At 40.7% G+C, this 72,089-nt stretch overlaps 3 protein-coding genes across 4 annotated transcripts in view; 1 reads left to right on the plus strand and 2 right to left on the minus strand.

Moving 5' to 3' along the window:
* Nucleotides 1-14,638: 14,638 nt before the first annotated feature.
* Nucleotides 14,639-30,584, minus strand: GATM (glycine amidinotransferase). The gene is made up of 9 exons (XM_021695596.1): nucleotides 30,366-30,584; nucleotides 28,596-28,814; nucleotides 21,921-22,116; nucleotides 20,853-21,043; nucleotides 19,736-19,873; nucleotides 19,401-19,565; nucleotides 18,098-18,161; nucleotides 17,514-17,630; nucleotides 14,639-15,671 (listed from the first exon to the last, which is right to left on the minus strand). The coding sequence occupies exons 1-9, from the start codon at nucleotides 30,432-30,434 to the stop codon at nucleotides 15,559-15,561; spliced, it is 1,272 nt and encodes a 423-aa protein (XP_021551271.1). The 5' UTR covers nucleotides 30,435-30,584; the 3' UTR covers nucleotides 14,639-15,558.
* Nucleotides 30,585-32,373: 1,789 nt separating this feature from the next.
* Nucleotides 32,374-32,832, minus strand: LOC110585376 (60S ribosomal protein L12-like). Its single transcript, XM_044918179.1, has one exon. The coding sequence runs from the start codon at nucleotides 32,830-32,832 to the stop codon at nucleotides 32,374-32,376; it is 459 nt and encodes a 152-aa protein (XP_044774114.1).
* A 24,181-nt stretch (nucleotides 32,833-57,013) lies between these two features.
* Nucleotides 57,014-72,089, plus strand: part of SPATA5L1 (spermatogenesis associated 5 like 1) — a 20,531-nt gene continuing 5,455 nt past the window's right edge. Inside the window, exons 1-5 of one of the 2 annotated variants that reach the window (XM_044918055.1) lie at nucleotides 57,014-58,135; nucleotides 59,647-59,832; nucleotides 65,798-65,956; nucleotides 68,790-68,999; nucleotides 69,512-69,704. In XM_044918055.1, the coding sequence (XP_044773990.1) occupies nucleotides 57,041-58,135; nucleotides 59,647-59,832; nucleotides 65,798-65,956; nucleotides 68,790-68,999; nucleotides 69,512-69,704 (1,843 nt within the window). In that variant the 5' untranslated portion in view covers nucleotides 57,014-57,040. Of the gene's footprint in view, nucleotides 58,136-59,646; nucleotides 59,833-65,797; nucleotides 65,957-68,789; nucleotides 69,000-69,511; nucleotides 69,737-72,089 lie in introns of both variants that reach the window. The other variant, XM_021695490.2, reaches the window with a different exon arrangement.

Below are 72,089 nucleotides of genomic sequence, written 5' to 3' on the forward strand. Positions count from 1 at the left end.
AATCACTACTTACTTATTTATGAAAAAATTTTTATTTAAATATGCTCTATTGGTACCATTTTAATTAACTCTGATTTCCTCATCTATGGAATGAAGGGGTTGGGTAGTCAGTGGTTCTCAACCCTGGCTGCAGATTCAAATCATGGGGCCCAGGTCCTTATCTTAGATAAGTAAATCAGAATGTCTGGAGGTCAGGCCCCCATAGGTTTTAAAAGCTCCTCAGGTTATTTTCATATATAGCCAGGGCAGAGAAATAGGTGGTTGGGTGACTGTGGCCTCCTTTATAGATGGTAATATTTTCTTGTTCTGTGCTTGTAAAGGGAATATGGAAATGGAAAGTTTCCCCATATTTTTGGCTTATGCTAATTGAGAAAATTATTTGGAATGAAAGTTGTACATTTTAATATGATAACCAGCATGATTTAATATCTCACAGTCACTTGGACTTGCTGATTTAGCATGAACCTAAGTCAAATAGATTTTCACCTATCTTTGACAGACCAATTATCTGTCATTTCACACTACCCATTTACTGAAGCCGACTTTCTATTTGTTTGTTAATGAACATGCTACTATGATACGTCTTTTCAGAATGATATCGACACACATCTGCAAGTATATATTAACAATGTTGCTCAAACTGAAGTGTGCACCTGAATCACTTAGGGAATCTTGTTAAAATGTAGATTCTGATTCAATAATTTTGGGGTGAGACTCTGACTTAAGAATCTGCATTTCTAACAAGCTCCCAAATGATACCCATGCTACCCACCTATCATCCATATGCTACCCCTTGAATAGCAAGGTATTAAGATATCCACCAGACTGGCTAATTGAACTCAGAACTGCAAATTCAATCTCAGAACTGATTAAGAAAAAGAATGAGGTCACAGGGAAAAGGGAAAGGGTGCTAGAGTCACTTTAAAATTCATTATAGTATGCATAGTGGCACCTCTTTTTTATTTCTGAAAGAAATAGCCCGCTGAGAAAATTCTAGAACTCTGTTGCTGGTTCTTTCTTCAGGTTTTACCAATAATCATTTTCTTCAGCTGTATGATATCTGCCCTCTACGATATAGACCTCATGCAGTGGCTAATCCTGCAGGTATATTTAGCAGCCAAGAGCTCATTTCATTAGGACAGTATAGTGTAGTGGTGATGCGTTGAACTGGGTCTTGGAAGACCTGGGTGCTTGTCTTTATCACCTTTTGACCGTGTGATCTTGAACAGGTCAGTTAATCTCCTTGAGCCTCAATCTTGTCTTTAAATCTGAGCTAATAATTCCTGCCATATGGAGGTCTTAAGAGGAACAAATGGTTGTGAAAGTGCTTTGTAAATTACAAAGTAATTTATACATGTAAGTTATTATTGTCCATAGAATATTCTTTTTTAATTTCTTTTTTTATTGAGGTATAATTCACATACATTGTATTAGTTTCAGGTGTACAACATAATAATTCAATATTTGTATATATTGTGAAAGATCACTACAATAAGTCTAGTTAACATCCGTCCACTATACAGTTACAGAATTTTTTTTTCTTGTGATGAAAACTTTTAGGCTGTATTCTCTTAGCAACTTTCAAATATGCAATACAGTATTATTAACTCTAGTTGCCATGTTGTACATAATATTCCCATGACTTATTTATTTTCTAATTGGCAGTTTGTACCTTCACTCCCTCCTCCCATTTCTGGCAACCACCACTGTTCTCTGTATCTTCCATAGAGTGTTCTTGACTATAGACCCACATGGATTCTGTTAACTTTCAACTATCTTTTCTAGTAGAAGGAGCATTAATAAGAATTATATGGTATAAGGCACCAGGAGTTTTCTCTGTCTCCTGGGTTCCAAGAATAAAAAGATGGAGTTTTAAGAGAGTTATGGAAGAAACTCTGAAAAAAAGAATCCTAGGGGGAAATGGTGGTGAATTCAGACTGTTACTCATCATCCTAGATAGTTAACCACTGTCTTCTTTTCAATTCCTTAGCTGGTGTTGGGTATTATTAGAGATGTGGATGGGAAGGCCTATTCAACTGATTGTGATTGAAAGCCATTTTTTATAATAAAAAAAAGAAAGTAAATAGGTTTCTCTGATTCTTTCAATGGACTTAATTTAGAGAAATCGTTAACACCATGTGTTTCCCTCACTCTCTAGAATGCTTGCTGCAGACCGATAATTTCCTATCATAATTATACATCAAAGAGGCTTGGATTTCATTACAATAGGGGAATAAAACTATTAATTTAGAAAAACTAATTCAGCCTCTGTGGTTAGATTAAAAAGTCTATATGATTAGATAGCTAAATTCATAAATGACCTCAGGGTGAATATCTGCAAGTAGAAAATTGAGTTAATTTTATATGTTAATAGCAATGAAGCAGTTTTCCCTAAGCAAGTAGCCATCTCTGTGCTGGGGAACCTTAGGTAGGACCTGGGAAGGAACCCTGTGTAAAAATTCCAAGGGGATTGACTGAAGCCAAAGCAAAACTAGTGCCCGTTCTGTACCAGTGTATAGTTCTAGGGATTAATTTAAGTAGAAAGGAGAATATATTTTTACTGTATTTATTTTGCCCTGGCCACAGTTCTGGGACCTTTAGCAGCTTCGTCAAGTGCCCAAACCGCTTACTTCTTTCATTGAGACTTTCAGAGCGTTAGGCTGGTGTCTGCTAATCTTGAATAAATTTGGTGACCTTAGTGTACCTGATCACATCCCTGAATACTCAGAGTTGTTTTCCTTCCTCAGCTGAAGAAGATACAGAGGAAGAATACTCCTTGACGACCTTTGTGATGGTTAATTCTGTGTGTCAACTTGGCTAGGCTATGGTGCTCTGCTGTTTGGTCAAACACCACTCTAGATGTTGCTGTGAAGATATTCTTTAGATGTGATTAACATTTAAATCACTAGACTTTTTTTTTTAAGATTTTATTTATTTATTTATTTATTAGAGAGCGAGCGAGAGAGAAACAGCATGAGAGGGGAGAGGGTCAGAGGGAGAAGCAGGCTCCCCGCTGAGCTGGGAGCCCGACGTGGGTTTCGATCCCAGGATTCCGGGATCACAACCCGAGCTGAAGGCAGTTGCCCAACCAACTGAGCCACCCAGCACCCCTAAATCAGTAGACTTTGAGAAAAGCAGTTTACCTTCCGTAATGTGGGTGGGCCTCATCCAATCAATCTTTGAAAACAAAGACTGAGGTTTCTGAAGGAGAAGGAATTCTCCTCAAGACAGCAACATAGACACTCAACCTGTTTCCAGCCTGCCCACCTGCCCTACAGATTTCAGACTTGCCAGCCCCCACATAGCGTGAGCCAACTCCTTAAAATCAATCACATTCTCTCCTCTCTCTCTCTCTCTCGATATATATGATGATATATATATATCTCCCATTGGTTCTGTTTCTCTGGAGAACCCTGACTAATACAACCTTTTTAATAAGAATGTTATTCCTAGTGAAATAAGTCAGACAGAAAAAGACAAATACTGTATGATCTCACTTATATGAGGAATCTAAAATAAAGGAACTCATAGAAACAGAGAACAGATTGCTGGTTTGCTAGAGGCAGAGAATGGTTGGGGATGGGGGGCAGGTAATGAGTGAAGGTGGTCAAAAGGCACAAACTTCCAGTTATAAGTTCTGGGATGTCATGTATATAGCATGGTGACTGTAGTTAACAACACTGTGTTGTATATTTGAAAGTTGCTAAGAGAGTAGATCTGAAAAGTTCTAATCACAAGAAAAAAAATTTTGTAACTATGTGAGGTGATGGATGTTAACTAAACTTATTGTGATAATCATTTTGCAATATATACATATATCAAATCATTATGTTGTACACCTTAAATTAATACAATGTTATATGTCAATTATATCTCAATAAAATGCAGGGGTGGGAAGGAAAGTTATTCATCTACTTTTAGCAATTTTTTTCTTTGAAACTAGGATTGAGTTTTTAATTTACATCAATTACTTGCATTTATTTGCAAACATTTCTTCATGGGTTCATGGCATTTACCCATGGGTTCATGGGTAATAGCTCTAACAGATTTCTATTGTGCAGCTTCTTTTTTTAAACAGAACTTTATCATTCAGGGGTGCCTGGTGGCTCAGTTGGTTAGGTGCCTGACTCTTGATTTCAGCTCAGGTCATGATCTCAGGGTCATGAGATCCAGCCCTGCATGGGCACCCCTCCTCCTTGCTTACATTCTCTCTCTAAAATAAATAAATAAAATATATATATATATTTTTAAAAAGAACTTTATTGGGCGCCTGGGTGGCTCAGTTGGTTAAGCAACTGCCTTCGGCTCAGGTCATGATCCCGGAGTCCTGGGATCGAGTCCCACGTTGGGCTCCCTGCTTAGCCAGGAGTCTGCTTCTCCCTCTGACCCTCCCCTATCTTGTGGTCTCTCTCTCTCTCAAATAAATAAATAAAATCTTTAAAAAAAATAACTAAAAAAATAAAAAAGAACTTTATCATTCGTCTTTTCCAGAAAATAACATTTCAAAATTACATTTAATAGAAAGTAAAGTTAAAATATAAATACAAAGTGATTTCTTCATACTTCTCTATCACAGTTTTTTTCAGATGGAGCTTTTAAAAATATTCTAAGTCTTTAGGATGTCTATTAGATACTGTCCATTTCCTTTATGTCAAAATATACTTAGTTATAGATGGTGGATTATGGGAGGGGAAGAAGTGTATTTGCATGAATTTAAGAAACCAAAGAGTACAAGATTGTTAGTAAGAATGACAGCAGAGTACAAATGCTGATTTGTAAGGGAGAAAGTAGTGCTATTAATAGTGATAAATTAACAATCTTCTTAGAATTTCTCATGATAAGCTGGTAGTGTGTAGAATACATGGCTACCTTAAATTCCCTTCTAATGTCTCTCGTTGCCTGAAGCCTCAGTGGCGTCCCACTGGAAGAGCAACTTTCCAAGACTGTCATGAACGCGTTCTTCCCTAGGGCTTGTGTGGCAAGTAGGTGCTTCTTTGGGTCCTGGTGATAGAAACACATATACATGTGATTAGTGTTTAAAGAATAAAAAGGAACTCATCCAGTTCCTAAGGGGGAGAAAAAGTTCAGAAAAATCAGTAACATTTTTTTGAGTACCCATCAAACACAAAAGACCTTACTCAGGCTTTTGGGTGTGGTCCCTCCCCCAGAAGAGTAGAAAACATACCTTATATCTTCAAAGAAATTGCGGAGGGGCTGATTTTTAAAAAGCAGAAGATACATTACCATTTAAAAAGCTCCCAGAGGGAGATGCCTGGGTGGCTTTTGGTTTCCACTCAGGTCTAGATCTCGGGGTTGAGGAACTGAGCCTCACTTTGGGCTCTGTGCTGAGTGTGGAGCCTGTTTGGGATTCTCTCTCTCCCTCTCCCTCTGCCCCTCACCCCCTCCTGCATTCTCTTCGCCTCTAAATAAATAAATAAATAAATAAATAGCTACTAGCCTAGCTCCCAGAGGGACTTAGATTCTACATTCAGCCTATGGCAGAAGTTTTCCCCATTACCATAATTTCTTAGGAATCCTTTTGTCCTCAGAGGAGGGACAGACAATACTAGTAACCCACAGCACCTATGACAACTATGTGCTCTGCACAGAACTTTTCCAGAGGTTGGTGTCTCAGAGTTCCCCTTAGCACTTGGTAGGAAAGTTGACCATTTGAGAGTAGAGAATAAAAGAAACGTGTGAAAATATTTCGATGTATATAAGTAGAGTGTATAAAAGGGAATATGATGTCCAGCCCTGTGTTTTTCCTTTCCTCTTCCTCCTGGAACTAGTTTGAGTATTTGTTATCCAATTAGTAGAATTTGCAGATCTGAATAGAAGTTTCCTTGTCTGGGGGCAACTGGGTGGCACAGTCGGTTAAGTGTCCCACTCTTGGTTTCGGCTTAGGTCTGATCTCAGGGTCTTGAGATCAAGTCCCAGGTTGGGCATGGAGCCTGTTTAAGATTCTCCTGGGGCACCTGCATAGCTCAGTTGGTTAAGCATCTGCCTTAGGCTCAGGTCATGATTCTGGGTCCTGGGATCGAGCTCCATGTCGGGCTCCCTGCTCAGCAGTGAGTCTGCTTCTCCCTCCCCTGGCTCTTGTGCTCGCTCTCTCTCTCCCTCTCAAATAAGTGAAGTCTTCAAAAAAAAAAAAATTCTCTCTCCCTCTGTCCCCACCACCCCCCTTTAAAATAAGTAAATAAATATTTTTTTTAAGATTTTATTTATTTTTTGACAGAGAGAGAGATTGACAGCGAGAGAGGGAGAAGCAGGCTTCCTGCAGAGCAGGGAGCCCGATGCGGGGCTCGATGCGGGGCTCGATCCCAGGACCCTGGGATCATGACCTGAGCCGAAGGCAGATGCTTAATGACTGAGCCACCCAGGCACCCCAGTAAATAGATCTTAAGAAAAAAAAAGTTTCCTTGTCTGTCCAAAGGGTGATTAAAGCTGGGGATTGGAAGCTTGGCATTTCCGGAGAGGAAGAAGTGGCAGTAGTTCTTTTGCAACTTTTAGACAGTGGTGAGAATTCTGTCCCTTTGTCTTTAAGCATTATATTAACAGACTTCGACTTTTTCTTTCAGCATTTTATTCCAGAGAAAGAGAGGAGTCAGGGATGAGTCCAAAGTTTTTAACTTGAGCCACTGGAAGGATGGAGTTACCTTAACGAACTAAACAGAGGCAGACACTCAGGGAAAAGCAAGTTTTGGGGAAAAGATCAGGAGTTCAGTTTGGTATGTGTGAAAATTGAGATGCCTATTAGACATCCAAGTAGAGACACTGAGGAGGCAGTTGGATCTACGAGTGTAGACAAGTCAGGGCTGGAAATAGAACTATGAAAGCCATCTACACACATGAGACTCCCAAGGGAGAAAACGTGGATAGAGTGTAAGACAAAGAGCCAAGACTGAGCCCGGGAGCACGCCTGCCTTTAGAGTCAGACAGACAGGAGGAACCAGCTGAGGACATTGAGGAGTAACGGCCACGGAGGGCAGGGGCGAGCCAGGAGACTAGGGTATCTTGAAAGCCAGAGGAAGGAAGTGTTTCAAGGAAGAAAAAGAAAGTGATCTACTGTTGAGAACACTGCTGATGGGCAAGTGAGGATAATGGAGATGTGCCTTGGATTTTACATACTGGGAGACGTTAGTAACCATAACAAGGGCAATTTATGTGGACAGGTGGGGATAGAGGCCCAAGTGAGTGGGTTCAGGAGAGAATGGGAGAGAAGTTGTAGGCATGGGGATAGATGATTATAGTGAGGAATTTTTCTGCAGAGGGAACAGAAATAGAGCAGGAAGCTAGAGGCAAAAGTGAGGTTGAGTGCTGTTGTTGTTGTTTAAGTGGAAGCCATAATACCATATTTGTATATTAATGGAAATGTCTCGTAGAGAAGGAAAAAAAAAATCAGTGTATCAGAGAGAGGGGAGAAATTGCTGGAGCAGTTCTCAGAATATCTCACAGAACCTTGTGCCAAAGTTTGTTCTCATTCTATGCACAATGAATGCCAGCAACTCTGGTTATAGAAATAGTTTCTGCAGGGACAGAGTAGAAAGCTATTTGAAAGCCTCTGTCTCTGTATCCTGGAGCCCAAGGACAGGGTGTATGGACGAAAATGATGACCAATAGCTCAGCTTTGGCCCAAGGATACATATTTCTGGGCATCCACACAAATACCACCCAAACAGTGTAGGTTAGAATAAGACCTCACGAAAACAGATTTCATACCATTTGTGATCATCTGAAGGGACAAAATCAAAATTTTCCCTTTTAACTCAGAGATACTGTTTTCATAGAAAATTAAGGCTGTTTAAAAAATTATATGGGAAATTTTGCATCAGTTTTTTAAAGGTTTCAGACATTATCTTCAATGAATATGCAAATAATAAATTTCAATTTAAGTAGCACCTTGTGGTAAGCCCATGCTTTCTTATATCAAATCAGTTCATTTTTTCTCTTATTTCACCGAAGTGCTCCTTTAATCAATGTTTTCTTGGCCTACTTTGAATTAGTACACTATTACCTTAGAAAATAATAAAATTGCTGTTTATGTAAAAATAGTCTATTAGTCTAATTTTTAAATAACTGAGAAAAATTTCTCCACCAGAGATATGCTTTAAAGAAATTTTAAAGAATTGATCCCCTCCTAAGCTTTCCTTACAAAGAGAAAATCAGTTCAGTCACAACTTTTCATTATTTTCCACCAATTCCCCTTACTGGCAGAAGACAGCAAATGCATACCTGGAGAGTATGGGGGTATAGCCAAAGTGGCCAATAAAATCCTAACATTCTTTTGGAGTCTCCCTTTCAAATATTAAAAAATCATATGACTTTTTCATTTCATAGTATAGTAATACTATATTTTAGAATATATTTAAACATTTTAAGTAATCATTATGGGGGAAAAAAAGAATTCTACTTGTCTCATTGGCTCAATGAAGAAGCTGATTGTCATGGATTCTGTCCATGTCAGAACATTGGAATGAGCTGAGGGTCCGCCTACACTAATACTGGATTCATCATCTAGCTAATTGCTCTTCTCAAGTAGTTCTTTCATGAAAAAGGGGGAAAGAAATGAGATATAGCTGGGGAATGATGTGATTAAGAGAGTTTTTTGGTTAAAATAGAGATTTGAGCATGAACACTTTATTTTCTTTTTTAATAAGGAAAATAATCCCTATCTGAAGTTTGTTGGAAGGGTCCAATGAAATGAAGCATGTTTTGTACCCAGGATGATGCCTAGCATATTGTAGGCCCTTAATAACAGGCATTAATATTCATGTATGTTCACCACTTTTTTGGTAAAAAACAAGAGAGTTTGTGTTTCACATGTTACTTTGGTTTAGGTTCTTAAACTAACTTATTAAAATCAAGATTGTACCCCTATTGAGATGTTTTGAAAATTGTTAAATAAATCAGAAGTTAACCAATTGATCAAGATTTTAGAACTTGAATAATTTTAATTTTGTAACTTCCTCAGCTTCCCTCCTTCTGCACTGGGTTCTAACTTACTTAGTCTGTCTTCACATGGGAGCCACTTTTTCCCTTAGGTCATTGTCTTTTTTAAAAAGATTTTATTTTTTTATTTGACAGAGAGAGAGAGAGAGCACAAGCAGGCGAGCAGCAGAGGGAGAGGGGGAAGCAGGCTCTCCGCTGAGCAATGAGCCCCACGCAGGACTTGATCCCAGGACCCTGGGATCATGACCCCAGCCAAAAGCAGACGCTTAACTAACTGAGCCACCCAGCTGCCCTTTCGTTGTTTTTTTAAAACCATAATACAATCCTACAAACGATTGTACAAATGAATCACACAAATCATACACTGATTTGGTATATTAGTGAGCTTATTTTTATTCTTATTAGTTTTCTTAGTGTGATTTTTTTTTTTCTGTAAGTCATACTTGAAGTGACCACATGACCCGGCAATTCCAACCCTATTCCCAAGGGAAATGAATATAGCCACACAAAAACTTGTACACAGATGTTCATAGCAGCATGATTCATAATTGCCAAAAAAGTAGAAATGGACAAATAAAATGTGGAATATCTATACAGTAGAGTTTTACTTAGCTATAAAAAGAATGAAGTACTGATATGCGCTACAAAGTGTATGATCTTGAAAACATTTTGCTAAGTGAAAGAAGCCCACTACAAAGATCACATAGTGTATGCTTCCATTTACGTGAAATATCCAGAGTAGACAAATCTCTAGAGACAGAAAGTGGATTAGTAATGGCCTGGGGCTTGGAAGGGAAATGGGGAGTGACTGCTAATGGCTACGGGGTTTCTGTGTGGGAGGATACTTTATAGTCTATGTCTGATAATCTGATACCAGGAGTCCCTGTGGATATGTTTCTATTGAATGTTATTTGCTGAAGGGGTCTTTTCTCCTCCTGCATCTATTTTCGGATGTATGTGGGACTTTGTGAAATTTTATTTTTAGAAATAATTTGAAGCCTAGATGGATGTTATATTTCTTCAAAAAAGAATTCTGATTGCTTTTTTTCATGTATCTCAGAGTACTAGCAATCAAGTACCATCTTAATGCATTAGGAGGCTCGAGATTTTCTGAGCTACAGAAAATTTGAAGAGCTTTCTGGGCTACAGATGATGGGAAGATTTTCTGGGCTACAGATGATTGGAAGCCGGGCTGAAGACAGTGCAAGGGCTGGTTTACTTCTACCTCACCTTAATTCCTAGTGTATAACCAGTGTCATGCTGAGCCACATGGGAGTTGAGGCAAAAGAAACATCAGTAATACTGATCCTATCTTTATTTTAAAATTTGATGTTTTGTTCATCATGGATTTTTCATTATTTTATTAATCAATTTTAATAATACTGCATTGAAGTATTATTTATATGGATTAGCAAGTTTTTGGGCCCCCTGAATTTTGTGTCCAAGGTGAGTACTTCACTTACGTCACTGTACTCCCAGCCTTGGGATTTTTACATCCTAGAAATCTGAAGAGACAAAGCTGTGGGTCCCCCCACAACTTCCTATAAAATCACATAAAGATTTTAGGGGTACTCCCTCAATTTCCTCTTTTATCATGCAATTTAGGATTAATGGTCTAAAGACTTCCACACAATCCGGGACTGGAGTGGATTAAACATAAACATTTATCTTCACTTTCCCCCTGAAACTGCCCTAAAATGATAGTTGCAGAACAACAAGATCAAAACTCACCAGGACGAAGAGAAGGGAAAAGAGAAAATAGTAAATGAGAGCTGTCCACACATTTTTGAGAGACAAGATAGCTGATGGAGGAGTGATATCTGATCCAATAGCGGGGTGCAGGAAGCAGAGCCCGAGTGTCTACAGAGATAGACAATGAAAAGTGAGCCAAATTCACCCCACAGAACCCCACAGAAAATATGTTGTTCTTATTATCAGCCTCCAAGGAGAGGCAAAACAACCTGTATTCATATGTTATGGTCTATAACACACATGTATGGGATCCCCTCAGGGATGTTGAACTCTCCCATGTACTGTCAGTCTGGTCAGGTGGGACCAAGATCTAATACAACTGGACAATATTTCAGTACACTATTTTGGGGATATTATGATTAATTCAGAAACTGAGGATTAAGCTAAAAGCAACCTTACTAAGGTCATAAATCATATGACTGGGGGATGATCAGTTTAACTTCAAAAAAATCCAGGGCCCCACACAGACAGTAAAATTTGGGGGGATTGCACAAGCTGGAGCAACCTGTGGCCTACCACAGACAACTAGGAATAAATTGTCATTGCTTCCCACCTCCCAGACTAAACTAGAAGCTCAACACCTGGTGGGCCTACTTGGCTTTTGGAAAAATCATATCCTTCACTTAGGAATAGATACTATTAGCTGAAATCTAAAATTACCTGGGAAAAGGCATCTGATTTAGGCTCTGAACAGCACCAAGGCTTCTTAGAACTGCAGAAAGCTGTAACTAAAATTATTCCATTAGGACTATCTGATCCTAAAGATGAGATTAAATTAGAAGTGTTCTGCCTGCACTCATGTCAACTGGAGTCTCTGACAAAAGTCCATGGCCACTGATCAGTGGTGACCTCTGGGTTTTTGAACTAGAAAAGCACCAATTGCTATTCTCCAGTATACTCCTTCTAGAAGACAGTTATAGGCTTGTTACTGACCGTTTATGAAACAGCTCCAAAAACTGAAGGATATAAGATTATGTTAAGACCCGAAATACCCAGCATGTCATGGGTAACGTCAGAAAAGCACTCCAACGTGGAGGACAATGCCCATCCTAATATGGAAATGGAGCATGCTACTATGAGTTTCCATGGGAGAAACTTATGTTCATAAGCAAGTAGCCTCTTTTCCTGTAGGACTGACTATGGAGCTTTCTGAGAAGAATTTGCTTACTGTTATGTGGCCCCTGCTGAAGCTAAAACTCATAATAAAAGTTGCCTTATTGGGGCACCTGGGTGGCATAGTTGGTTGAGCATCAGACTCTTGGTTTTGGCTCAGGTCATGATCTCAGGGCCGTGGGATCAAGCCCCGTGTCCTTTCTGCGCTCAGCAGGGAGTCTGCTTGAGATTCTCTCTCTCCCCCGCCCCTTCCCCACTCACATGCACACACTCTCTCTTTCTCTCTCAAATAAATAAATCTTAAAAAAAAAAAAAAAGCCTGAGCATGGATCAGGAGGATAGACTGTACTGTGAGGGTTAATTCCTGCAGGACTAAAATTGGCCTGCACCGCTTTACTAGAATAAGAAATGTACCCACATAACCCTGACATCTGGTCAAGGCATAAAGTCTACAGATGATTAGTGCTGCTTTGTAACCATGGATGGGAAGAGTTTCAGGGCAAGCTGTTGGCGTTGTTTATTGGTAACAGTGATATTGATGGTTTACACCTGGTCTGAGACACCCAGAGGGTTCTGTCATTGGAGGTAGTTACATAACAAGTATGTGCCCACATGACCAACAGGGGATGAGAAACACCGGTCATGACTCCATCTTGAGCTTCTTGGTTCTGAGATGGTCCATGTCCACACTGGTGGTTCCTGATCTGAGAAAAAGTGTGTGTAGATGGCCCCTTACAGAGGGATTACAAGTGGAGCTTGGGCTTGGCTGCCCTGAACCCTTTGCTCTGAGGTAGCCTTTGGCTGTGATGCATGTCCTTACTTTAATGCTGTTGCTATATTGTATCCTTTTTCTGCAATAAATTATAGATTTTATGCATTGTAATTTTGAGTCTGATGAGTCTTTAGCAATCAAACCTCATTTAACTGTTACCATTAGTGCAGTTAAAAATAGTGTATTTCTTTATATTATTCCAATTTCTCAAAAAAAGGATCCTATGTATTCAAAAAGTTGGCCAAAAAAATCTGTGGTAGTGTATTTTTACATTCTCCGGCACTATTGGGTGGTATTCCTATGTAGAAACAAGTTAACACACTGTAGTGATCAGATTTATGAGCTTTATTTATTTTTTTAAAGATTTTATTTATTTTTAGGGAGAAAGTAGTATCACAAAAATCCGTATGAGGAGAGACATTGAGAGGAATGGTCAGTAAGACCTGACTAATATCCACTAGAAATAGCACTGGAGAGGTCAGATCAGGGATATTAGTACATTGCGGTGATAAGGTAGGAATCAGATAGCAGGAGATTGAGAAGTAAATGAAAGGTGAAAAAGTGGAGATAGTAGATGTATTCTTTCTAGAAGCTTAGCTCTAAAGGAAACTGAAGTTGCCAGAAGAATAGTTTTTATTTTGAAATTATTTGAAGTGTGACTATTTGCTAAGGGGAAAAAATAACATGCACACACACACAGAGGAATCACAAGGATGATGATAATTGATACAGCAAGTTCCTGAAGGAAAGGATAGGTGTATGGGTTAGACCTGCTCAGAAGGTTTACCTCATTTTCTGTAGCAGTGAGAGAAGTGTCTCTTTGTAGAGGGTCGAGAAGTAAAGACAAGTGATGAGATGAAGCCTACTTCAAGATGAAGCTTAGCTATAAAGGCGAGGAGAGAAAGGACTTCAACCAGAGAATGCAAATGCAGACCAATCTGCGGGGGATTGGAGCAGAAAAGCTGAGGGAGCTGACACTGGACTGCCTTTATTTTCTCTGTGAAAAATGAAACAATCAGATCAGATAAGAGAACATAGTGAAGGTTTGGAATAGGCACTGGGGATAATGTGGAGGGGTTTGTAATAGAACTGCTGAGCAGTATTTAGACCTGGGAATATACACCCTATGTGTGCACCAGTCCACATGACTCTGTGGACTTCTTGAGCAGGATTTAGCCTCGGTGTAGAACTGATAGGTGTTCCTGTGGTGGGCAAAAAAGGACACCAGAATACAATGGAGCTAAAGGTGTTGTCATGGGCACGGGCATAGGGTGAACCTGTGGCTCATTTCAGAACACGTCTTCCCCACCCTACGACCCCCTCTCCCAGATTTCTCATGAGTCCAAACATATAGCATCTTGAGAACAGAGACTCTCTTTCTTTTCTGGGGCCTAGGATTAGTCCCTTATATTCAGAAGACATTCAGATATTTTTGAATGAATGAATTAATAAAATTTGGTGGCGCCTGGGTGGCTCAGTCGGTTAGGTGTCCACCCCTTGGTTTCAGCTCAGCTCATGATCTCAGGGTCGTGGGATTTATCCCTGAGTCAGGCTCTGTGCTCAGCATGGAGTCTGCTTGAGGATTCGCACTCTTGCTCTCCCTCTGCTCCTCCCCCATGTGCTCTCTCTCTTTCTCAAATAAATAAAATAAATCTTAAAAAAAACTAATAAAATCTGACTCTGCTAAACATTTCTGAATAAAGGTATTACGTTTAAATCATTTACTGGGGATGAATATATTATTTCAGAGCATTAGAATTCTGTCCCTAGAGCTACATTCTTTTTTTTTTTTTTTAAGATTTTATTTATCTATTTTACAGAGAGAGACACAGCGAGAGAGGGAACACAAGCAGGGGGGGTGGGAGAGGGAGAAGCAGGCTTCCCGCCGAGCAGGGAGCCCGACGCGGGGCTCGATCCCAGGACCCCGGGATCATGACCTGAGCTGAAGGCAGACGCTTAACGACTGAGCCACCCAGGCGCCCCCCTAGAGCTACATTCTTATAATTTACTTATGCTTAAAATAATTGGACCAAACTCTCATGAAATCCATTCTGTAACATAAAAGTTTATTAGAATAAAAATACATGTACAATCCAACACTAAAATTATTTCACATTGCATGTAGGTTTTACCTCCATTAGTTTTTTTTAATGCTCTTAAGGTCTTGCTTGAAATAATTTGCACATCTGTAAACCAAGCTTAGATTATCAAAGATGCAACATATCCATTAGATACTGGACATCAAAATTTAGGATCGGAACTGATGGTTATAACCTATTGCACTAAATACTTCTGTAAAATTTGGACAGAGAAAAAAGAAAACTAAATCATTTGAAATGAGGTAAGTTGTATGAAAAGGTTTTTAGTAGCAAGTGTCACCAATGTTGAAATAAGAATATTAAAAACATTCATGGAAAATTCACTTAAAATGTTTGCATAGTCTAGATTATTTTTTAAAGACAAAAAATTAAAAATTACCAAAATTCCTCATTAGAAAAAGAGACAATTATCTGGTTCTGCTTAAGATCTGTGTACATTTTAAATCTTTCTCTCATTTAGAAAAAAGAAGTGACACAAACATTCACAAGTCTTAGAAAAAAGGAAAAAATAATGAATATTAGGACCAACATTTCAAGCTGCCTTTTGGAAAGAAAATTAAAAACAGAGGTAGACGGTTAAATATTAGTGGCCGAGTTACTCAAACAACTAACTTTCGTTGGTACACATTCACCAAATGTTTACACTTGAAGCCAAATAGTAAATGAATTTAGGAGGAGACAGTAAGACCTAGCACAAGTTATTTCCTTACATCAAAGAAAAGTAATAAAAATAAACCAGGCTTAAGACCCCTGTTAAGGATATGATTGTTTAAAGCACTACAGTTCATGCACTTTTTCAACTGGGAGAGTGAACCTTATCCCTAAGCTTCCTAGATTTCTTGGAGGCCAAGCCACCAGCGCCATCAGGCCCGGTCAGTCAAAGTAGGACTGCAGGGTGCCTCGGCGCCGGACATCACAGGTCCAGCAGTGGAAGCCTCCTCCCAGGGAATTGGCATTACGGATATTAACCTTGATGGTACTGATACCTGCATCAAAAGAGAGACATGTAGTCAGTTGGATGGACTCCCAAGGAGATTCTCCCATAGGAAGTAAGCCCAAAGATGGGTAGGAATCCTGTGTCTGTAATCCTCAAGTCTACCTGAACCCCAAACAGTCTTTCAACTGTACTGTCACCAATTATATTTAATCTAACCTATTCCACTGCTAATATAAAGTCTTCACCAGAAAGTCAGCAGAGACTGTGAAGTCTATTTTGTTTTGCTGACAATGCACAAGTCAACGGGTTGGATGAGTGGATGTGTCTGACGGGATTAACTTTACCACCTTAAGAAAACAATGGAACCGAGCTTATATTTTAATATGCTGGATTGTATGCTCATTCAGGTACTAAATCTATTCAGGCGAGTAGTTTAATCTGGCATCATTTTGTACTGATGTGCTTGTGATGATGTGCATGGCCCAGTCAACCAACTGTATTTAGAAAGGAATCTATTGTGTTCAGCGTAACAGGATTTTAAAAAGAAAATCTATCCTCCTCCCTCAGGGAATGCATTATTTTGAGGGGAAATACAGCTATAGAGTCACTAAAGCTTCCGGTGGGGTAGTCAGGGAGGGGAGGCAGCAGGGGCCATCAGAAAGGACTTTCCCAGGAAAGCGAGACTGAGCAGGGCTTGGGGAAGTAAGAATACAGTGTGGAAGGGGTAAAGAGTGGGCTTGGGATAAAGAGTGGACTTTTAAACACAAGTATGTTTCCTGGTAGACAGATGTATCTATCTTATTCAGATGCCTAGAGCCATTTTAATCCTGAATTGGAAAGGTTCCAGTTGCTTGATAAAGTTTGCTTTAACAAGTTCCCTGTGTCTACAATTATAAAATAATATTATGAATCACATATCTGGTTCTTAATAATATTTTAAGTTGAGAAACAATAAAATCTTAATGGACAAAGAAACTGAACTAATGCAGTTGGGCTGTTTCAAGGAAGTCAGGAAAAAAGTGGCATAGCATTAGAGGTCAAATCATTAGATTGGGCTCAGTCTAAAACTGACAGGCCAATCCTTTTCAACGGACACCACATTAAAGAGGGATGGGTCAAAGGGGCAAATCATTTCTTTTGGGTAGTATACCTGAAATATAAGACATGAATCAAAGCTTGACTCACTTTCAACAAGTATATACTTCCTGGCTTTATTTGACACTTAGGATATGTCAAGTATGTGAAGAGTGATAAACATACATACTTCTGTACTCTATGTCCTAGCCATATGAAAATCCTTTCTTTCAACACTTCCCTCAATACTGTCAGAATAACTATTCAATAAATTTTGAATATCAGGATAAGCAAATTCCCACCTGAGTAAAAACCAGTTCTTAGTTCAAAACTGAATGATTTACTGACACTGTCTACTGCATTTCATTACTTGGTTCATTGTGCTTACCACACACATTAAGTCACTTCTGTATCTGTACCCTTAGATGTCCCTTAAAATATGTAATGACAATTAAATGACTTTTAAAGGACCCTCAACAATTCAATTTCTTACTTGTGGAAGGACTGAATAATCTCTATGCTCATCTACAAAGGGGGTAGTTCTTCATACGTGGGCACCAAGAGGTTAGATAAGTCACAGAAGATTGATATACTTATTGCTAAGGGAGGGTCTGAGGAACCTGGGATGCATCTCCAGCCCTTTGGGATTATGATTGTTAACAGTAAAAATACTGTGCATCTACGAAATAATGTGGTACCTCTAAAAGGAACAGAAATTGAATTAGATAAATCATACGTCAGACCTAGCAGGTAATCTCTTTAGTTCGTCTGGTTTAATACTTTCATGCATGACACCACGTTTCGTTTTTGTACATACCCAGTTTTTCAAACATCTTTTGAATTGGGACTTCATTGGCATCCACCATGACACGCTTTTCATCTAGCATTAAGACATTCATGGAAAGCCATTTGGATGACATCCAGAGTGGGTGATCTAAAAATGGTAACAACGGTTAAATCATGTCCACTATCATTTTTGTTTAAAGCAAGAGTTCCAAAGTGAAGAATAGTAAAGTGACACTTCCATTCTTTCAGTAGTTCACTTTCCCTATGGAATTTCATTTTAATCTTAAGACAATTTATCTATAAATGTTAGGACTCAATCTATACCCATTACACATTTGGATTTCACCTTGTTTTCTTTAAAAAGTCATTCCTTGCTTTGTGATGTTGCTTTATACTGATTTTTCCCATCTTCTCTTTTTCATTGTCTATGGAAGTAGAGGTTGCAAACATAATTCCCAGCCTTGTTCTTATACCTATAGGCCCAAGTGCTAGTTTACTCCTTCAGGGGAAACGTTTTCTGTCAAGTGCTAAAATTGGGGCTGCTGTCTATGGATGCAAGATCCTCAGTCATTGAGGCACTCATTTGAGGCTCTGAGCATACAATAGTAAACACACCATCTGGGATGACTGGTACTGGAGGAGTAACTATGGTCCATCCCGCTTTCTTGAAAAGATCAATCTGTAAGACAAAAACGAACAAAAAACCGAAAAACAAACTCCAAGGAGGTTTAAGTCTATATATGCTGTTATAATCATATTTAGTCTCTGATAGCTCTTATGATTAATAATTCTTTTTGAGACACTGACTTCTCAACTGCCAAAATAAAAAAATTAAATTTCCAAACATTTGAAATTATTTTGTCTGAATCCAAATTAGAAATGTACCTAAAATCCCCATATTACCAGGTTAAAATTTAAAAAAGTAACAGAAATGTTAAAGCTTTTAAAAATATTCTCATGTTTTATTTAGGTTTCAGAGATCTTAAAATACAGAAGATACTTTCCTTGACAAATTCGCATTAAAGAAAAGGAAAATATTTCCTATTTAGCTACTAAGGAAACAAAAATGTGACTGTGTTAAACCCATAGTCCATCCATTTCATAGTCCATCACTTTGCATCTCTACCACAGCATAAGGATAGATGCTAAGGGTGTATTCCCAAAGAACCATAATTGTCCTTAGTGACCTACTATCACCCAGCCATCCCTATGTTCACATACTCAGTTTATCAATAAATTATATTAAAATGAAACATCAGATAAGTAATCTTGGTCATTGGGTATAAATATACGGGATGGAAATGAACAGTGACATGGTAAAATAGTCATTTTTAAAAGGTGTACTGCAACTTACCAAATAACACAGAATCACTCACCGCCCAACTGAAAGGAGGAGGGAAGGAGGAGAGGTAGGAGGCTGCAGGTGATAGGGACAGACTAGCTGCAGTGTCGTGGCTCTGCTCCTCCCTGAAGGCTGGGGCTGACCAAAGGGGTCCTGACCCACCGGAGAGGGAGGAAGACACCCACTACCCAGGGGCATTGCCCAGCCATGCAGGGATCATTCTGTCTGCAACTCAGCTGCTGTGGGATCTTGGCTGCAAGCTATAGGATAATATACTCTGTTCGATAAAAACACACACAGACACACAAACTGGAGGCTTTGAAAGCAGCAAGCAAGGAAAGTCAAAGTCTGATGACACTATACTAATTATCATGGCTACAATGTACATTTGTGAGTTCTGGACACCTTGTAGTAAATCCACCATAAGCAATCCAATGCTTGATTATCATAATGTTGAGCACTGCTGAATTTGTCATCTAGAACCATTAGGAACCATGGAAGTGCTTAAAATAAGCACGGTAATTACTTCAGTTGCTAGACTCTATTGCTTCTCCAGAGTCTTAAGAGCTCCCTTACCTGATGACACGGTCGGTCAGGGTTGGAAAGCACAAGACCAGGTCCAATGATATTGAAGGTGGCATCAATATGCATTGGATTGGGATCTTTAAAGGAGATGATATGCACTCTGTAGTCTGGCGCAAGATGCCTCCGCATCCATTCAATGCCCAGATAGTTTGTAACCTGAAAATGAAAGGAGGACGAAATTCTATAGATTTGGTTCTATGTAAACATAGAACTAAAAATAGTCAGGATGAAAATATTTTCATAAAATAAATACAACAATGTACAGGTAAATAATAAATAAAAATATAATAATAAAGTGTGGAATTTAAGAGGCAACTTTTATTGACCTGGCTTCTCTGTGCAAAAATATCTCTCCCAGCTCTAATGAAGTCAGCAGCATCAAAGCATGGCTCGAACTCAGTCGTCACAAATTTTCCCTGAGCAGCCAATCTGTGTCTGTCTTCTACAGAATGGATAGGGTAATTCTAATTGGAACAAGAATGAATACATACAAAGGGAAATTACTTATGGGGCATTCATTACTAAGAGAATTAATTCAACATCATCATTTCCCAAAATAGTACTACCCCGTTTTAGACTAAAACATGCATGGGGAAGATGTAGGCCCATGCTAACTAAATCAAAATAAACTGACAACAAAAACCAAAAACCAAAAACTGGGCATGACAGCAATTTCTTGATACTTGGAAGGAAATGGTACAGCGATAGTAATAATTCTGAAAATATTCATGACCCATACATTGATTTATGTAGCTAGCTACAATACTGAAAGTCAACAGGATGAAGTCATTCTGTTCTTTTAGAAAAGGAATTTGGTCCTGAGCCTAACTCATACCATAAAATGAGATGCCATGCACCCCTTGCCAAAATTGATTTGGTGTGGTGGAATGAATTCATTACTTATTTCTGTCTTTCAACCCCTAGAAGAAATTTTGATCTTTTGAGTCTTTCTATAAATGATTAAATAATAAGTGACCTAAGAAGGAATATATACTTCCTTTTACTGTGAATTTAGCCTGTAGACCACATTGTTTCTCTAGAAGAAAAGAATGGAGTTCAGTTGAGTGACTTTTCTGTTTCTACTACAGAATAGCTATGTGCCTTTAGGAAAGTTTTCCTCCCAGTAAGGGAACATTGATACTCCTCCCTCAGAGGGTTTTGTGAAGAATAAGCAGGACTGACGATGTATAAAAGCACTTAGCTCAAGACCTAGCACATGGTAAGCACCAGGTAAGTGTTAGCTATTACTATTACTCTTATTATCACAAATATCATTTACTCTTATTTTCGTCATAAAACAATCATTTTTTATTTTTTTGAATGAAGGTGATGTTCTCAGTTTCTCAAATGCATACTAAGTACAAGGTATCAGAGAATCTCTATGTCATTCTCTGGATTATTGAGAAAAATTACTAATAAACTCACCTATAATTAGGGTCTTACCTGGTCATAAAGCTTATCACCCATTGTTGGCTTGGGAGCCGTTGTCCACTTGGCGCCACGGTGGAAGTAGTCTTTGATAATTGACCGGTATGCACGGTACTCGAAGAAGCGGGCACGCCATGCCATGGGAGCCTCGATAATCTCATTTCCCACAACGATCAGGATGTCTCGAGGCATCGCACCATATAAACCTGTCAGACCAAAAAGTTCCACAACAACCTCAGTAATGCTAATTTCCAAGACAGAAGAGTTTATATAATAGGATCCCAGGTTTTGGTTAAAAAAAATTGCAGAAAACCTATAGGAATGTGTATGCGTACATTTATATGCAAATGGAAAAAGATGGAGTGATACATACTAGATTATTAGCATGAGTATTTTGTGTGGGGATGGCAAAGAGAAGGAAGGAAGGAGGGAGGGAGGGAGGGAAGGAAGGAAGGGGAAAGGAAAGGAAAGGAAAGAAGGAAAGGAAAGGAAAGGAAAGGAAAGAAAGAAAGAAAAGAAAAACGAAAGAGAGAAAGAAAGAGGAAGAAAAGAAATGAAGCAATAAGGTCCTTGTTCAAAGAGATCTAGAACCACCAAGTTTTCATGTTTTGTAAGCTCCTTTCTTGCTACATAGAAACAGAGTTCCTCAGGGAATATCAGTAGCACAAGATAAAAATTGGGCCAAGGATCATTTCCAGAACTGTAAATTAGAACACTGAATTCAGGCACAAGAACAATCTTGTAGCAATGTCAGTTAAAACTAGAATGGGAATGTTTCTGTTCCCCTCTTAACTTCTATACTTGAGGAAAATGACATAAAATCCACTGTTTTATGAAAGGAAATGATCATAAGGTTTAGAAAAACTGCTTCTTTCAAGAAGATTCTGATTTACAATGGAGTTTAGAATATGGACATCTTAATCATATCAAAAAGAACCAATCTGTTCCTAAGTAATCTTTAAAATTTTGAAGGATTATTAAAAGAAAGGAATCTCTGATAGATTATTTGAACTTTCTCCTTACACATTAAGAAAGATATTAAAAAATAAGACACTAGCAGTTTAGGTATCCAACATCACTTACCCGTAGACTCAAAATCAGGAGTTTTATACTTCAACGACCAGTCAATGGGGTCAGGTCTCCTCACTGTTACTCCTTCCATTTTTAAAATATTGCACATCTCTTCAATGTCAGCAACAGCCTTTTTCAAATGATCTTTGGGAAAATAATGGCCTCCGTGCTTCTGGTAAAATGACCAGTACTTTTCATATGTGTTGGCCTAGAAGCAGGAGAAAGTAAGCGAAATACTTAATTGGAGAAAAATACAACTCATGATAAGGTCCTAGGCAGTGAACAATGATTTGTATAGCTTCTTTTTTTTTTTTTTTAATTTATTTGAGAGAGAGAAAGAGAGAGAGAGCTCACGAGCAGGGAGGAGAGGGAGAAGCAGACTCCTGATGAGCAGGGAGCCCAATGCAGGGCTCGATCCCAGGACCCTGGGATCATGACCTGAGCTGAAGGCAGACACTTAACCGCTTAACTGACTGAGCCACCCAGGTGCTCCTGATTTGTATAATTTAATGGAAATGAGACTAAGACTATGTCTTGTCTACTGTTGATCCCCAGCACCGAGCATACTGCCTCTCTGAGAAGACACTCAATTATTTGTTGAATGAAGAATTCTAAATTTTCTTGATGTTTTGAGACCTTTTGCTCCCTTTGCCTGGGGTCTTCTGCCTTGCCGTTCACAGCATGTCTGCCCTCAGATGGGCTTGGAGTCTTCTTGGACCAGTTTTTACTGGTCCTTCATAGACAAAGCTTCATAGACAAAACAGGACATAGGTACTCTGTTAGATAGTCTCAACAAAATCAAATAAGAGAACAAACAAAAGAGCATAAAGAGGATAAAAGCACATCTGTACTTAGATAAAACCATGTGCTACCTACCCATGCATCCCAGAATTCTGTCTAGAAAACAGCACCGCAAGATACTCTGTAGGAAAATAGGACACTGCCCCCTTAAAATTAGGGACATATTCTCAAACATTCTTTGTTGCTCTTAAAAATCCATTATTGATTTTCTCATTCAAAAGAATTAGCACTTGGCAAAATTATGCAGCAGGGCAAATCTGCCTCTGGTACTTCCTCGCCTTCCCTGCAGACATGCCTCCCCTCCCGTCTTTCCAAATTCTCATACCACTTCAAGTCCTTTTGTCATCGAAGGAAGTGATCCAATAAGTGAATTCACACACTTTTGGCAGCTGAAAAAAAGCTTAACATTTAGAAAGTGTCCAAGGGTGATACGCATTTTAAAAGACAACTGAATGAAAACCAATTAAATGCTTTAAAAAGGCTCAATTTGCCAAAAATGACTGTTGAAATAGGGCAGGCAGAACAACTGTAAAATATTGGTTTTCAAAAATATAAAAATGTAGAAGGATTCTTCATTCAGATTGTTTTGCATATGCCTAAGTTCTCAATTTACAGAAATACATTGGGAAATGTAGACTATATATATGGATGTAATTTATCAAGACAGATGAGGCAGAATTCCAATCAGAAGATCCAAACGCTAGGAAAAAACCTTGGACTTTCATCAAAAGACTGGCAAAGTGATATACATTTATATATTTTAAGTTTAAAAAATATTTAAAGCAGGTATTTAAAAAAAAATACTTCCTCATATCATCGATTAACTGACTACCAGTCCCGATCATGTCAGATAAGGTTTCTATCACAAATCAGACAATTTCAGATAGTGGTTAAGGGCTATGAAGAAGGGAACTGGGTAATGAGAGAGTGTGTCTAGATGTCTAGCCCAGGAATGTCAAAGACGATGTCTTTTCCAGGTTTTCTGTCTCTACTTCCATTTCCACCTCAGTCTGATAAATTCAAATATATGGAGGCAGACCTGCCTCTTGTTAGTTCAGTACCTAGGTTCGCACCAGTAAAAGGCTGGAGCTGAGCCTGCTGGTGAAGGAACAAGAATCTGAAAAACACGTCTTTAACAAACATGGAGGATGCCAGTGAGGCTCTAAAACGGGTCGGCAAACTAAAGTCCACGGCCAGATTTTTTTTTTTTTTTTTTTTAGTAAAAAAAATACAAGTTTTGGGAACACAGACACATTCATTTACATACTGTCTGTAGTTGCTTTTGCACTACAGTGGCAGAGTCGAGAGGTGAGTGGTTGTGACAGAGACTTAGGGTCTGCAAAGCCTGAAATGTTTATTATCTGGCAGAAATAAGTTTGCTGGTCCCTTTCAACATTATTGGTTAGTTGCTTTACTTTTGAAGATCTACAGGAAAACAACAGGCTCAATTTCTGGCCTGTGACAAATATCATCAGAATCAAATTATCAGTATTAATTTACGTAGTTTTTAAGATCAATCTACTCTTTTTAAAAACAAAAGCATTCCACTGTTTTCTACCCCTAGGAAATCCAGCAGCAGCCCCCGGGAGAAGAGGATAATAATGAGTCTTTATATTCCTCTCAGACACATCATGGTACTACCCCTCCATTCATTGCTTCCTCCTTCTCATGCCAGGCACATCGCTTACAGTCCGCTAAAGGACAAGAAGCCTTTGAAACTTTAAAACTGATTCCAGCAGATGCACAGCCATGCTGTCTTGCCAGACACATTCCAAAGTATTCTGTGTAACTATGCAGAATGAAGCTCGCCTTGGTAAATATGAACTAAACTTTCCTGGGGGAAAAAAAAGCTATTTGAACAAGTGTGAATTTTCTTATGTAACTCATACCCTGTCTGGCTAAGGTTGAACAAAGTCCAAATGATCAAGGCACATTACATTTTCCAAGACATAGTTAGGAATTATTTACACTTCCTTTGTAACCCTGCTAAACGAGTTAGCAATTATTTACCAAGTGTCTGCAAGATAAAAAACACTACATTAAATGCTTAGCATATGATGTTTTTAATAATCTCTTGCAGAGATGTGGCTGCACTCCTAGAAACTTTATAGTCTTTCAGAGCTTAAAACCCCTCGGGGTGGGGGGGGGGCTGCCAAATGAATTTTAAATACTGTCTTTGGAAGGCTATGAAATATCAATCGAAACTTCTTATTTATCCAGCTTAAAGCGTATAGTACATTAACCTTGGGTGACTTTGTATCTTACAAAAGGTCCTTTCTTAAGAGCTTTATTTTAAAGAAAAAAGCAAAACAAAAAGCACATATTTGGTGGAAAGTATTCATTACGTTTTACAGAATAAAAAGCTACATAGCTTTTAAAAACTGCTTCCCAGGGCGCCTGGGTGGCTCAGTTGGTTGAGCGACTGCCTTTGGCTTAGGTCATGATCCCAGAGTCCTAGGATCGAGTCCCGCATCTGGCTCCCGGCTCGGCGGGGAGCCTGCTTCTCCCTCTGACCCTATCCCCTCATGCTGTTTCTCTCTCTCTCAAATAAATAAATAAATAAAATCTTTAAAAAAAAAAACTGCTTCCTGACAACTACAGTCCTTACTCCCATAAAATTCCTCTAGCCTTTATATCTTCCAACCAAACTTATGCTCTAATTGCCCATAAGCAGTTTAATACATTATTTTATCTTTCATTGTTCCCAAGCTGATTAATACATCTGTATCATTTTTCTCTATCAGTAAGGCCTTGCCTTCTAGGGGCCATGCATGCCTTTACTTTTCTCTCCCTCATTACCTAGTTTAGCATGTGGCATAAAGCAGAAATAACCAGAAAAATGAATGAAATCAATACTGCTAATACGAGTAATATCTACAATCATTGCACTCCCAATGTACTTTTGTAATGTAAATCTAGATCCATACAACAGTAAAGAAGTGTGGTTCTGTCCCTTGAAATACTTAGCATATAACCTTTTACCTTCATCTTTAGTCTTGTTAGGTAGATAGCAAACCTCTTAATATCTTCACTTTATTGAGGCCCAGAAATTTGTGGAATCTTGCACAAAGTCAAAGAGCTACTTAGCCAAGACTAGCATCAAGCTTCTTAATCAAATACATAATTCAGTCCTGGTCTCCTGACTTCAGCCCGGTACACTTTCTACAAATGACAGAGAACTCAAAATCGTGTCTGAGAATCATGTCGGTTTCCATAAGATTACATAGTACAAAAGTCAACAATTTTATAGACAAGGAAAAGGATAAGCTATTGCTTGAATTTGAAATTGAATTCCAGCCATTTAAAATGGTTAGGGATGGGACTTCTTTTCAAGAAAAGACTTAAAAAAGATCATGTCTTTTTAAAACACATGGATGAGGGACGCCTGGGTGGCTCAGTCAGTTAAGCGTCTGCCTTCGGCTCAGGTCATGATCCCAGGGTCCTGGGATCGAGTCCCGCATCGGGCTCCCTGCTCCGCGGGGAGCCTGCTTCTCCCTCTGCCTCTGTCTCTCTCTCTCTCTCTGTCTCTCATGAATAAATAAAATTTTTTTAAAAAAAAAAGGAAAAAAATAAAATAAAACACGTGGACGATACATAAATTAATCTGTTCATCAAACGTCAAATATCAGAACCAGAGGTAGTTTCAGAACAGTTAGAAGTTACGACTTTTTCGGGCGCCTGGGTGGCTCAGTTGGTTAAGCGACTGCCTTCGGTTCAGGTCATGATCCTGGAGTCCCTGGATCGAGTCCCTGGATCGAGTCCCGCATCGGGCTCCCTGCTCGGCAGGGAGCCTGCTTCTGCCTCTGACCCTCCCCCCTCTCATGTGCTCTCTCTCTCTCTCTCATTCTCTCTGTCTCAAATAAATAAATAAAATCTTAAAAAAAAAAAAAAAAGAAGTTACGACTTTTTCTATTACCCTGCCTTCGAGGTCTAATTACAGAGTCATTTTCTTCGAGAAGACTTCCTAACTCTCCCGCATTTGGTCATTGCTTTTTCCTTTACTCTTCTGGCATTCAGTTTAACGGCCAGGTGGTTGGCATAAGATACTTAGCTTTAGTCTTTGTTTCTAGACGAAGATCTTCTCTCTCTGAACAGAAAGCAGGTCTTTTGTGCTGATACCTCTGGAGCCTGGGTACAAGGTAGGCAGCATTTCTGATGATGATGGCAATGATGTAACAGAACTTATTTCCTTAATCCATGTTATAAATAACAATGTAAATATTCTGGAAGAATTTAAGTACAACGAAGATATATTTCTAACCCATTATTAATGGAAGCTCAGGCTGTGTCTGCAATGTGGATGACACTTCCTTCTGAACCTGAACACCAATCCACTGAGGCCCAGCCTTAGGAGTCTGAAAGATAACACTAGGAGTTTTCAGAAGAGAGATATTACTTGTTGCCAGGGAAACCCTGGAAGGTTTTGGGGAAGGGACCATCAGACCTCTGTGGTAGTAAGAGGGTAGGTTTAAACTACGGACAAGAGAGGTACAGGAACATAGGTGGAAGGAGTCCTGAGTGGGAGCACAGACATGAGGGTTGTTTGGGGAACACCTCTAAGATGAACTAGTGATTGAAATGGGGAGTCCTGGAAAGGCAGACAAGAGCCAGATTGTGAATGATCTTGAAATACCGTGAGAACTTTATCTGAGGTGGTGGCAGGGGGAGGGGACATGTAGAAGAATGGGAAATAGAGGAATATAGGAGCAGGATGAGCAACGTGATCCAATTTTGTTTTTAAAAAAAGCACTCTCGTGGCACCTGGGTGGCTCAGTCGTTAAGCTGTCCGCCTTTGGCTCCAGTCATGGTCCCAGGGTCCTGGGATTGAGCCCCGTGTCCGTGTCCAGCTCCCTGCTCTGCAGGAAACCTGCATCTCCCTCTCCCACTCCCCCTGCTTGTGTTCCCTCTCTTGCTGTCTCTCTCTCTCTCTGTCAAATAAATAATTAAAATATTTTTTAAAAAATAAAATTAAAAAATTAAAAAAGCACTCTCACAGAAGCTAGAAGGTGGTTTGGAGAGAAGAACAAATGAGGGTAAGCTGTGATAGTCCAGGCAGTGGATATGATCCTGACCTAAGGCAGCAGCAGAGGGATGGAGGCAAGGTTGCTTTTGATAAAGGACTTGTTAGATCTTGGAGGATGGATGTGGAGGATGTGACTGAAGGAGAAATCAAAGATGACTCCTTGATGTTTCAACTCTAGTAAATAGGAATGCCAAAATTGGAAAGGAAGGACTGAAGAAGGGTCCAGTATAGCAGAGTGGCTGACAGCTAAACTCAAGATGTGCCAAGCTTGAGGTCCCACGGCAATACCCAGCAAGGAGTTTAACATGTTGATCTGGAGAAAGATCTGGACCAGAGTGGAGGTGGGACCCGATGAGCTAAGAGAAGAGGGCCAAAGTGAAATTCTGCTAAACCCTAACATTACAGTGAAGGAAGACGTGAACAACAGTGAAAGAACTAACATCCCCAGATGAGGTCTGTCAGAATCTGGAGGAAGGAATTATTTGTGTAAATAGTATGAAACACCAGGGACGCCTGGGTGGCTCAGTGGGTTAAGCGTCTGCCTTCAGCTCAGATCATGATCCTGGGGTCCTGAGATGGAGCCCCACTTCGGGCTCCCTGCTCAGTGGGGAGCCTGCTTCTCCCTCTCTGCAGCTTCCCCTGCTTGTGCATGCTCTCTCACTCTGTCAAATAAATAAATAAAATCTTTAAAAAAAATAAAACCCCACAGAAATTTCAGGTAAGATAATTAAAATCACCACTGGATTTCAGAGGTCTGGAGTAAGCTACAGTGAAAGCAGTTATAGAGGACAGTGGGAGCAGAAGCCAGCCTGCAGAAGGTGAGGCGTGAACCCCCTTCAGACATGTGAATTCCCTTACTTTACCTTCACTTCCACGGTAAACGGTGGAACACAGGCATTTTCTGCTCTGCCCACTATCACTTCCTCTAAGGGGTCCCATTCGTTGTAAGAGGAGACGGGGCAGTCCTTGGGCAGAGGATCAGTGGCCTTATCATCAGCTGCACAGGAATTCCGGGAGGAAGCAGTAGCTGCGTGGGTGCTCTGGAAAGTTCGCTGCACCCATCCTGTTAAGGTTCTTCCAAGCTTCCAAGAACAAAGAAAAGATTACTGCATAGTCCTATACAGTACTTTCGGGGAAGAGGAGGTAGAATGAAACCCAGCATAACGTAGACATTTAAAATCCTTTAGGAGAATGTAAATCAAGATGTTAGTTACCATATAGGTGGGCAGTGGGGCTATAGTTTTGCCTTCTTGTTTTTTATAAATTATCTGTTTATTTGTTAATTGGCATAACTTTCTAAAGCCCCTCAGAGGATTTTATCCCTAGTGACCACCCCCATTTATATCTCAGAATGGTTTACTGCAATTAAGTTTTAATCAAGCTTTAAGCAACCCTTCCGTAGATGATGGATCCCCCATTCCTAGAAAACCACAGAAAGCTGCTCCATATCTGCCTGCCAAGTCCAGCTGGAGGAAGAAGTCTCCTTTCCCCCTTCAGTATTAAAAGTCACCAATATTAGACTTTTTTTTTTTTTGTCCAAATTAAAATGTAGAAGCATATGTGAAGAACCTTATCTTTCAGAATAATCAGCTTCAAACTAAAAATTTTGCAGTGCTAACACACACTTCCCACTCTTTGGCACTTCAGTTCTGAGAGTGACCAAGTGCCATCGGCTCCAATTCACAGATGGTCCATAGTATCCTAGCCAAGACAGAATTAACCCAAATTTAAACAGCCAGGAAAGAGGACTTCAAAACAGCCCTTTGAAAATCCAGGACCTATAAAATCTACAATAGGGAGGTCCCTCACCCATGGGGCAAACCTCAAACACCACCCACACCCCACACCGCACCCCCGCGCCCAATCTCTCTCCTACTCTGTTAAATGCCTTACGAAGGAGGCAGGAGGGGAGCCAGGGTGGGGACCAAAGCAAGAGGGAGAGTGACAGCTGTTCTGGAAGCAGTTGCCAGGAGGGAGCCAAACTGCCCTGCTATTCCTGTCCCAGGAGCTAAGGAGGGTCTGCAGGCGCACGCTTACAAACCCGGCAAGCGGCGGGGCGGAGGGGGGTGCGGGGGGAGAGGGAACACGGCCGAAAGTCTGGGTACGGCCTGAACTCGCTCCAACTCCTCTCTCGACTCAGGACTCCATGTTACTCTTGGAGTAGGCCTGCCTGCTCCCTCTCCGTCCCAGATTCCCACTTGGCCTCCTCTCCTGTCCATCCGAACCACACGCATTTCCCCGAAGGCTCCCCAGCTCTACGCCCACCCCCCGCGCCGAACCCCAATAATTCCATCCTTGTATTAAGAAGTGTCACTCTTCGCCCCCACACCCTCACCCCGGGCCGGAAGCCTCTTGGAGCGAATCGGGGTCCGACTGGGAGGGCGGCGCCCCCTGCAGTGACGGCCACCGAGGCCCGAGACGCGCAGAGCGCTACTGTACCCACGGGGTGTGGCCCCAATGCACCTCCCGCTGCCCCCGGGACACCGCCGAGCTCCCGGCAGCCAGCAAAGGCTCTTGAAGCTGAGCTTCCAAAGGGAACCAGAGGGACACTGTCATGCAATGCTGCCTGGGGAAAGCCAGGGAAGGCGAGGGGGACGCACGCGGCCGCCGGCCGAGGCGGGCGGCGCACGCACCCGAGAGCCGATGTAGTGCACCGCCTCGGCGCCGCGGCTCCCGCCGCGCAGACACCGCACCCGCAGCATCGCCCCGCGCCCGGCTTGTCCACGAGCGGAATGTTCCCGGTGCTCGGCCGCGTCCGTCCGAGCCTCCCGAGAGCGCGCCAGCAGCGGGTGTCGCGGCGCGCGGCCCCCGGCCTTTTGTAGTCTCGCCCCGCCCCGCCGCCTCCCGCGCGCCCCATTGGCTTCTGGGAACAGGTGGCGGGGCCGGGGGAGCGCAGGCCAGCGCTCCCCGCCGCCCCGAATTAGCAACCGTTAGGGGACTGCGGGTGGCGCCGGGTCCAGCCTCCGGTGTTTGCCTTTTTTTAGCTTGTCGGTCCGCCGACTGGCTTCGGCTACCAAGCCCAGCCCCCGTCCGCCGCAGGAGGCACCAGTGCTTCAGGGGAGGGAGGAGCAGCGACTTCTGACGAAGCAAGCTTAATAGTACGGGAAATGTGCATTGTTGGATGACAGAGGGAAGGCATAAGTACAATCACAGGGTTAAATTCGTCGGTATGCACGGACTCAGTCCCCTCATTTTGCAGTGAACGAAACCAACTAAAGTTTAAGCGGCTTCTTCAGGCAACACCGGGTTTGAGACTGGGGAAACCTAAGTCTGGAATTCAGGTTCTCTCTCCCCCGGGGTGCTGCACTTTCCACCCACAAGCCTGTTAGGTGTTTGGGGGAATACTAGACGTTTCAAATAGTCGTTGGCCATGTGTCCTGGCTTGAGAAACTCAATCATGGCAATAGAGACAGAAGGGGGCCAGGAATAAGGGACGACTACAGACTCATCTTCCCTGCCATGTCATGTATTTAAAATTTTATTTCAATTTGATTAGGGTACATTTGTTAGAAAAGTAGTACCCGAACAGTGCAAAACTAGAGAACTCGGTTTAACGTTTAAATACCTCGGAGGAAAGGGAGCAGAGAGATTTGAATATTTCATTTTGTACCTACAAAATATGTAATTATTTATTTTTAATGAGCTGACGTTTTAATTCTGGTGTCTCAAACTTGTTTTCCAAAGTTCACTGATAGAAGGCACCAGACAAGCAGGATGGCATGGTAGAAAGAGCCCTGGAGAGGGAGGAATCGGGAGAACTGGGTGTGAGTCTTGACTCTATTATGGACTACTATGTGTCTTCTTGAGTTGCAACCTTCTTATCCTCAAAGAGAGAACACTTGCATTTATTGTCCCTAGCGCACAGGGTCGTTGGGGGGCCAAAAGGACAGATTGTACATGCGGAATGTGGAGTGGCATTAGGAGCTATATGAATGTGAGGTAATATTTTACCAGTTCTAACAATAAGGAGGCCTCCAAATGTGATAATAGGGTGAAAGGAGTAAGTCTAGGTCCATATCTTAGCTCTGCTACTAACTTGCTTTGTGACCTGGAATCAAATTCCTCCTCCTTTCTAATGAAGGCATCTGGGTTTAGTGAAGGCTTTGGCTAACATTTCTCAGAATTTATAAAGTACCTCTCCCAAGAATTAAATGCAGCCACCTCTAAGGTCTAATTTTCTAATGTACTTAGGGTGGTCTACTCCTCCTCAATAAAGGAATTTAAGAATACAGTAAGTACACCTAACAAATGGTATTGACATTATTCTGTACCATGTCTGTCTGAGATCTGAGGACACCCTCATATCATTCATAAAAGACACTTTTAATTTTCCAGATATAAGAATTGGAAGTGCCTGGAAATAATGAGGCCAGGGTGTCATTAAATTTTACATAAAGAAAGGCTCATATTATAGCCATAGAACATACCCTTATCTTCTGGAAGGCAGGGTGGATAGAGCCACCCAAACCAGTCCTACTGCTATAAAAGCAAATCAAAGCACTTTCCTCAATCCCTTTTTCTTTCTTGTGTATGGATATATGTTTTGTTTTTTTTTTTTTTTTTGGTTGTCAAATGATCCTTTATTGAAATATTTTCCTCTGTAGTTAACTAGCTGGGCATTCCACCACGCCACTGTTGATGTCATCTATGATGTATGAGGGTGGTGGCCATCAACATTACAGTCGCTGACTGGGTAGTCCCCAGGATCTCTTTAATGGTTCGAGAGAGTTCTCTGGCTAAAGATTGGTGTCGCATCTGTCGGGCAATATTGACAGTATCATCAAAAGTAATATTTCCACTGTGCTTAATGTTTTTCTGCTTCTTTCTGTCTCTTGGTCGTTCCTTGAGGGCTTTGATAATCAGGGCAGAGGCAGAAGGTACCACTTCAATCTGGGCCTGTCTGTTCTGAATGGTCAGTTTCACCGTAATCCTGAGACCCTTCCAATCACCGGTTGCCGTGGCGATGTCATCACCAACCTTTTTTGGAGACAGACCCAGCGGGCCGATCTTCGGGGCCAGGGCAGACGTGGCACCGACTTCACCAGCGGTGCACCTCAGGTACATGACTTTGATCTCGCTGGGGTCGAACTTAGGCGGCATGGCCGAGGTGGCTGGTGTCGTCGGATGAACCCGGATTCGGGACGACCGAAGACAGTTGCACCTTTGCTTCCTCCGAGTCGAAAGCCAAAAGCTATATGTATTGTTCTTGAAAAAAATTCTGTAACAATTTTTAGATTGACTTCATCAGTTGGAAGCACAAGCCTTCTCTGGTTTGTCTTATGCTGTCTGTCCAACTCTGCAAAGTGTCGACAGTAATACCTGGCAACTCCTTGGTGTTTGTGCTGCTTTTTTTCAGAAGAAGAGGAATAGACTGTGACTCTTGCCTTGTTCTCCCTCACTGGCAATAGGTTAGTGTAACACCAATAACTTTGATTAAACCAATAATTTTAGCATCTTGGTGGTCTCATAATTAATGGTTATGCATAACCATTATTATTCACTACTATTCATGTCTAATAGTAGTATACTTTTGTAGGTTAATCTAGGGGCATAATTTAGGGTCATGTGGGGGTAAAAGCACAAGGAATAGAAAATTCATCAGAAGCATGGCAAATTATTCCGCTTTCTGATTTCTCCCTCATCACTGTTGCTTTGGGGACATGCTCAACTCTACCTGGTTCCACCCGACAAAGTACAGAGTTTGTGAAATGTGTCCTGAGATTAAAAAACCCAAAAAGCTAGTAAAGTCTTTGGGTCAACACCAATGAACAACAAAAGAGCCTATTGTAAGAATTCGTTATTTCACTGTCATGGTTGACATCAGAATCTCTACACAGGAAGCAATAGTAATGTGTTCCTAGAACTTAAGAGTACAGATACTCGGGACGCCTGGGTGACTCAGTTGGTTGAGCATCTGCCTTAGGCTTGGGTCATGATCCCAGGGTCCTGGGATCCAGTCCTTGCTCAGCGGGGAGCCTGCTTCTCCCTCTGTCTGCTGCTCGCCCTGCTTGTGCGTTCTCTCTCTCTCTCTCTGACAAATAAATAAAATAAAATCTTAAAAAAAAAAAGAAGAGATACAGATACTCTGTGAAACTAGTAACACACACATGGGATGAAATCAGCTATTTTCAGAAGTCACCCATTCTAAGAGACATTTGTACTTATAGTTTAGGGGACAGGATATCTCTCAAATTAAATCAGAAAAAGATGTTATTATTCAAGTTCAAACAGAGTGACTACAGTATATTCTCATGACTAGAATGTAATTAAATAAAGATGCAATTTTTAAAAAGTATTATTTGGGGACGCCTGTCTGCCTCAGTCAGTAGAGATGAGACTCTTGATCTTGGGGTTGTGAGTTTGAGCCCCAAACTAGATATAGAGATTACTTAAAAAACTTTTTTTAGAGAGGGGAGGGGTGGGGGGGAGAGGGAGAGAGAGAATCTTAAGCAGGCTCCATGCCTAGTGTGGAACAGGTCTCTATCTCATGACCCTGAGATCATGACCTGAGCCAAAATAAAGAGCCAGATGCTCAAGCAACTGAAACACCCAGGTGCTCCGCCCCCCAAAAAACCCCACTTTTTTTTAAGTTAAAAAAAAAAGGTAGGATTTGGATTGCATTAATAAATTGTCTCTGGAAGGATATACAAGACAGTGATAACAGAAGTTGTGCCTGGGGCAAGGACCTGGGTGACTGTAGGACAGGGGCAAAAGGGAGATTTTTTGCTGCATACCCTATTGTACTTTTAAATTTTGAACATTTGAATGAATTGCCTATTAAGCAAATAAATATTTAAAAGACTGCATTTACAGAGGTATGATTGTCAAAATAGAGTTTTTAAAAAGGAAGCCAGAGTGCACAGTTTGTCAGACTGTAGTCGTCCAGCTCTAGCTAAGGATGGAATCAGAATATTTTGGTCCCTGAAAATGTGATACCTATTGAGGACAAGAATAATTTCATGGGTTTTGATGGAATATCCTTCTAGAATATTCACCTCCCCCGGCTTCTGAGTTCACTAAGCAACCTTGTCATTTCTGGAAAGCTACATGGGGAAAGGTTTCACACTTCAGGCTGAGCACAAGTGAAAGATAGAGCTGGAGAGGGGGAGCCCGCATTGTAGACTTCTACATCAGTATTCTAGCTTATCCTTCAGAGTCTGGTGAGTTTGGTAGGTGGAGCTCAGTCCCTGCTCTCTAAGTATCTTCCCCTTCTTAATGTTCTCCTTTTCCTGCCTGCCTAGTCAATTCTGGGTAAACTGATGAAATCCGGTTTCTGGACCTGAAATTCTATGGGACTGGCTTGCTCCCACAATACTGTGCTCTCCTAATGCTCAGTACCTATCATACTGCTCTGGAATTGCCTACTTCTCTGTTTGTCTCTTGCTGGGCTATTGGCTCCAAAAGGGCAGGGAGCCTGTTTTATCTGCCACTGTATCCTGAGCACAGTGCCTGTCACAACACAGGTCCTTGATCAATCTCAGTGAAGGAGGTGCTGCTCTGGGAGCCCGGAGTTGAATAACCAGACCTCTGTCTTTGCTGTCTATCTTGCAGTCTTTAATTTCAACATCTTTATGTCTCTGGAAATCCTCTCACATAACTTTAATCTCCCCACGATTCAGATGATTTCCAGTAGTTCTAGCACCACTTTCTGTCCTGGGTACCTGACATACATTGTCAAGTACCTGCAGGTCAGAATGTTAGCCTAGGAGCTCTGATACCAATTTGCTGCTATACATGGGGCAAGTCGCTCCTCTTCACTTAGCCTGGGATTTCTCATCTGAAATTAAAGGCACTGGTTACTAGATAATCTCTGTGGTTGCTTCCAGCTCTAAAAATGCTGTTACTACCCTGGGATTTTCTCAGCACCTCAAACTCAGTCTGCCTCCAGTGGAACTCACACCAGCCCTTCCTCCTATAAAGAGTTCTATCCTTTTCTAATCATTTAGGCTTGAAACTCTCTAGACATCTTTGCCTCCTCCCCCTAATTTAGTCCTCCATATCCACTGAATTGCAAAATCTAATGAAGGCAGCTTCTGCACAGTCCTCTTACAGACCCTTTTAGGACTTTTATTGTCAACATTTGGGTCATTACTTGTCAGCATGTCTCAGAAATAGATTCTTTTATCAGACAACAATTGCAAAACAGTAGCACCTACTAAGTTAAATCCAGCTTTTTCCCAAGTATTTAAAATAATCTCAGCTTAAGTCAGCACTGAAACCCATCTGGCTTTAAGAATATTGAAGAAGAAACATCCAGTCTGCTCCAAAAGAATCTTCTTATTTCTTTTACTTCCATCTTCTGATAGCCTTCTGGAACTTAAAAGAAGTAAACACTATTCACTTTTAGGTCCTAACTAAACTTAAACTAAAAGGCAAAGGTCATCGCTATCTGGTCATGTCTTGATACCATGAGTATATGGCAGGCAACTTTTATTAATGGAAAAACAACTGCATCTGTTCCAGTCTCACCCCAGTCTTTTATTTATTTATCTATTTATTTGGTAGAGAGAGAGAGAGAGAACACGAGCAGGAGGGATAGGGAGGAGGAGTGGGAGAAGCAGGCTTCCCGCTGAGCAGGGAGCCCGAGGCGGGGCTCGATCCCAGGACACTGGGATCATGACCCGAGCCGAAGGCAGACACTTAACCGACTGAGCCACCCAGGGACCCTTCACCCCAGTCTTAAAAAAAAAAAAAAAATAACAGCTTTGTTGAGATATAATTCACAGAGCATAAAGTTCACTCTTTTAAAGAGTACAAGGTCAGTGGTTTTTCATATATTCCCAGAGTTGTGCATCTATCACTGCTAACTCCAGTACATTTTCATTGTTCCAACAAGAAATCCTGTCCGCATTAGCAAACACTTCTGCTTCTTCCCCCTCCCAACCCCTGGCAAACACTAATCTACTTTTTAATCTGTTGATTTGCCTATTCTGGGCATTTGATATACGTGGAACCATACAATATGTGGTCTTTTGTGTCTGGCTTCTTTTGCCTAGAATAATATTTTTAAGTTTCATCCATTGTAGCATGTATCAGTACTTCATTTTTTTAAGGCCAAGGCATATTCCCTTATATAGATATACCACATTTTGTTTATCTATTCATCAGTTGATGGACATTTGTATTGTTTTGGCTATTATGAATAATACTGTTATTCATGTACAAATTTTCATATAGATGTAGGTTTTCATGTCTTGTGGATATTGCTGCAACATATGATAACTCCATGTTTAACATTCTGAGGAACTGGCAAACCATTTTCCGAAGCAGCTGCACCAGTTTTGCATTCCTAGCAGCAATATAGCAAGGGTTCCAGTTTCTCCTCACCAACACTTCTGTGTCCACCTTTTTGATTATGTGCATCCTAGTGGGTGTGATGTAGTATCTCATTGTGGGCTTAATTTGTATTTTCCTAATGACTAATGATGTTGATAATCTTTTTATGTGCTTATTGGCCATTTGTACACCTTTGGAACACCTGTCTTAGAACAAGTCAAAACTGAAATACCTTTATTTAGGGAGGAACTGATGCCCATTTACAGGAACTAACATCCTTCCTTCAGATGAGGCAAAATTAATAGTTGCTTACAAATACAAAGAGAAATACTTCTTTAAATACATTGTATGAGGGACACCTGGGTGGCTCAGTCGGTTAAGCATCTGCCTTCTGCTCAGGTCATGATCCCAGGGTCCTGGGATCGAGCCCCGCCTCTGGCTCCTTGCTCAATGGGGAGCCTGCTTCTCCCTCTGCCTCTGCCCCACCCCCTGCTTGTGCTCTCTCCCTCTCTCTCTCTGACAAATAAAGTCTTAAAAATAAGCAAACAAACAAACAAATAAATAAATACATTGTATAAGACTGGGGTTAAAAACACCCTTTTATCTTTTAAAAAATTATAAAAGATAACCTTACAGCTAAATGAGAGGAAATTTCATTTTTAGAGTAGATAAATAAGCAGTAAATACAGCTCACTCCTAAAAAATTAAACAGTGGGCTTGAAAGAGACATTATCACCAATATTACTATCCTTTGGAGGAGCATTTGAGACTTGCTTAGAAGTTAGTAGATAATGCAACAGATCTACTGTTTTGAAAAAGGTAAAGTTACTGTAATATAAATAAACCCGTATAGAGAAACTCAGTTTACATAGAAGATAAAGTATATGTATATGGGGGGGGGGTCTCTCATACTGCTGTGCCCCTAATTGTGCTCAATTAAGATTTGTTGACTTTAATTAATTTTATAATCACTTTCACTCTACTTAACCATCATAGCTACTATTTACTGAGTGCTTACCATGTGCCAGATAAGAGCTTCATCTATGTTATCTCATTGACTCATCTACGAGGAGGTATTCTTAAGTAATAATCTCATGTAGGTGAAAAAACTGAGCCAAAGTCTGTCAAACAACGTCCAGTTTCTGACAGAGCCAAAGTCAAGCCCAGGCCTCTCAGACTTTGAAGGCTGTGCCCTTAACTTCCATACCTCTTGGCTTTCTCACAATTCTCAAAAAGTATCTATTCCACGACACAGGTTATACAACTACTTCCAATATTAGATACTCTCCTGCAAGGTTCAGGTATCACATGCTGCCATTTATGCTTCAGGATATCTCTGAGTATTTCTTCTGGGAGCTATTTATCAGATAATTGCCCTTCTTAGGATAACACTGTACCTATAAAGATTGTGTGGTAATGAGTCTTTGACAAATTGAACATCTGTAGGTCAGCCAGAGCATAGGAAGAGTCCTCTAAACAAGTGCAGAAATGGCTTCAATGCTTTCTTGATAACTCTAAGGAGGCAAGAGAAGGTGTTTGAGCGCAAGCGTAGCTGATGCCTCCTGCTCTGCAGTCAAGGAAGGGAAAACATCGGGAAGGGGAAGATGCTCCAGAAGGCTCTATCCTGTTGGGATTGTCCTGGCAATAGGCTACTTATTCATCCCTACTTGAGTCCAACCTTCAGACTTTTAGCAGGGGCTTAAATAGCTGCACTCACCCTGCTAAAAAAAACTGTGCCTTACCTTTCCCCCTCAGTTGGCATTTCCCTTTCCTAACCCAACAGCCAGTAACACTGGCAGCACTGGCCAAGGCTGGCCACAGCATGCTGGCGCCTAAGAGGGAGGAATGCATATTGGCCAATTCCAGAAATGATGTTAATGAATCACCATCACTATGTTACATAGCGTCAGAGCCATGAAGATTCCTTTGCCCACCAAGAGTTCCTGGTTTTGTAGAAAATATGCTTTGGATGCTTCAGTGGGGGGAAGACAGCTGTCACTGGACCCTCCCCCTTATCTCATGCTTTCAGCCCAATTTCCTCTCCCAGTATTTTTCAACCCTCTTCTTCAATCTGACTCCCTATTTTCATTTCTGGCCTGTATTCTCAAAACAAAACAAAACCCAAAACAAAAACAAAAGAAAACACTATGAAATAAGAAACAGATTGAATGATTAACAACTAGAGAATGATTAAAGAAATTGCAACACAGGGCGCCTGGGTGGCTCAGTCGTTGAGCGTCTGCCTTCAGCTCAGGTCATGATCCCAGGGTCCTGGGATCAAGCCCCAGCAGGAAGCCTGCTTCTCCCACTCCCCCTGCTTGTGTTCCCTCTCTCGCTGTGTCTCTCTCTGTCAAATAATAAATAAATAAAATCTTAAAAGAAAAAAAAAGAAATTGCAACACAGCATTTGGCTCTTAAGTGATTAAGCACATTTTTCTTAATGAATATTCTTAAATGATGAATACATTTAGGGCTTAGAATACATAAATTTCATCATAGGATGAAAGATGCAGCCACTAAGAAGAATGTTTACAAAGAGTTGTGTTTTTTTTTTAAGATTTTATTTATTTGAGACAGAGAAAGAGGGGACACAAGCAGGGAGGAGGGTCAGAGGGAGAAGCAGGCTCCCCATTGAGCAGGGAGCTTGTCATGGGGCTCAATCCCAGGACCCTGAGATCATGACCTGAGCCGAAGGCAGACGCTTAACCAACTGAGCCACCCAAGTGCCCCTACAAAGAGTTTTAATAACCTAGGACAATTCTTATGACATAACATTAAGAGAAAAAGAATAGAATATGAGATTGTCCATATAGTATTCTCTTAACCATGTTGAATATCTATGCATATGAAATCCTGGAAAGAAACTCACTAAATGGTAGCCATCTTTGGACAGAGATATAATGGGTATTCTTTATATTCTTCTTAATACTTCTCTGCAACTTGTGCAGTTTTCTTTATAAGCCATTATTACTTTATAATCAGAAAAAAAAAACAAATGCCAATTTTTTTTTTTTTTAAGAAGCAAAGGGTTCTGTGTATACTCAGAAAGAACTGTCTTATTGTCACAAATGTTTTCCCTTGCGGCTCTGCCCCAAAGAAACTGTAGACACTGTTCTGGGAGAAAACCTCCCACAGCCACCTGGCTCCTCTCATGTGTAACCGCAGGGATCTGGCAGGACTGGGAGATTAGTGTGGGAGGGCACTTCTGTCTGTCGTGCACTTTGCCTGTCTCTATCAGGTCTGTACTTGTTATTTCACTCCTATCTGTCTCACTTGTGGCTGATAAAGAATTTTCCAGAATTATGGCTCCCAGCAAAAGGCACTTTTCCACTTGGGCCCTGGGAAAAAGAGAACTCATGTTTGCCAATTTTCTGTACCCGGCTGTAGTAGTCCTACTGGGCTTGGGCAACATCCCAGCAGAAAACAGTCATCCACACCCCTCAAGACCATTTAAGTGGCAAAACGTGCCCCACAGTCATGTTTTCCTCACTAAAGAAAGGTCTGCCGAGGTAGAAAATTCAGAATTTGCAGGTGTAGGGTCAAAGTAGGAACAAATTTTGAACTTTTGCTTCGGAACCCTAAATTTCTGTTTCAACCATGCTGTTCAGAATTTAAAAACCCAACTATATACAGGCTTCCCCCACTATCCCAAGGTTTGCATGATACCACTTTGCTTTCACAAAAGATCTACTACATTAGTACCTGTTTTCATTAACAGAAAGAAATCTGAAAAGGATTTTCCCAGTTAGGAAAAGGTAATTGCTTCTTTGCTTTACACCATTTCGCCTTTTGAAAATGTTTCATGGGGACGCTGTGCTTCCCCAGATGGCGGGGGAAATCTGTACTCGGACAGGCTTGCAAGGCCTGAGCCACAGGTATTCAGCTGTAAGATGGAAATAGAGTGCTGTCCGAAGCATGAATTTTTTATGAAGGCCTGATTTAGAAATGACAGAATATGACAGCCAACGCATGGCCTTTTCTAGAAAGTTATGTTCATGTGACAGCAATGAAGGCACCTCAGGGGACAGATTTCATGCGTAGCCACCTGCATTCCCAAGAGAGTGCATCTGCAATGTAGAGACACTTGTGCGTTTCTGGCCCAGCTCTGTGGCAACCAAATTTCTGATGTGGCAGCCAATTTATGGCTGGGAAAATCCAGTAATCCCAAATTTTCATACACTGCCAGTTAACATCTAGGACTGATTCCTCGCTGGCTCTGGTTAGATCATGTAGTAATGTGTCATGGTCTTCCTCATTGCTAGGTCCCGCGGCTTCTCTAGCCTGCGCGGGCAGAGAGAAGCGGTTCCTCCCTGCGTGCGGCTCACGGCGATCCCGCCTCCTTTACAGTGCTTACCACATGGCTCTAACAGCTTGTTTACAGACAGATCTGTCTCTTCCACCAGACTCAGACCTCTGGAGGGCAAGCTCTACAGCCCTTATACCCAGCACACTGATTGCCGCTTAATAAATGTTTGTGGGATTAATTGCCTAATAAAAATGTTCATTTTAGCTCCTCCTTCTACTATAAAGCTTTGACTGTACTTTGTGAATAATCCATATCTATTCAAAGTTCTTTGCAGCGCTAGAGGAAAGCTTTGCCCTGTCCCAGGAGCTCCCTGACCTCATAAAGCCCTGTCAAGAGCCAGACTACAAAGTTTGCTATGTGGGGTTCCCTGAGTACTTGCTTCTCTATGGACCAGAAGCATCGGTATCACATGAGAGGTTGTTAGAAATGTAGAATGTCTAGGGCGCCTGGATGGCTCAGGTGGTTAAGCGTCCGACTCTTCTTTTTCTTTTAAAGATCTTATTTATTTGACACAGAGAGAGAGAGAGCAAGCACAAGCAGGGGAAGAGGCAGAGGGAGAGGGAGAAGGCTCCTGGCTGAACAGGGAGCCCCATGTGGGGCTCGATCCCAGGACCCTGGCATCATGACCTGAGCGGAAGGCAGACACTTAACCAACTGAGCCACCTAGACACCCCACGTCCGACTCTTGATTTCAGCTCAGGTCATGATCTCAGGGTCATGATCTCAGGGTTGTGAGATCGGGCCCTGAGATCAGTGGAGAGTCTGCTCGTCTCCCTCTGTCCCTCCTCCCTCGCACCCTGCCCTCTCTCTCTCAAATAAACAAATCTTAAAACAAAACAAAACAAAAGAAATGTAGAATCTTAGGCCTGAATCAATCTTCCTTTTAACAACCTCCCTGAGTGATTTGTATGTGCAATCCTGAATGCTTTTGTGTGAACAGCTGTTGCTTATCTCTGATCTAGAAGTAAGGTTGCAACTATTACACCCTGACATAAAACCTTAGGTTGAAAACAAGAAGTTTTTGGTTATTTGGGAACATAGCTTCATTAATATTGTCTTATACTTAGTAACTTGAGTTGAAAGAAACTGTAGAGGTCATCAAGTTCAACCATCACCGTTGTTGTGAATTTCAGTATAATGATCAACTTTTGTAAAAAGGTTGAATTGTGTTTCAGGATATTCTGTTCAAGAAAGTGAAAGCATTTCACTTTTAGAAAGGCAGCCATAAGAATGGGACAAATTCGTATATTAAAAATAACTTTTGGGATGCCTGGGTGGTTCAGTCGGTTAAGCGTCTGCCTTCGGCTCAGGTCATTATCCCAGGGTCCTGGGATCAAACCCCACATCGGGCTCTCCTCTTGGCAGCGAGTCTGCTTCTCCCTCTCTGGAGCTCTGTGATTTCTCTCGCTTTCATGCTCTCTCAAATAAATAAATAAAATCTTAAAAATCAATAAAAATAAAAAAATAAAAAACTTCTGGTGATTAAAGGAATAAACTTCAGTTATCTGGATATCTTCTAATATAAGCCAAAGGAAGGAAAGAATTGTTTCTTAAGAAAACTGCTTTTGGGGCGCCTGGGTGGCTCAGTTGGTTAAGCGACTGGCTTCGGCTCAGGTCATGATCCTGAAGTCCCAAGACAGAGTCCCACATCGGGCTCCCTGCTCAGCAGGGAGTCTGCTTCTCCTTCTGACCCTCCCCCATCTCATGCTCTCTCTATCTCATTCTCTCTCTCAAATAAGTAAAAAAATAAAATAAAATCTTTAAAAAAAAAAAGAAAACTGCTTTTGAAGTAAACATTTCCTCAACTCTGTGGTTCCTTTGATGTTGAAAAGAAGTACCCAGACTACATCAAAAAGATAATAAGTTAGTTTAATGTAGAGATCAGTTTTATGGAAAGAAGTTCCACTTCTAGAACGTGGGGCTTCTTACCCTACAGTTGCACTTGAGGGTTTTAGTGAAGCACTCACATACATTTTATATGATTGCTTCTATTGTTTTCTCACAAACAGGAAGTAGGTTTGTCTGTCCTTCAAGTTCTAAGCCACAGCAACCAAACCCTCAGCTGCTTTCAGATGAAGCGGATATGACATACAAAATCTATTTATTTAAGTATACAAAGAATTTGTGATTCTTGAGTGTAGAGTCCTCATTAGGGCAACTCACGAAGGGTTTCTTGACTGTGAGAAGTCTTCCATGTTGTTGTGTGTGTGACATACAACACACTGTCTGAGGTAGTTCTAGTTGGAAGTGCAGTGCTGAGGAAATGCAGGCTGACCTGGAGACCTGACTTCTAGCCCCTGCTCAACCGTTCACCACTTGCATAACTAACTACTTGGACAAGTCACTTAACCTCTCCAGGCCTCACTAGTTAATCTCAAGTTTTCTTTGAAGTCCTGGTTTTTCACCACTTCATTCTGCTATCTCAGAAAGATACTTTGCATGCATTTCAAAACAATGCTTCTCCCTGTTTAATCCCAATGCCATTAATAAAGCTGATTCTGCTGACTTTGTGCCTAACCTTTGAGCAAAGTAGTAGCCGGAACATTATCATACATCACGTAATCATCAGAGGAAAAATAGCTGAGGTTTTGACCTCATTTCTTGAGTAGATGTATTTGTGGTTGTGAGCTAGCCAGTCTTTAGTTAATATTATACAGAGTTATTGCTAAATGCTCCTTTTCCCTAGATAATGAGTAAAAATAAAAGTTTATAGCATTAATAATTACCAGTTGATAAGATTCTGAATTCACCATAACAAATGTTATATTAGAGTTGATTTTAGGGGAAAAAAAAAACAAAACTCCGGTTTCACGGGCCTGATTGTAAATGGTAAAGAGGAAAACTGCTGCCTGAAGAATTCCGGCTTGGGAAACGGGCGTCTAAGACAGTGGCAGGCACAGTGGCAGAGCGGGAGGAAGTGAACCCTAGCAGTAAGGAGCACGAGCTCTGAGCCACACGTCCAGGTCCGAAGCCCGACTCTACCACTTACCAGCTGCGGGACCTTGCGAAGCTACTGAACCCCCTCGGTATCTCAACTTTCCTGAATGTAATAGGCCTAATCCTAATATATAACTCACAGAGTTGTTATGATTAAATGAATACAGGTGGTCCCCGGCTTAGGATGTTTGGACTTAGGATTTTCCAACATTGTGATGGTGGATGGTATGAAAGCAAGATGCGTTCCGTAGAAACCACACTTCGAATTTTGAATTTCGATCTTTTCCCAGGATAGTAATATGTGGTACGATTCTCTCCCGTGATTCCAGGCAGCAGCAGGGAGCCCCAGCTCCGTCAACCACACAGTCACGAGGGTAGACAACCCACACACTCACAACCATTCTTCTGTATGTCACTTTCCGTATGGTATTCAGTAAATTCCATGAGATATTCAACACTTTATAAAAATAGGCTTTGTGTTAGATGATTTTGCCCAACTGTAGGCTAATGTAAGTGTTCTCACATTGAAGTCTAAGTGATGATGTCTGGTAGGTTAGGTATCTAAAATTCATTTTCTTTTTTTTTTTTTTTTTAAGATTTTATTTATTTATTTGAGAGAGAGAATGAGATAGAGAGAGAGCATGAGGGGGGGAGGGTCAGAGAGAGAAGCAGACTCCCTGCTGAGCAGGGAGCCCGACATGGGACTCGATCCCAGGACTCCAGGATCATGACCTGAGCCGAAGGCAGTCGCTTAACCAACTGAGCCACCCAGGCGCCCTAAAATTCATTTTCTACTTATGACATTTTCAACTTACAGTGGTGTATCAGGTGTGACCCCATCATAAGCTGAAGAAGATCTGTACATGTAAGCACTTACAACACCACTCACTACAAATTAGCTATCACGATCGTTATTATTAGGAACTGAAATGGGACAGGAAGGCAAGCTTGGTCACATTAGGAAAGAAAAAGATGTTGAAAAAAAAGATGTTGAGAGCAATTTCAGAAATGGGGAAGATAGTACTTTCCACATCTGCTTCCTACATTAAGTATTCTCTGTACATGACTATAACACTCTTGTATACAATTCTTTACTATTTGCACGCATGTGTGTATGTATAGTACTTCAAAGTGATTTCATATATATCGTTTGCTTATCAGCAATCTAGGGAGGTAAAGTCCCTTATGCAATCTAGCAAACAGTGCTGAGTCTCACCGAATGTGGCTAAGGCGAGCATAGGATGGACTCTGTGAGCACCAAAGCACAACGCCCGAGAACCCAGCAGGCCATCCATTTCAGTCTAGAGTCCGAAGAGTGTTGCTGGGCTCTTAACATGTCACTGGAGATATAATATGGGGCTATTTCATTCCCTAAGATGACCTCATCATACATTTTCTGAAAGCATTATATTTGATCATCTTCATATCTCCGCATTGACCAAATATACCTCAGATTCCTTCATAGTAAGCATATTTTGCATGCCTTGCCTGGCCTTAGCTATGTATCAGAAGGTAGCCATTTAAAGCACTTTCTCTATTTAGCCCTGAGAGATACTTGCACTGTGTTTTGTTTTGCTTTGTTTTTGTTGTGATAGCAAGACAATATCCTATATAACAGTGCCACAAAAAATGTTTCAAATAGAATTAGGGGACCAATAGAGAATGGCTATATGGTGACAAAAACAATCTCTAGCCAAGTAATAGGAAATAGGTATCAGAGAAGTTATTGGCTTATTATAATTAATTGAAATAGTAATTAACATTGACCACTTAATATGAGCCTGGCAATATGCCAAATGTTTTATGTGAATTTAAACATCATGATCTGGCAGTATGCCCAGCATATAGCCAACAGTAGGAGCTCAATAAATATCATTGAGTAAATGATTCTGAGGTAGGAATTACTTTTTTATCTATTTTACAAATGGTAAAAAGTAGGTTTAGAATTTTACGCTTTGCTTAAGGTCCATAACTATTAAGTAACTAGTGAACCTAGTTTGCAAACCCAAATGTGATTATAGCATAGCATAGTGTAGTGGTTCAGAGTGGGAACTTTGGAGCCAGCCAGATGGCCTAGTTTTGAATCCTAGCTCTGCCACATCCTAGCTCTGTGACCTTGGAGAAGTTACTGAACCTTTATGTGTCTAAATTCCTTCATCTGTAAATTAAAATAAAAATTCTACCTGCCAAGGTTAGTGGGAGGATTAAACGAGCACTTAGAACTATGCCTGGTACTCTGTAAGTATAACTATTGCTATTGAGTAGAGCCTTATATTATACAGCAACGGAGCTTTCTACTTTTCAAAAGAAATTTCCATAAATTATCTCATGACGACTTTAAGAGACAGGCAATAATAATTAGTTATGATAATTGCATGTCACTTAATCTTCACATTAATCCATTTTACGGATTAAATGATTGAGGCTCAGAAAGGCTAAATGGATTGCTCAAGATCATCCAGCAGCAAGCCAGTAGCCCCTGTTGGGGAAGGTACAATGAAAGCTTAAGAATGACTAACACACTATGTCAACTCTTAAAATCAGAAGGGGAATAGAGGGAAGATAGTTAGGAAAACAACTAGCTCATTCAAGGCAGAATGAAGCCATGTGCTAAACGGGGTGCAAGTTACATGCTGAAGAAAGCCAGAGGAAAACTCGATGAATTCTGTCTGGAGGTAGTATGTTTGCCTTGAATTCAGCCCAATGGGAGCAAAGCAGGTCAGACACTTTTTCACGGTAATGAAGCAAATTGAGTTTACTTGAAGTCAGAAAGTCTGAAGGTCTGGGAGTAGCAGAACAACAGGCAAAGAAGTTGCCCAAAGAAAACTATGAAAAATGCCTAGGCATTCATGGCCACTCCTACACATTTTTGCATGTAGAAAGGAAACAGTGACCCTCATTTTAAGGACAAATGAAGTATTCAGTACCAAGGATAATGTGAACAATGTGATTATTCTAAAGAAATTTCCCTATCTGCTTGAGAGGATTCTGAGTGTGTATCTTCTTCCCTTTATCTGCAGTTTTGCTACTTTGGAACCCAGTGGATCAATTTCCTCTGGAGTCAGTCCTCCCATTTTGAGGCCTAAGGATTATGAGATATTCTCTCTGTCTCTCTCTCCTCTCTCAGGGCTTGTACTCTTGCCAATCAAGGAAATATCATGGTGCAGCGAGGATGATTCCTTCTCCTCAGCCTGATCTTGGTGGCTTGGAAAATAGAAATGAAATATTTTATTCTATTTTTGGATGGGGTGTAGCAGAGCACTGGAGGAAACTTAAGTGAAGTATGTATCTGTGAATCACTATGAATAAACCATTTTCAGATAGGGTCTTCCCTCTTTCTGTAGCCTGGCCTTGTTTCTGGCTCATTCCCCAAGACCAGATCCTGGATTAATTCCTAGACAAGTTTGAGAGTGTGAAAGCCCTAGGATTCATTACGATAGACTAGAGTTCTCATATCTAATAGATCTCACATGTAATACTCAAACCAGATTTTCTGAGATTCTTCAAGTTCATTCTGCTAAATTCAAACCAAATCTCTAGTGACTGAAAGAACAGATGTATTTAATTATTAAGCAACTAGCATTTTGCTCAGTGTTGGGGGTAGGGAGCAAAAATTATAAAATATTAGAAAAGAGTGGTACAAATCTCAAATCACTTGAAGATCTCACTGGAGAGAGAATCCAAGGTTTCATAAACAATTGCCTCACAACACAAACAGAATGCAGCTGGATGCATAAATGTATGGGTACTGCTATAGAACCTCAGACTAAGACAAGAGCAACTTGAACCACGGTACAGAGGAGGAAGTTAGATTTGTATTGAGCATTTATAGATGAATGGACTGGAGTAAAGAATTTATTTGCAGGAGGGAATACCATTAACTCTGTCCTCTCCTGCCTTGTAGTGCTTTGGGTATTATTCCTGCCCATTTCTTAGGACATTGCCTGGCACACGAAATGAACAAATGAAATGGTATTCAAAGCTTTCCACAACTGAGTCCTGTATTACCAATCTAGCCTTGCTACTACTTATTATTCATTCAGCAGATCTTTATTTTACAGATAAATTCTTCAGGCTCTGTGGTAGGCACAGAGCATCCAGAGAAGAGCAAGACTATCTTTTGTCCTTACGGAGTTTAGACAGACAAGGAGACCAGAGCTATGATACCATATGATGATCACTCTAAGAGGCATGCACAGGCTATTGAGGAAACCCACAGCAGAAACACTTATCCTGGAGAAGGGAATGGATCAAGGGAAGCCATCAACTTTATTATTATTTTTTTTAATATTTTATTTATTTATTTGACACAGAGAGAGCACAAGCAGGGGGGAGCAGCAGAGGGAGAGGGAGAAGCAGGCTCCCCACTGAGCAGGGATCCCAGGGCTCGATCCCAGGACCCTGAGCTGAAGGCAGATGCCCAATTGATGGAGCCACCCTGGCACCCCAAGTCATCAACTTTGAAGTGATCTAAAATAGATTTTTCTTTTTCAAAAAAGATTTATTGATTTACTTGAGAGAGGGAGTGAGAGAGAACATGCGAGCAGGGCAGGGGGTGGGGTGGGGAGGAGCAGAGGGGGAAGAGAGAAGGAAAAGGAGAGAGGGAGAGAATCCCAAGCAGACTCTGCACTGAGTGCTGAGCCTGAGGCAGGGCTCTATCTCACGACCCTGAGATCATGACCTGAGCAGAAATCAAGAGTCAGGCGCTTGGCTGACCGAGCCCCTCAGGTGCCTCTAAAATAGAATTTTAAAATGAAGTTCAAAGTCTGTCAACTTTCCTTGAAGTCAGTATGAATAAAACATTTTCAGATAGTTCTTCCCTATTCCGGTATACTGGGCTTCTTTCTGGCTCAGGCTCTAAGATCAGATCTTACGTAAAATTGGGTCCACTCTCAGACAAGTTTGATAGTGAAAGATCTAGGATTTATGAAGATAGATATAACCCCCAAGCTAGTCAAAGATTAGTAGTTTCCTGACTAGATTAATATAGTGGCAATGTGAGGAGAGACTGGAGTGATGGAGTTTAGTTAGGAGGCTACTATAATAATTGGATAAAAGTCATATGGATTTCTCTTTCTATTTCTATTGATAGTAGGAAGCGAAAAGGGAAGATGGATGTTTAGATAAGTTAGCAGCACACTGGCTTCCAATTGCACATTATGGTCACCCTCAAAATACAGTATTTGAACATTAGTAATGATTATGGCAACAGTCCTGAATTTTAACAGATTCTTATAATGATTGGTTTAACTTATAATGATTGGTTTAACTGAAATTTTAAAAATATCAAAAGAGGGAGAGATGAAGTGGCAGGAAAGATAGCCTCAGTCAGGTACAGGGACATCCTTCTTGAAGATTACCCTTGAGATCTACCTGCATCTGCCCTGACTAGAGTCTAATGTGTCTGGATAGAAAAAAATCTAACCCATATATCATGAGTCACCAGCCTCTATTCTCTAATTTCAATCAAATTCCATTCATCAAGTATTTGTTGAGCACAGATATATTCCAGCACACTACCAGATCCCTGTAAAGTGTACCATAGATAGACATTTTATTTTTTATTTTTTCAGAGATTTTATTTATTTATTTGAGACAGAGATAGCGACAGAGAGCACAAGCAGGGAAGAGAGGGAGAAGCAGGCTCCCCACTGAGCAGGGAGCCTGACACAGGGCTCCATCCCAGGACCCTGGGATTAGAACCTGAGCTGAAGGCAGACTCTTAACTGACTGAGCCACCCAGGAGCCCCTAGATAGAGACTTTAAAGTTAGTTTCTATCCTTACATAACTTATTGTATAGTAGTATATACTGTATACTCGAAATAGGAATGAAGTATCCAGCTAGAGGAAAAGTATAAGAGTAATAAAGTATCCATCTATTTAGAAATAAGTGGAATATAAGTGCCAAAGATATGGTAAAAGACAAAAAACAAAAACAAAACAACACACACGCCTCCTTTTAATTTCTCCAACATAGCAATCATGCCCCACCCCCCCTCACCCCCCTACCCTGGGGCATTGGCACAGCCTTTCCTCTAACTAGCACACCCCACCTCCCAGCCCCAGTTCTTCTGCCTGGCTCCTTCTCATCCTTCAGGTTTCATCTTAAATGTCGCTTCCTCAGAGAGGCCTTCCCTGCTTCCCTGTGTAAAGTAGCCCTTTTCTGTTTTATTTTTTAAAGCAATTTTCATTGCTTTTAATTATCTGGTTTATTCACTTATTGAGTCCTCTCATGTCTGACTTCCCCACTAAGCTATACATTTCATGAAGGCAAGAATTACTTTTTTTTTTTAACCACCATACACTAAGCCTCTGGGAAGTAGATAGCACAAAGTAGATGTTCAATAAATATTTGTTTAATAAATACATGGATAGTATTACTTTCATTAGTTGAATAGTTTGAACCAACATCATAGAGGATATTTATCTTAAAGACTTAACTTCTCAAAAATGATGAAACAAGTAGTTTCTGGAAAATTTGCAAGAATAGACTTTACGAATGCTGTTCTGTGAACCATAGTCTGCAGATCATTTGTAATCCAGCCAAGATTTCTTTTTTTTTCTTTTTTTAAGATCTTACTTATTTGAAAGAGAGAGAGAGCACAAGCAGGGGGAGCAGCAGACAAAGGGAGAGGGAAAAACAGGATCACCGAGCAAGGAGCCCGATGTGGGGCTCGATCCCAGGACTCCGGCATCATGACCTGAGCCGAAGGCAGACGCTTAACGACTGAGCCACCCAGGCACCCCAAAGAATAATTTTAACGATGTCCTATTTTAGAGGATTTTCACTATATGCTTTAAAATAAGAAACTGTTTGGCATATTAAGTATCTGTGGAAATGAGTCACTAGATATATCTGCATGAACATGTTGAGATGAAAGCATTTGCAAATCATGCATTTTCAAGTGTGGTTAAATGATTCTCTACACTTATTTTTACAACTTATAATCATTACTACTGTTCAAATATATTAGGGTTGAACATAACATGTTCATAACATGAAAATGGAAACATAAGAAAGATTAGCATTCATGACTCATACTACTAACTTAACCATTTTCTTTAAATTTTTTATAATTATGGTATGTTTCACATCCTGAAATATTATTTAATATGTAGCATTATTGATGCTGAAGACACAAAAATAATGTACAGTCATTATTCTAAAAAATAAACAGGTTCCAATTATTTCTTTTGAATTTTAGACTTCTGGCTAATGAAGAATGCTTATAGTTTAATATTAGAGAGATTGTAACCTTGAATGAAGTAACTAAAATGTAGAGGAACTATTTGTTAAATGCAAAAATCTCATAAAAGATTTTGTTTAGCAAGCCTATTTGAAACAGCTCAGAGCTAAAATTATTTCTAGGCTATCACAAGATAAATTCATTTTGTTTGGATTTTGATCCACCAGTAAATTTGGATTGGGGAGAGTGTCATTTTGATATTTAACACAGCAATTAAATTATAACTTGGAAAGTGAGTTCTACATGGACTGAGGCATTTAGAAATTATGTGAAAATAAGTAACTGTATAGACAACAACTGTATAGACAACTGTATAGACAACTGTATAGACAACACAGACAACTGTGTGACCGTTTCACACACCTGGGTGTGAATTTTGGGAAATCTAATAGAAGCCGCAGATGACAATACTTCAGTATCAACAATCCTGTAGCCTTCTGGCTTATTTGGTTTTGGACTCCCTCTAGTGGTCCAACCTTTTGGCACTTTAATTGGTACTCCAGTTCATAGAATCACCAAATTTGGGGTCATGTTAAAAGCAAGGGAGCCTGGGTGGCTCAGTCAGTTGAGCGGCTGACTCTTGGTTTCGGCTGGGGTCATGATCTTGGGGTTGTGGGATCGAGCCCCACGTCAGGCTCCATGCTCAGTGTGGAGTCTGCTTGAGATTCTCTCCCTCTGCCCCTTCCTCCCTCACACATACTCTCTCTCTCTCTAAAATAAGTAAATACAATAAATCTTTAAAAACAAATAAGCAAAAGAACCACACAACTATTAGAATGGTTTTCCACAAGGAGAAGTCTATGTCATTGATCATTAAAAGACTATTGTCATTTATCATTGGTAGAATAAATGTGGGCAGTAAGATAGTTGAAATAATAGTGTTGCAAATGCTTTGACCTAAATGGACTCAGTGGATTTCATGGGCTGACTGGAAAAGCTAGTTATAGTTCTGCTAAGAGTGTGTGGATAAGGGCCGAAGGCCCAGAAACAGGATTCCTGGTTGCTTTTGTTTGCAAGCTAAGGTGAGAACTGGACCTTTTAGAGAGAGGGTGAAGTAAATATTACCTGGGTATATGGGTCCTACAGGGTCAGGGAGCCCAAAGCATCATGTAGTTTCCTTCGCATCAAATGCAGAAAACTCTAAGATTGATTTAACTTTATTTATGTTGACTTTGGTTATGCTCCTTAGCTATATCTTATAAAAATTCTCCTACCTCTTCCACATAACCATACTCAAAATATGAAGAGAGACTCTTATGTTTATTCCATTAACCTTTTACTTCCTGGCTAGTTCTGCACTGTAGATATACATAAATCTACCAACTCTTTTACATTATAATCCTTCACATATTTAAGGCAGTTATCATGTCCTCATTAAGTCTTCTTTCTGCCATGCCCCCTTTTTTTTGATCCTCAAAGCTTCTTGGGACCAGAATAAAAGAACATCTGTGAGGTACAGGCAGTATGATAGAATAACTTGATGGACATTTATTCACACCTTCAGGGGCTAGTAAAAATATTGGCTTTTTATTTTAGAAAATACAAAACTTTTCTTGAAAAGTCTGAGTTTGGAGTCTTTGTTCTCCAAAGAGAACAGAAGGAAATAAGGTTGAGAGAAAGAACAAAATGGTATGTAATGGGTGACTTACCCAGGTCAGAACCTCCCCTTACTATGCTATTTCCTGTTTCCTTTTTTTTTTTTTAAAGATTTTATTTATTTGAGAGAGAGAGAATGAGAGAGAGCGCGAGTACATGAGAGGGGGGAGGGTCAGAGGGAGAAGCAGACTCCCTGCCGAGCAGAGAGCCCGATGCGGGACTCGATCCAGGGACTCCAGGATCATGACCTGAGCCAAAGGCAGTCGCCCAACCAACTGAGCCACCCAGGCGCCCTCCTGTTTCCTTTTAAGATGTTCCAGCTCTGAGCTGGAAACATACAGCAGAAACCAGATTAAGGGAATGTGGAATCCAGTGGTCAGGCATAGTGTCTGCCCTGAGGTTTGAGCAGAGCAAGGGGAACTGGCATTGGTCTTAAGATCCCAGATCTCACAATACTTTCTATTGAGAAGACATTGCTATAGACTCCACAATAGATTATTTGCATAAGCAGAAAGAAATCCACCAGCCCCCAAGTGACTTAAGCACTCTGTCTGCAATCTCAATTTTGTAATCACATAAATTTGGGTTGCAGTGAAGTGGGAAAAATAGAGGTAGAGAGATGTGCATAAGGTAAAAACAAGGCATATTTTCTTGACTTTGAAGGTCTGGAACTCTTTTTGCTGAGCAGAATTAAATAGGATAGGAAATGTATTCCAGCTGATACAGAGGAAGAGTAATCCTCTAGAACAAATATTGCTACCCAAAGCAATCTACAGATTTAATGCAATTCCTATCAAAATACCAAGAGCATTTTTTCACAGAACTAGAACAAACAATCCTAAAATTTGTATGGAACCACAAAAGACCCTGAGTAGCCAAAGCAACCTTAAAAAAGAAAAACAAAAGGGTGCCTGGGTGGCTCATTCGGTTAGGCATCTGCCTTCAGCTCAGGTCATGATCCTGGAGTCCTGGGATCGAGTCCCACATCGGGTTCCCTGCTCAGTGGGGAGTCTGCTTCTCCCTCCACCCCTCCCCCCTACTAGTGATCTCTCTCTCTCTCTCTCATGCTCTCTCTCAAATAAATAAATAAAATCTTAAAAAAAAGAAAAAGAAAAACAAAGCTGGAGGCATCACAATTCCAGATTTCAAGTTATATTACAAAGCTGTAGTCATCAAACAGTGTGGTACTGGCACAAAAATAGACACACAGATCAACAGAACAGAATAGAAAGCCCAGAAACAAATTTACAATTATATGGTCAATTAATCTTTGACAAAGGAGGCAAGAATATGCAATGGGAAAAAGTCTCTTCAACAAATGGTGTTGTGAAAACTGGACCACTTTCTTAAACCATACACAAAAACAAACTCGGAATGGATTAAGGACCTCAATGTGAGACCTGAAACCATAAAAATCCCTTAAGAGAGCACAGGTAGTAATTTCTCTGACACCTGCCATAACAACATCTTTCTTGTCTCCTGAGGCAAGGGAAATAAAAGCAAAAATAAACTATTGGGACTACATCAAAATAAAAAGCTTCTGCACAGCAAAGTAAATAATCAACAAAACTAAAAGACAACCTACTGAATGGGAGAAGCTATTTGCTAGTAACGTATCCAATAAACGTATCCCAAATATGTAAAGAACTTACACAACTCAACACCAAAAAAACCCCCAAAAATCCAATTAAAAAATGGGCACAAGACATGAACAGACATTTCTCCAAAGAAGACCACAGATGGACACATGAAAAGATGCTCAATATCACTCATCATCAGGGAAATGCAAATCAAAACCACAATGAGCTATCACCTCAGACCTGTCAGAATGGCTAAAATCAAAACCACAAGAAACAACAAGTATTAACAAGGATGAGAAGAAAAAGGAACCCTTGTGCACTCCTGGTGGGAATGCAAACTGGTGCAGCCACTGTGGAAAGCAGTATGAAGGTTCCTCAAAAAAATTAAAAATAAAACTACCCTATGATCCAGTAATCATACTACTGGGTATTTACTCAAAGAATATGAAAACACTAATTTGAAAGGATATGTGAAGTATTGTAAATAATGCAACATTATTTTCAATAGACAAATTATGGAAGCAGCCCAAGTGTCCATCGACAGATGAATGGATAAAGAAGATATGGTATATATACACAATGGAATATTATTCCGCCATAAAAAAGATTAAAATCCTGCCATTTGCAACAACATGGATGGAGCTAAAGAGTATGATGCTAAGCAAAATAAAAACAGCCACAGAAAGACAAATACCATATGATTTCACTCATATGTGAACAAAAAAAAAAGAGAGAGAACCCAAAATACAGACTCTTAACTATAGAGAACAAACAGATGGTTACCAGAGGGGAGGTAGGTGGGGGGATGGGTGACATAGATGAAGGGGATTAAGAGTACATTTATCATGATGAGCACTGAGTAATGTATAGAATTGTTGAATAACTATATTGTACACCTGAAACTAATATAACACTGTATGTTAACTATACTGGAATTAAAATAAACTTACAAATTTTTTTTAAGTTAAAAAAAAAGTGTAATCCCCTGTGGGGAAGGGAGAAGAAAGGCGGAAAGAGAATAGCAGGCAGTAGTCTTAATAATGTCGACAGGCATCGCCTCTGATACAGGCCTTCATACTGCTGTGCACCAAATAGGCAATAAGCACTTTTCAGATGAACAGAAGAGGTTATGATTAAGTTGTTGTCAAAGAACATGCAGAGAAGTGTAGGGAAGGAAAAAGTCTCTCTCTGCCCTTCAAGGTCTCTCAGCTGGAGTAAGAAATTTACACAAGACAGATTAATGGGAAAACCCCCAAAGTTTTATTATTATGTGTTCAGAGGCCCAATAATGAAATTGAGACCAAAGCAATGACCAAGGCAGGCAGTTTTTATGCTTTTTAGACAAAAAGACAATAAATCTGTGAGGAATTGACAGGATAAAATAAAATAGATGTTTGGGAGCTTTAATTAGTATGGAATTCAAAGTGGAATTTGGGCCGAGGTAGTAGATTAGTAAAAAAGGCACAAGGTTTGTTTCTATAGCTGTCTCAGCTTTAAAGTTCCTATCTCTGGTGATAAGGATGTCTTCTTACTTCTTAGTACAGAGATGGTACCTTTCACATGGGAGTTTCTTTCTGGCTTTCGGGGTACAGTGGAGAGTCTGAGTGCCCTTGAACGAGCTGTTCTCCAGGTAGCTTCATTTCAAAATAATACGCCATTGTGGTACAGTTTGGCCTGCCTGCTAGTGGCCCCTACAGGAGTAAAGAATCTGAGCAGAATATATTTGTGTGCCACCAAATGTCAGATGGCCTGGTTTTCCTTCTCTCCTCTCTCCCAGGGATTGAAAATGCTACACTGTGCTTTTCTCTTGGCAATGCTGGCGCTTTGCTATAGGAAAGGCATGCCTGGACCTTCTGAACACGTTAGAACCCAGATCCGTGGGAGGCGCCAAGGCTGTATTTCTTAGCTACTCCAAGTCCCCTTAGATATTAGCACCACAGCACTCCAAAATACTGTGCCCACAGAGACACCTGAGGTTCGTTCACAAAGCACTGGTGGTGATGCTCGTCTGAGAGCCAGGGAGAGTACGCTATGCGGGGGACTCTCTAAATCACCTATGTATATGTTTAATGACCTCCTGAAGCTCGTTTATGAGGCCTCCCAGACACCCGTAACTAAGGCCTTTTCCATACAGCCCTGGAATGGGCCACTGGGTTTCGTCAAATCCGACACCACACCACCAACAGCCAGAGCATCATCTAACTTCCCGATCGGCCCTTTCAGCCTCCACTCCTGGGCTAGCAACGGAGTCATCCCTGGCGCATGCGCGTCACCTGCTTCCGGCCGGGGAGCGCGGTGTACCCGCTTTTCCCGCCCGGGTGGAATTCCTGCCCCGCTTGCCTCGGCTTGGGCTTGTGTGTGTACAATGGCTCCGGACTCAGGTTCCTTTCCCGAAGAGCCGCTCTTAAAGGTGCTACCCTTAGACGCTAGGGACCGGGGCACGCAGCGCTGTCGCCTGGGCCCGGCCGCCTTCCGCGCCTTGGGCGCACACTTGGGCTCGGCGGTGAAGATCTCTCTGCCCGACGGCGGCTCCTGTCTCTGCGCCGCCTGGCTGCGACGGGATGGAGCAGACGGCTTTGTGCAACTGGATCCGCAGTGTGCGAGCCCCGGGACGGCTGTGGGGGCTTCGGGGTTCCGGGGGAGTCTCAGTTTACGCAGCCTCCGCCTGGTGTCCTGCCCCTCCCTGCGGCTCCTCACCGTGTGGCCGGTGTTGCGGGAGCGGGCGGGCGCACCCGGTGCCCTGAATCCAGCCGCGGTGCTGGAGGCGGCGCAGGAGCTTCTGAGGAACCGACCGGTCTCCCGGGGCCACGTGGTGGCCGCTCCACCGGGGGCCCCCGGCCCCGTGGCCGCGCTGCACATCGTCAGCGGGGCGCCCAGCCCGGACCCGGCCGGGCTGGTCACCCCTCGCACCCGCATCAGTCTCAGCGGGGTGCCTCCATCCGAAGCGGAGCCGCAGGCCGAGGTGCCCTTGGGGGGCCTTTCGGAGGCGGCCGACTCGCTGCGGGAGCTCCTCCGCCTCCCGCTCCGCTACCCCCGCACCTTGGCGGCCCTGGGGCTAGCACTGCCTCGCGGGGTGCTCCTGGCGGGCCCCCCCGGCGTGGGCAAGACTCAGCTAGTGCGGGCCGTGGTCCGGGAAGCGGGCGCGGAGCTGCTGGCAGTGAGCGCTCCCGCGCTCCAGGGCGCGCGGCCCGGGGAGACCGAGGAGAACGTGAGGCAGGTCTTCGAGCGCGCGCGGGAGCTGGCCAGTCGCAGACCCACCCTCCTCTTCCTGGACGAGGTGGACGCGCTGTGTCCCCGTCGGGGCGGCCCACACCGAGCCGCCGAGAGCCGCGTGGTGGCCCAGGTGTTGACGCTGCTGGACGGCATCAGTGGGGACCGCGAGGTGGTGGTTGTGGCGTCCACCAACCGGCCAGACGCTCTAGACCCAGCGCTGCGCCGACCGGGGAGATTTGACCGAGAGGTAAATAGGCCCGGGCTCTCAGCCCCTTGTCCCTGGAACCAAGGCCTCTTCTGGCATTGGTTGGCTGCCCCGAGGGTTTTGCCACTTAGGTTTGGCAGTCGGGCTGGAGTGGGGCTTTTTGTAATGCAGAGAACACGGTCTCTGCCCTTGTGCGATCTGTGAGCCAGGACCTGTTTTAGCCCAGAGTCAAATTGTTCCGAGAAGCAAGGTGGCCTTTAGGGATTAATTTTGTTGTGCAGGTCTGAAGATGAGTACAATCAGTGACGTTAGTTTTTAAGGGAACTAGGTCAGCTGTAAGCATAGTAATTAAACACTTGTGGATTTGGAATAAGAATTTAAAGTAGGATAGCCTCAAGAAATAAGTTTATTGAAATAAAAAGGAAGAAGGACGGAAAGAACTAAATCAAAGCAGGCATTAACTATTCTGAATTTATTCATTCCTTGTGGGGACACCAGCATCCTGTCCCACAAGTGAGAAATTACCCACAATTGCTCCCTGAGTTGCTGGGAAGATTGAGTATTCAAAGCTGCCCTCTATTTTATAAACTTTAGTCCCAAATTGATTCTTGATTAAATAGTTTGCATAGTGATTAAGTGATGTTGAACTTTGTGTTAGGATTCTAAAGAGATGGATAATAATTGCACACTGTTAGCTTAATCTGTGCCGAACTTGAGCAGATTTCTTTTTTGCACTATCTGGTACTTGTCTCCTGAATAAAATCCTTAAGGGCAGGGATCTAGACTATCTGGTTTACTGTTGCATCCGTGGCTCGCAGAACTTGGTAGGTTCAAAAAAATAACAAAATGTTGTTAAATCAATTACACAGGGCCCCCAATTTAAAATGATTCAACTTAATGGTTTTTCAACTTTATGATGGTCTGAAAGCCATACGCATTCAGTAGAAAATATTATTTCGAATTTTTGATTTTGATCTTTTGCCAGGCTAGCGATATGCGGTAAGATGCTCTCTTATGCTGCTGACAGCCATGAGATAATGAGGGTAAATAATCAACATATTGACCACCATTTTATACCCATACAAACATTCTATTTTTCACTTTCAATACAGTATTTAATAAATTTTATGAAATATTCAAAACTATTATAAAATAGGCTTTGTGCTAGATGATTTTGACCAACCATAGGCTAATGTAAATGCTCTGAGCACATTTAAGTTGGCAAGCTAAGCTGTGATATTTAGTAGGTTAGGTATATTAAATGCATTTTCCACTTACTGTAATTTCAACTTAACGATGAATTTTTTGGGGATGTAATCCCATCTTAAGTTGAGGAAGATCTATATGTAATTTTCATTGTGCAACTATCTAGCCATTGTTACTCCTCTGGAAAATTAGGATTTTAATATATTCAGAATCTGTGGTATGCTTAAGAGTACATAGTTCTGCTTGCAAATTTGTTCACTAAGTTATACACATTTGAGAGGATAAAAATATTACATAATATTTTAAACTGTGGAAACTTTAATTTTTTTTTTTTGCTTTGCATATAGGTTGTCATTGGGACTCCCACACTTAAACAAAGAAAGGCAATACTCCAAGTGATTACCTCAAAGATGCCCATCTCCAGTCAAGTCGATTTGAGCCTCCTTGCAGAAATGACAGTTGGCTATGTTGGTGCGGACCTGACTGCACTTTGTAGGGAGGCTGCCCTGCATGCTCTCCTTCATAGTGAGAAGGTAGGAAGTATTGATGTGTGACCCTGTGTGTTGGTCTTTTCATTACTATAACAAACTAATTTAGGGATTAAACAAGTGGTAAGTACATTTTCTTGGAACTTTAAATACCTTCCACCGCTGTTTCTTATGTATATTTTTACATCTCATCTCCCTGGGACTAGCATATGACTGAACGTGGGGATAGAGGGCTGAGCCAGGTCTACTAGGGCATGTTCTCTCATTCCCATAGTAACTCCCTAGTGCCAAAGCCCAGAGCAGCCAAGAAAAAGACAGTGTGGCCCCAGAAGAGTCAAACATATTTCTTTTTAATTTTTCTTTATTTTGAAGCAATTTCAGACTTAAGAGAAAAGTTGCAAAAATAGTACAAAGAATTTCTGTATATACTTTACCCAGATTCTCCAAATGTAGCATTTTACCAGTTTTACTTTATCTTTTTCTCTTCATCTGTGTTTTTATATATATTTACATATAGATATATCTCTCCATATATATATGTATACATATATATATATGTATAATGTGAAACATTTGAGAATATACTGCAGCTATGATGGCCCATTAACCTTAAAATCTTATGTGTATATTTTCTGAAAACAAAGACTTTAACCACAGTACAGTTATCAAGATGAGGAAATTAATACTGACAGACTTTTACCTAATATCTGTAGACCTTATCCAAATTTCACTATCCCATAATTTCCTTTATAGCAGAAATTTTAAAAGGAAAAAAGAAAACAGTAATCCAAGATTGCACATTGCATCTAGCTATCATCATTTCTTAGTGTTTTGTTTTTGTTTTTGTTTTTTCAAGGTTTTATTTATTTTTGAGAGAGAGAGAGAGAGATAGCATGAGCAGGAGGGGCAGAGGGAGAAGGAGAGAGAGAAGCTCAAGCAGATTCCTTGGAGTCTGACACGGGGCTCAATCCAGGACCCTGAGATCATGACCTGAGCTGAAACCCAAGAGTCAGATGCTTAACTGACTGCACCACCCAGGCTCCCCAGTATTCTTTAATCTAGAACCATTCTTTAATCTTTCTTTTATGGCTACCTTTTTAATTTTAATTTTAATTTTTTTAAAAGATTTTATTTATTTATTTATTTGAGAGAGAGAGAGTGTGTGCGAGCTGGGGGAGGAGCAGAAGGAGAGGAACAAGAAGACTCTGTGCTAAGCGTGGAGCCCAATGTGGGGCTGGATCCCACAACCCTGAGATCATGACCTGAGCTGAAACCAAGAGTTGGTTGTTTAACCAGGGATATGGCTAATTTTTTAAGACTACAGGTTGTTTATTCTGTAGACTATTCCTTAGTTTGGGTTTGACTGATGTTTCCTCCTGATTTGATTCAGCTTTGCATTTTGGGCAGGAGGATCACAGAAATACTGTGTTCTCATTGCATCTGTTTTTTCCTTTCTTGTTAATAAATAAATATTTTGTGGGGAAGATAACCTTTTCTAACCCAGGAGAAGATTGGGCACCTGGAATTTTTATTTAAATTTATCTTTGAGGGGCGCCTGGGTGGCTCAGTTGGTTAAGTTTCTGCCTTCAGCTCAGGTCATGATCCTAGCATCCTGGAATCGAGTCCCAGCATCCTGGAATCGGGCTCCCCATGCTTCTCCCTCTTCTCCCTGCTCTTGCTCTTTCTTGCTATCTCTGACGCTATCTCTGTCTCTCTCTCAAAAAAAAATAAATAAAATCTTTAAATTTGTCTTTGATATTGAAATCTTTAAAGATTTTTATTTATTTATTTGACAAAGAGAGACACAGTGAGAGAGGGAACACAAGCAGGGGGAGCGGGAGAGAGAGAAGCAGACTCCCCGCGGAGCAGGGAGCCTGATGCGGAGCTCGATCCCAGCACCCTGGGATCATGACCTGAGCCGAAGGCAGACGCTTAACGACTGAGCCACCCAGGCGCCCCGATATTGAAATCTTTAATTCATGACTACCTTTCTTAGAAATAAAATATAATAGTTTTCAACACTATGCATTGGAAAATCTCTTCACCTTATATGTAATAAGTAATCCTTAATCCCTAAACCCCTTCAGAAAAAAATTAATTTCAGTACCCTGAGGATTCTGAGATGAAGTTTTCAATCTCTGTTGTAACTATTATAACATTAAAATTGTCCTTTGATCTTGTAATTTCTAAAAATCAATTTGAGTTTGTTTAAATTATAAAAAGATGATTTATCATCCAAAGTTTTGAAAACCTTTTTACCTACATAATTTACATCCTTCCTCATTTCCATTTATTTTTACACATACACTGAAGGTGGGGAAGTTGTTATGTGAACTTGTAAGTTCTCTTCTGGGTTTAGAACCAAAGCTGCTTGAACACTGAATAACACTTCTCATGCATAGAGGTGTGAGACTCTATGCCTTATGAAGGGAGGAGGAGAGTACCAAGGGCTGGGAAGGGAGATTTACATGTAGGATTCCCTCTGCTTTGAGGTTCCAGGTTTGACCTTAAGCACCCTGGCTTAGGTGGATCAGCCAGCTGCTACTTCAGGAGGGGCCTGCCCAGCCATATTTACAAGTGATGACTGAGTTCATAAACAACCAAGGGAAGTGGAAGGAAGAAGGGACAGGAATCTGGGAAGGTACTGGCTTCATCTTTTTCTTCTTTGCCCCTCAGGCAGATGAGGGGCTGCTGCTGCTACTGAGGGCAGACAAGGAATGTGTTAAAGAATTTGATATGAGGGTAAATCTTAAATATAATAGATATTATAAATATAAGCAGTTTTTAACAAAACATCTGGTTCACTAGAATGATCAAGGAAATTATAAGATTCTCTAAAATATAATCTTAAAGTGAAGATGACCTTTTTTTTTTTTTTTTTAAAGATTTATTTATTTATTTTAGAGAGTCTTAAGCAGACTCCATGCTGAGCTTGGAGCCCAAAGTGGGGCTGGATCTCACAACCCTGATTTCAAGACCTGAGCCAAAATCAAGAGCCCTATGCTTAACCAACTGCAGCACCCCAAACACAGCCTTTCTAAGCATAACATAAAACCTAATGGTCAAAAAGGAAATGATTTATTAATTTGACCATTTGGGGATGGCAAAACAATACATAAACAAAGACAAGAGACAGACTGGGAAAAATACTTTTGGCCTATGACAAAAGGACCAATTACCTTGATATAGAAAGAATTCTAACAAATCAATAAGACCAACAATCCAAGAGAAAGTGGGTAATAAAATAAGAACAGGTAGGAGACAGTAAAAGGATTACAAGTAGCCAGTAAACATGAAAATCCTCAACTTCACTTTCTTTAAAAATTAGTCTCTTTCAGGGGTGCCTGGGTAGCAGAGTCGGTTTACCGTCCAACTCTTGGTATTGGCTCAGGGTTGTGAGATCAAGCCCCTCCTCGGGTGTGCTCAGTGCAGAGTCTGCTTGAGATTCTCTCTCCCTCTCCCTCTCCTACATGCACTCTGTCTCACTCTCTCTCTAAAATAAATAAATAGGGCGCCTGGGTGGCTCAGTTGGTTAAGCAACTGCCTTCGGCTCAGGTCATGATCCTGGAGTCCCGGGATCGAGTCCCGCATCGGGCTTCCTGCTCAACAGGGAGTCTGCTTCTCCCTCTGACCCTCTTCCCTCTCATGCTCTCTGTCTCTCATTCTCTCTGTCTCAAATAAATAAATAAAATCTTTTTAAAAAATAAATAAATAAATAAATCTTAGTTATATGTGCTGCCAAAGTGAACAATAAATAAATAAATTTTAAAAAAATTAATCTTTTTTTTTTTAACTCTTCATTTTGAAATAATTAAAAAGTTTAGGGAGAGTTGCAAAACAGAGAAATCCTGCTAAACCCTCCATCCAAATTCATCAATTTTTAACATTTTCCCAAATCAGCTTTATCATTCTCTCTTTCTCTGTCTCTAAATGTATATGTATACACATATTACTTACTTTTTCTGAATCAATTGAGGATGGGTTGCATACATCATAACCCATTCATTATCCATTTCCTAAGAAAAAGTATGTCCCATATGAGACCACAGTGTGGTTATGTATAATCATTATACTCAGGAAACTTAACACAGAAACAAAACATCATCAGATCTACAGCCCATACTCTGATTTTGGTAGTTGTCTCAGTCTTTTTAGCATTTTTTTCCCTCCAGTACAAGATCTAGTTCACTGTGTTTGGTTTTTAGTTTCTTTTAACCTACAATTCTCCCTTAGCCTTTTTTAATTATTTTTTTATTTTTTATTTTTATTTTTTTTTAAGATTTTATTTATTTATTTGAGAGAGAGAATGAGAGAGGGAGAGAGAGCACATGAGAGGGGGGAGGGTCAGAGGGAGAAGCAGACTCCCTGCTGAGCAGGGAGCCCGATGTGGGACTCGATCCCGGGACTCCAGGATCATGACCTGAGCTGAAGGCAGTCGCTCAACCAACTGAGCCACCCAGGCGCCCCCATTTTTTTTTTTTTTTTTTTTAAAGAGGGAGAGAAAGTATGTGGGGCGGAGTGCAGAGGGGGAGAGAGAATCCTAAGCAGGCTCCTGCCGAGCATAGAACCTGACACGGCTTGATCTCACAGCCCTGAGATCATGACCTGAGCCGAAACCAAGAGTTGGAAGCTTAACTGACTATGCCACCCAGTCGCCCCAGCTTTTTTTTTTTTTAAGATTTTATTTATTTATTCATGAGAGACAGAGAGAGAGAGAGAGAGAGGCAGAGGGAGAAGCAAGCTCCCCATGGAGCAGGGAGCCCAAAGTGGGACTCGATCCCAGGACCCTGGGATCATGACCTGAGCCAAAGGCAGCCACTTAACCGACTGAGCCACCCAGGTGCCCCAGCTTTTTTTTTTTTAATGAGATATTTTACATTGACAGTTTTTAAGGATGCAGGTTAGTGATTTTATAAAATGTCTCTCAATTTGGGTTTGTCTAATATTTTTTCATAGATTCAGGTTACATATGCCAGTTTGGAATACTCCATAAGTGATGGTGTGTCCTTCTTAAGGTATCACATGTGAAAGGACAAGATGTCTCCCTGCCCCTCATTGGTGATGTCCCTAATTGGTGATTGATATGATCAACCAGTCAGGGTTTTGTCCAGTTTCTCCATGGTATAGCTGCTATTTTTCCCTTTGCAACTAATAAGAAATCTATGAGGATGCCCTTTGAGATCACGTTCCTTGTCACACTTCCCCTCCCCTTGTTTTGCATCCATGGATGATTCTTGCCCCGATCAGTCTTTACTATATGTGATTGTAAAAAAGCTGATTTTCTAATTCCATATTCCCTCTATCTCACTGTTGATTGAAGAAATTAACACGATAGTGAGTACCATTTCCTTTGTCACACTGGCAGAAATTTAAAAGTTTGGTAATGCCCAGTGCTGGAGAGGTATGGGAAGAAGAGCTTTATATTAGCGGTGCAGCTTTGAGGGCAGTGTGGTAATACCTGTCACAATTGTAAATGTGCATTCTACTTGGAGGAAATATTATATATAATACTTGAACATGTGCACAAACATTTTCAGCTGTAATAACAAAAGACTGGAAACAATCTAATGTACAACAGAAGGATGCAGTTAAATTATGGTACCCTTATACAGTGGTGTCTTTTGCAGTTGTCAGAAAGAGTGAGGTTGAACTGTATTAATTGGTAAGAGAAGATTTCTAATATAAGTGAAAAATGCAGGTTAATTGGTACAGTAGGGTTCCACTTATGTATCTGTTTGAAAGGATGTGTATATCCAGACTGTTGTGAAACATACTGCTGGGGTACATAGGAAACGGTTGCCATCCTCTAGAGATGCACAGTGGAGAGAGCTGGGGGAGGAGACATTTAATTCTTTTGCCTTGTGTATGAAAGATTTTTTATAATAAAATAGATTTATAAATTCAAAAGAAGGTTTTTAAAAAAAAAAAGAAAAAATTGTGCTCCTATACCACAAAAAAAGCCCACGTAATTTTTGGTCCTGATTTTGTTTTGGGGGGCATATTTCTTCAGAACAAGGACAACCCGGCTGTTGATGAAGCGGACTTCCTTGAAGCTTTTAAAAAGATTCAACCCTCATCATTTCGAAATATCGTTGGACTGATGGACATCAAGCCTGTTGGCTGGGAGCAGATTGGTGGCCTTGAAGATGTCAAACTGAAGTTAAAACAGGTGATTGAGAGAGTTTGCTTACGCCAGTAGAATGGTAGGGTTTAAGTGTGCCACTTTTGTGATGAAGACAAATCGCAGTTGCTGAGACTATCTTGGCTGCCATCAGTCATGCCATCCTAACGTCACAATCCAAGGGGCCCTTTTTAGTCCTGGTTTAACGGTCTTCTGTAGGCATCGAATACCATTTTTCATACTTTCCTACCTCACCTTTCTTTTGTTTGTTTTTGCTTTAAAGGCTTTATCATATTGAATGGGATCAGCAGACTTTTCTGTAGAGAGCCGGAGAGTAAATATTTTAGGCTTTGTGGGCCATCCAGTCTCTGTTGCAACCACTCAGCTCTGTCTTCATGGCACGGAGGCAGCCGTAGATAATTCGTAATCATTACTTGTGTTCTGGTAACTTTATTTATGGACACTGAAATCACGTAATTTTCACATGTCACAATATATTCTTTTGAATTTTTTTTTCCAAGCATTTAAAAATGTAAAAATGGTTCTTAGTTTGTGGGTGGTAAAATACAGATTTTTAGTTTGTAGGCCTGAGTTTGCCCTGAGACTGGTAAAAGCACAAAATTATAATACACAGTATGGCCTGGGGGCCTACTGGTTCTCACTGTGGATGCTGAGGGACACAGCTTTCCAGAGGCTCTCACTTGCATTTCAGTTTCAGAAGTTAATTTTGCTAATTTACCTTCAGGTGATCCTGCCATAAAGAACTAGGTTTCTCTAACTGCACATACAAAAGACTGATTTATAAGTATCACTATAATTTATTTATCTTAACTAGAAGCTATTTCTGCATTGAATCGTAGAATCCTTGTGTCTGTGGATCAGTGCATTTATGATATTCCCTAATTTTTTACATGCATTGTCTCATTTACTCTTCATGAAGTACATGAGAGATTAGCTACACCTTCCTGTTGCAAACACTCTTTCTTTAGCTTGGAGATGGTAAGCTTTCCTGCCTTTCTGAACATTCCTTCCCCATACCTTAAATGTTAGTGCTCCAAGCTCCTGGGAGGCCTCTGGTTGCATTCTGTGAGTCCATGATCTCAATATCCAGGGCTTCAGCTGTCCCCTGAAAACTGTTAACTCGAAAATCTTTATATCCAGTGCAGATAGTTCTTTTGATCATCAGCATTGCTTAGCTGCTTGCCTACCAGGTAACTTACAGGGATCTCAAACTCAGCATGTCCAAAACTCAGCTAAGGAGTCCCACCACCATACCTGGATTCCCTACCTCTGTGAATACAGCCAGCCACCCATGTGATAAGTCAGAAACCCGTCTTCTAAGGGGTGAGTGGGTGGCTCAGTTGGTTGAGCGTCTGATTCTTCGTTTCAGCTCAGGTCATGATCTCAGGGTCATGGGACCGAGCCCGATGTTGGACTCTGTGCTCAGTGCAGAGTCTGCTTCAGATTTTTTCTCCCTCTCCCTCTCCCTCTGCTCTTCCCCTCCCCGCTCATGCTCTCTCTCTCTCAAATAAATAAAAGCTTAAAAAAAAAAAAAAAAAGAAACCCATCTTCTAAATGCCTGGGTCCTGTCATATGTATGTGTAACTTCCCCTCTGGATTTAGAACATAGTCCCTGCATAAAAGAGTTACATTTTGTTTCAAGTCCATCCCTTTGACACCATTGCCACTGCTTGTGACACATCAGGCTTTACTATTTTTGTAGTCTGAGTCATTCCAAGAGACTTCTAACTGGTCTCCCTCCTCTGGTTTTATTTCTTCCCAGTCCATTCCCCATACTGCTTCCTCAGTGTTGACTAAAACTTTCAAGGTGCAGCACAGTCTGACTCCTTCCACTTCAACTCTCTTGTTCCTTGCTTCCCCTATTCTCCCCCTCTGTTCCTGCTTACTGGTGAGATGAATTAGAGTTTCATGTGTCTCTGTGTGTACTGTTCCTTCTCTGTGGAATGCCCTTTGCTGGCCTCATTGTTAGTTTACAGGTCTGTCTCCCCAACTAAAATCTGGGTTCCCTTGGTACAGGGATCTTATCTTTTAGAGAAAGGCAATACATCAGTAGTTAAGAGTTTGTACTTCTTGATCTACACTGCCTGGGGTCAGTCTCAGTTCTGCTTGCCTCACTAGAAATAAGACCTGGGCAAGTTACTTAACTTTTGTAAGCCTGAGCTTCTGCATCTCTAAAATTATGATGATAATAAAATCACCTACCTCAGAGGTAAAGGGGACTTGTTTACTATTTAGTTAACATTTGTGGAGTGCCGACTTTGTGAAGGTGTCATTCTATGTATGGCTATTTAGAGGTCAACTTTATTTACATTCTAGCAGGAGCAGAATGACAAAATCAACATGGAAAAATAGTTTCAGATAGTGAATGAGTAAGTGCTCCCAAAGTAAAAGATGGGCAGTAGCGTAAAGTGGTTAGGGGGGTGGGGGTGGGTGTCCTGCTTTAGAGTGGTTAGGGAAGACCTCTCCAAGAAAATGACATTTGAGCTGAGACTGAATGATGAGGGATGGCCACATAGAGAACTTGAAGGAGTGTTCAGATAGAGAGAGAATAGCAAATAAAGGCCCTAAGATGGGAACAGAATGGGTGTTTGGGAAATAGGCTATGTAAAGCCTTATAATGACTGGCAGGAAGGATTTGGATTTTATTCTAATTCTGATGGGAGGTCATTGAAGGATTTTAAGCAGGAAATGATATGATCTGACTTAGGTTATAAGATCACTGGTTGGTGCATGGAGAATGAACTGCATTTCCAGCTTATAACAGATACCTAAGAATTATTGAGTGGACAAATGAATTTACTGAATTATTTGATCCTTTATCATTACACTAAAAGAACTGTCTCTTTTTGTGTACCTACAGAGTATCGAGTGGCCTCTAAAATTCCCTCGGGAATTTGTCCGGATGGGCCTGACACAACCAAAGGGGGTTCTCCTGTACGGTCCCCCTGGATGTGCTAAAACCACCCTGGTGAGGGCGCTGGCCACAAGCTGTCATTGTTCTTTTGTTTCTGTGAGCGGTGCTGATCTCTTTTCTCCTTTTGTTGGAGACTCAGAAAAAGTCTTGTCTCAGGTTTGTTTATTTTCCCCATTTAAGTTAAGTGTCCTTTTGAATTTTCATGGCCTGCTTTAAGGATAAACCTTAGTTATTAAAAATATTACTGGCCTTTTTATTAATTAGAAAAGTTATATAGATTTGTTTATAGAAAATTTAGAAAATGTAGGAAATCATCACAAAGAAATCATTTGTAATCTCTCTACCTGCTGTTAACATTTTGGTGAATTTGCTTTATTTTTTTTGTTTTTCTTTTAAGATTGAGGGTAGATTATGTCTTTATCGGGATTTTTTAATCATTATCACTTTTAAAACTCCATAGTATTAAGTATTTTTTGAAAATACGATTTTTAACCTGTAGTAATACTGAGTTGTTTCTTGTTCTATTTATTCATTCCCCAATTCTTAGACATTTAGCATCTTTCTCTTTTTATATTTTAAAAATTATAAGTAGTAATGCAGAAAGCATATATTCACTGGAATATTAAATAATGTGTGGCTTTTCAATAATTTCATTTTCCTAAACAAAGGTATTTCGACAAGCAAGAGCAAATACTCCAGCAATTGTGTTTTTGGATGAGATTGATTCAATCTTGGGCTCTCGATCCATCAGCAAAACAGAATGTAATGTTCAAGAATGTGTTCTTTCTGTTCTTCTAAATGAATTAGATGGTGTGGGACTGAAGACTATAGAGAGAAGAGGAAGTAAATCAGATCAACAGGGTAAATACAAGGAGCTGAAAAAAAATGAAGAGGTATTTATTAGCCAGAATATACCAAAAACCCAGGCCAGCATTAAATACAGTGCATATACACTAGCTTTTCCTATGCTGGATGCATCTCATAGAACAAATTATATAATTTCAGTTTGACTCTGTTTGGATTTCTACAGACCTGCTAAAAATTGTGATTTGGCTAGGAAGGAGGTAAATTTTGTAATAAGTTATCTTAAATATATATGAATGTGAATTTTATTTTTCCTAAGATTTAGAAACATAACTTTACACATTGCTAATAGAAAAGGGAATTTATTCTTATTTTTATATCCTGAAAAACCACTGTTCATCCCTTTCTAAAAATTTTTATATGAAACAAAACAAAACATTGTTATTACTAATGATCTTAGTAATTTAAAACTTCCAATTTTCTTGAGTAATGGGTTTCCCTAGTTATAATGAAATGAAAATGACCTGTGGAAGTCCCTTCCTCCCTTTCAGAATCTCTTTCTAAATAGAATTTGATATCCTTAAGTTATCCAATGGATAATTTTTCTTTTATTCTTTCATTGTTTTTAACCTTGTTTCCCATTTGAAAAAAATCATTCCATGGAAGGAGAGTCTTACAGCTCCTTAAGAACATATGACACTAGAATTTGAAGGGACCCATGAGGTATTCTAATGAAATTTTCTCATAATGCAGGAATTCCTTCTACAGTATCTGACCAGTATTTAGTCAGCCTCTGCTAAAATACTTGCAGATATAGGGAACTCACTACTTTGAGAGATCACATTACTGGGGAACCACTGTGATTATTCAGTTCAATTTAAAAGAAATTTTTTTTTTAATTCCAGTGTAGTTAACATACAGTATTATATTAGTTTCAGGTGTACAATACAGTGATTCCGCAATTCCGTATATTACTCAGTGCTCATCGAGATAAGTGTACTCTTTAATCCCCATCACCTATTTCCCCCATCCCCCACCACCTCCCCTCCCCTCTGTTTATTCTCTATAGTTAAGAGTCTTTTTTGGTTTGTCTCTCTTTTTTTTCCTTTGTTTGTTTTGTTTCTTAAATTCCACATGAGTTAGATCATACGGTATTTGTCTTTCTCTGACTGGCTTATTTCGCTTAGCATAATACTATACTCTAGAGCCATCCATGTTGTTGCAAATGGCAGGACTTCATTCTTTTTTATGGTTGAATAATATTCCTGTGTGTGTGTGTGTATGTGTACACCACATCTTTATTGATGGACACTTGGGCTACTTCCATAATTTGGCTATTATAAATAATGCTGTAGTAAACATGGGGATGCATATATCCCTTCGAATTAGTGTTTTCATAGTCTGGGTAAATACCCAGTAGTGTGATTACTGGATCATAGGGTAGTTCTGTTTTTAATTTTTTGAGAAACCTCCATACTGTTTTCCACAGTGGCTGCACCAGTTTGCATTTCCACCAGCAGTGCACAAGGGTTCCTTTTTCTCTACAATGCTTGTTGTTCCTTGTGTTTGTGATTTTAGCTATTCTGACAGGTGTGAGGTGATATCTCATTGTGGTTTTGATTTGCATTTCCCTGATGATGACTGATATTGAGCTTCTTTTCATGTATCTGTTAGCCATCTGTATGTCTTTAGAGAGATGGTCTGTTCATGTCTTTTGTCCATTTTTAAATTGGATTATTTGTGTGTGTTATATAAGTTATTTATATATTTTGGGTACTAATCCTTTATTGGATATGTCATTTGTAAATATCTTTTCCCATACAGTAGGTTGTCTTTTGTTTTGTTGATTATTTCCTTTGTTGTGCAGAAGCTTTTTATTTTGATGTAGTCCCAATAGTTTATTTTCACTTTTATTTCCCTTGTATCAGGAGACAAGAAAGATGTTGTTATGGCTGGTGTCAGAGAAATTACTACCTGTGCTCTCTTCAAGGATTTTTATGGTTTCAGGTCTCACATTGAGGTCCTTAATCCATTTTGAGTTTATTTTTGTGTATGGTTTAAGAAAATGGTCCAGTTTCAGGGTGCCTGGGTGGCTCAGTCAGTTAGGCATCCAACTCTTGATTTTGACTCAGGTCATGGTGTCCGGGTCTTGAGATTGAGCCCTGCGTTGGACTCCGAGCTCTGCTTAAGATTCTTTCCTTCTCCCTTTCCCTCTGCCTCTCTCCCCGCTCACATGCTCTCTTTCTCTTTCCTCTCTCTCTCTCAAATAAATAAATAAATCTTTTTTTAAAAAAGCAAGAAAGTGGTCCAGTTTCATTCTTTTGCATGTTGCTGTCTGGTTTTCCTAACACCATTTGTTGAAGAGCCTTTTTCTCACTGCATATTCTTACCTCCTTTGTCAAAGATTTGTTGGCCGTATAATCGTGGGCTGATCTCTGGCCT

This window comes from Neomonachus schauinslandi, chromosome 9 (assembly GCF_002201575.2).
Source record: "Neomonachus schauinslandi chromosome 9, ASM220157v2, whole genome shotgun sequence".
Taxonomy (NCBI): domain Eukaryota; kingdom Metazoa; phylum Chordata; class Mammalia; order Carnivora; family Phocidae; genus Neomonachus; species Neomonachus schauinslandi.

Excerpts from the sequence above, each read along its gene's own strand:
- GATM (XM_021695596.1), bottom strand. The coding sequence starts at position 30,434 with ATGCTGCGGGTGCGGTGTCTGCGCGGCGGGAGCCGCGGCGCCGAGGCG. Across the intron at positions 19,566-19,735 it reads TTTTTGCACAGAGAAGCCAG|GTTACAAACTATCTGGGCAT; the intron begins GTCAATAAAAGT and ends TTTCATTTTCAG. Across the intron at positions 17,631-18,097 it reads AGTACCAGTCATCCCAGATG|ATCACCCACTCTGGATGTCA; the intron begins GTGTGTTTACTA and ends TACCATTTTTAG.
- LOC110585376 (XM_044918179.1), bottom strand. The coding sequence starts at position 32,832 with ATGCCGCCTAAGTTCGACCCCAGCGAGATCAAAGTCATGTACCTGAGG.